Source organism: Pecten maximus, chromosome 5 (genome assembly GCF_902652985.1).
Source record: "Pecten maximus chromosome 5, xPecMax1.1, whole genome shotgun sequence".
Classification (NCBI taxonomy): domain Eukaryota; kingdom Metazoa; phylum Mollusca; class Bivalvia; order Pectinida; family Pectinidae; genus Pecten; species Pecten maximus.
This window is the reverse complement of record NC_047019.1, coordinates 49,783,921-49,845,129: the sequence shown is the minus strand read 5'-3', so window position 1 is coordinate 49,845,129 and position 61,209 is coordinate 49,783,921. Positions and strand designations below refer to the sequence as shown.

The 61,209-nt window shown below is 37.0% G+C and overlaps 2 protein-coding genes across 3 annotated transcripts; both read right to left on the bottom strand.

Moving 5' to 3' along the window:
- Positions 1–1,251: 1,251 nt before the first annotated feature.
- Positions 1,252–2,728, bottom strand: LOC117328283. Its single transcript, XM_033885801.1, has 2 exons — positions 2,682–2,728; positions 1,252–2,633 (listed from the first exon to the last, which is right to left on the bottom strand). Exon 2 carries the CDS (start codon positions 2,631–2,633, stop codon positions 2,148–2,150), a length of 486 nt encoding a protein of 161 aa, XP_033741692.1. The 5' UTR covers positions 2,682–2,728; the 3' UTR covers positions 1,252–2,147.
- LOC117328282 (membrane frizzled-related protein-like) lies at positions 1,255–50,847 on the bottom strand. Of its 2 annotated transcripts, XR_004532949.1 has the most exons (9): positions 50,186–50,847; positions 21,199–21,237; positions 19,652–19,836; positions 18,150–18,315; positions 17,772–17,807; positions 13,644–13,772; positions 8,146–8,342; positions 3,542–5,243; positions 1,255–3,504 (listed from the first exon to the last, which is right to left on the bottom strand). XR_004532949.1 is itself a non-coding variant. In XM_033885800.1 (8 exons), the coding sequence occupies exons 1-8, from the start codon at positions 50,238–50,240 to the stop codon at positions 5,211–5,213; spliced, it is 840 nt and encodes a 279-aa protein (XP_033741691.1). In that variant the 5' UTR covers positions 50,241–50,847; the 3' UTR covers positions 1,255–5,210. The 2 variants fall into 2 exon arrangements, 1 of the variants encoding a protein (XP_033741691.1); XM_033885800.1 differs by having other exon boundaries at positions 1,255–5,243.
- Positions 50,848–61,209: the final 10,362 nt, after the last annotated feature.

Sequence of the window (61,209 nt, the reverse complement as noted above, 5' to 3'; positions counted from 1 at the left end):
ATAATATCACGTTTGATCTTTCTGATAATACCACGTTTGATCTTTCTGATAATGTTATATTTGATCTTTCTGATTATGCCATGTTTGATCTTTCTGATAATGTCATGTTCGATCTTTCTGATAATGTTATATTTGATCTTTCTGATAATGCCATGGTTGATCTTTCTGATAATGTCATGTTTGATCTTTCTGATAATGTCATATTTGATCTTTCTGATAATGTCATGTTCGATCTTTCTGATAATGTTATATTTGATCTTTCTGATATCATGTTTGATCTTTCTGATAATGTCATATTTGATCTTTCTGATAATGTCATGTTGATCTTTCTGATAATGTCAGGTTTGATTTTTCTGATAATGCCATGCTTGATTTTTCTGATAATGTCATAGTTGATCTTTCTGATAATGCCATGTTCGACCTTTCTGATAATGTCATGTTTGATCTTTCTGATAATGTCACGTTTGATCTTTCTGATAACGAACGTTTGATCTTTCTGATAATATCACGTTTGATCTTTCTGATAATGCCATGTTGATCTTTCTGAAAATGACATATTTGATCTTTCTAATAATGTCATGTTTGATCTTTCTGATAATGTCATGTTTGATCTTTCTGATAATGTCACATTTGATCTTTCTTATAATGCCATATTTAATATTTCTGATAATTTCATATTTGATTCTTCTTTTAATGCCATGTTTTATCTTTCTTATAATGCCATACTTGATCTTTCTGACAATGTCACGTTTGATCTTTCTGATAATAACACGTTTGATCTTTCTGATGATATCATGTTTGATCTTTTAGATAATGCCATATTTGATCTCTCTGAAAATGTCATATTTGATCTCTCTGATAATGCCATGTTTGGTATTTCTGATATTATCACGTTTGCTCTTTCTCATATGGCCATGTTCGATCTTTCTGACTATATCATATTTGATCTTTCTGATAATCTCATGTTTAATATATACTATTTGCTGAAAACAAAATACTGCACGTGTTTCATGACGTTGATATTGTGTTTAAGTTCGAAGGAAGCAATTATTGTAAGCACAATGTACATAACTCAATCATATTAACATATATTATTTTTGTGACAATTGTGACGTTATGCTATCTATATATTCCAATCAAATGTCATGTTAGGATAGAGAAAATCAACACGAAAGTCTCCATATAGCTACGGTTAGGTGTATATCTAAACATGTTACCTAATATACATAGAGAACTGAGCGGAACACAACACCAGTCAATCAATCTTTTATTTAAGCAATGCCACATTCTCAGACACCAAAATCAAATATTTAGAAAACAATGCGTTCAGCACTCAGGCAGAAACAAGTTCGTGTCACTTAGTATTTAATTGTCTGTATCACGTGATGCATTGTTGTCTGTATCACGTGGTAAAATGCATCACGTTCTAAAAGATTGTCTTCTTTACACGATCCATGTCTGAATTATGTAGTTGTAACTTATACTGTAGATTTTGTGTTTTTACCTTTTGACGCATAACATCACATGATGTATCATCACAATAACAATCAAATACACAAAGGCACAAACGCAAAACACACGTAAATCACAAGCGCTTGCATGCAGACACATTGCACGTTTTCTCGCATACAACAGTTATCAATTGTGTTCATACTGAAAATACCACATTTATAAAACATTTAACTTATAAAACTTAATATATATCATAATTCCATCAAATGACACCGACACTCCCAACCGATAAGCACTTAAAACATGTATCCATATCTTAAATGCTGCTTGAATTATATTACACATAATCATATTTACATTAAATATATGCGTGTAAGATCAATGAAAACACACACTCAGAAATGTATTGCACGTGTACACACACGCAGGAAATAGTAATGTTGTTTGATCATTCACACACTGATTAATTACAGACACACACGCACATTCACACAATGATACGGTTTCTGGTTCCCAGTCCATTTAAACTCTTTTATATAACAGTCATATCTTAAAAAAGACGCGATTATGTAAGGATATTCATTAATAAATAGTCACCAAAGTCTACATCCAAACAAAGTAGAAACATTTTGTTTTTCGTCATTAAACCATTGTCATCATCAATTTTTGAAGCCGATGACGTTGTATATACCTCTTTATAATTTTATATCAAATCTAAAGATCATAATACTGTCACCAATCTCAGCCATGTCACTGTCACCAATCACAGCCACGTAACTGTTACCAATCACAGCCATGTCACTGTCACCAATCACAGCCATGTCACTGTCACCAATCACAGCCACGCCATTGTCACCAATCACAGCCATGTCACTGTCACCAATCACAGCCATGTCACTGTCACCAATCACAGCCACGTCACTGTCACCAATCACAGCCACGTCACTGTCACCAATCACAGCCATGTCACTGTCACCAATCACAGCCACGCCATTGTCACCAATCACAGCTATGTCACTGTCACCAATCACAGCCATGTCACTGTCACCAATCACAGCCACGTCACTGTCACCAATCACAGCCACGTCACTGTCACCAATCACAGCCATGTCACTGTCACCAATCACAGCCACACCATTGTCACCAATCGCAGCTATGTCACTGTCACCAATCACAGCCATGTCACTGTCACCAATCACAGCTATGTCACTGTCACCAATCACAGCCATGTCAATGTAAACTGTCAACCAATGCAAAGATATAAACACTGAGTAGTATACAGTACCCACTTTATGACTTCCATGAAATACACTGCAGCTATTCTCCTAACATGAATACATAATAGTAAAACACTTACATACAAAAACTTGAATAAGAATAGAAAAAAGTTAAATACCGTCACAGACTCACTATTTACAGGAAATCGCCTTCATGAACATATTATTTCATAAATAGTTTTAACAGATTGATATAATGAAACTTTTTTTTCTTTTGACGTTTTCAATATGAGTTCACATAGGGTAAGCTTAGGGATCATGCATGCTGCCATATAACTACAACGATTAAAATAATGCTGGATACGTACCATTACTAAAATCACTAACATTTGAACATATTGGACGATTCTCCTTGCTAGTTCCCGATAGAGATAAATATTTTCCAATCCTGGCAGTCCTATGACACGTCCTAATTAATCAACAAATGTCGACATTTTATCAAAGGAGAGGAAGAACAGGTATATCCGGAAGATGTGTCCACGTGCAGGCATTTCTTTCTCTTACACTTCACGACTTTATCGCTAGGGATGTCATTCAGTTATTGTTGTTTGTAAGATAAATTGATTCCATCCTGGTATGGTATTGATAAGCTATTGTTATTTCTTGTGTCAATCAGGTGTTTATTACCTATTGTTAATTCTATAGTCAGGTAGATGTTTGTCATCTACAGTTAATTCTATAGTCATTAAGATGTTAATTATCTATAGTTAATTCTGTTATCAAGAAGATGTTTGTCACCTATAGTTAATTCTATAGTCAGGAAGATGTTTGTCACCTATAGTTAATTCTATAGCCAGGGACATATTTGTCACCTATAGTTAATTCTATAGTCAGGAAGATGTTTGTTACCTATAGTTAATTCTATAGCCAGGAAGATGTTTGTTACCTATAGTTAATTCTATAGTCAGGAAGATGTTTGTCACCTACAGTTAATTCTATAGCCAGGAAGATGTTTGTTACCTATAGTTAATTCTATAGTCAGGAAGATGTTTGTCACCTACAGTTAATTCTATAGCCAGGGAGATATTTGTCACCTATAGTTAATTCTATAGTCAGAAAGATGTTTATCACCTATAGTTAATTCTATAGTCAGGGAGATGTTTGAAAGCCATTGTTATTTCTGTCATCAAGAAAATGTTTGTCACCTATTGTTATTTTATAGCCAGGAAGTTTGTTTGCATAATAAGTATTTATTTCATGCACATCATGCTTTCCGATATCATGCTGAAAAGAATATTGATGAGACAACAATCAAGCAGGAATAAGGCAGACGTTTCATTATACAATCACCATGACAACGCAGGTATTACTTCAGTAACCAAGGAAATGTTACCACGGTTACGTGTGTATCAATAGAGGAGTCCCGAATCAGCTGTTGTATTTGATAATTTGGTGGCTAAGCAGAACAATTCCAATAAAGGGAAAGTATTTATCTTATTTATGAAATGTATTTTCAGATTTATTTTAACATCAATTCTCAATGTAATACAGGCGAGACAGGTGATTGTATAATGTATCAGTGACGACTGTAACCTGTGTTACAATGCTAACCTATCGGTGTTTAAAAGACAATAGATATCTAATGTTTGTTTTGAAAAGACAAGGATTTCATAGAGTTAATTTGAGTCTCACAAACCTTATACATAGTCGCCATACACGTGTAGTGAAAAACCATGGTCGTGCATCAAGTTACATGATATAAAATGAACTATTTTTGACAGTTTGCCCTAAAACACCGTTTGGTTACATTGTAGAGGTTGGTTACAGTTCAAGCTAAGGAGATAATGCCGAAGCAACTGTTTGTCTCGGAGATGGCTCACGTAAGTTACTGGACCGCTACATCTGTGAAATAACTGGATTACAAAATTATGTTAAAGCAGGCGGTAAATACGACAGATCATAGACAATTTTAAAGGTAAGGATAAGATCAAAACAGCAATAGCCCTACCATGGCTCTTAAAAACAATTAAATGATTGACTTGAACTTCATAGAATATGCTTGAAAAAAAGAACTTGTGAAGAAATGATTTATGTGAAAATACAGAAATTATTGCCACTTGTCGGGCGTATCACACAGCCTGCTTTGACATGCATAATCATGCATTATGGACCATACTTGACATGCGCGATTCAGTATGATATTGGTTAAAATGGAACCTCGCACTTGGCCTGATTAAGCTTCATTATGTTATTAAGCAATTATTAACTGGCCACATTTTATATAGAAAAGTCCCCCATACGTTATTACAGCATGTAACCTGGGGATATTAACCTTCGGTCAACTGGGGAGTTACCCATTAGATGTTACACCCATCCCATAATGTTACCTAGTTATTTATCTACTGTGTAAGAGTTTAACCAGTACCATACTGATCCTGACAAGGTGTAAAGAATATCCGATTATTGTTCCACTAAATCCGAACTAGTTAACAGTAATGACACGGAATGTCCCTAGTGTACAATTAACCAGTGGCCAGACGCTCAGCTCACCCAGTAGATCTCCATCTTTTTTCTCTGAAAAATAAAGTAAAACATGGAAATAAGCGAAATGATATCTATAGAAATGTAGAAAATTTAAATCAGCGACAAAAGAAAATACCAAACAAATTGTAATTGAAATAAAGTAAACAATGAAGTCAGTGAGAATGTTGAAAGCTGTTAAAACAATCTATATAAAAGGAAATAAAACAATGATTTCAATAATGAATAAATATTACACATGACGGAACTATAATTGTCAGTAATTTATGGTTAAACGATATTACAAATAAATGTCCGCTATGGTTAAACGATATTACAAATAAATGTCCGCTATGGTTAAACGATATTACAAATAAATATCCGCTATGGTTAAACGATATTACAAATAAATGTCCGCTATGGTTAAACGATGTTACAAATAAATGTCCGCTATGGTTAAACGATATTACAAATAAATGTCCGCTATGGTTAAACGATATTACAAATAAATGTCCGCTATGGTTAAACGATATTACAAATAAATGTCCGCTATGGTTAAACGATATTACAAATAAATGTCCGCTATGGTTAAACGATATTACAAATAAATGTCCGCTATGGTTAAACGATATTACAAATAAATGACCGCTATGGTTAAACGATATTACAAATAAATGTCCGCTATGGTTAAACGATATTACAAATAAATGTCCGCTATGGTTAAACGATATTACAAATAAATGTCCGCTATGGTTAAACGATATTACAAATAAATGACCGCTATGGTTAAACGATATTACAAATAAATGTCCGCTATGGTTAAACGATATTACAAATAAATGTCCGCTATGGTTAAACGATGTTACAAATAAATGTCCGCTATGGTTAAACGATGTTACAGATGCATGTCCGCTATGGTTAAACGATATTACAAATATATGTCCGCTAGATCTTGCATGCCTTTTTAGATGGCGATATGAACTATGTATGATACTGATGACATTAAAATGTGTTAACCGTTCTCTGACCCGTTAAAATGTTTCTCTGAGCACATTAAAAATGTGTTGAAAGGTCTGTGATTAATTCAGCTGACGACGACGAAGATCTATGGGAAAACGTGTACCAGACCAATCACTAGATATACATATTAAACACATAACAAAACAGCTGTGTTAATCTCATGTCTGTATTTATTCATAAATCTGACCAGTCATTCCAATTTAACAAAAACAATCCTTATAAGGACAAAATTCGATAACACAATATTTCTATCGAACGATGACATCATTTAAAATAATGGCAACACATAGCCTGTCTTAAGATGGGATTCACCCATTACGCCTCATAAACAAACGTAGTTAGAGAATATTTCTTAGCTAACTTCAATGGAATAGTGTATATGTCAGCGGATACAACAGAACGCTCCATACCAAACCAGACCAATTGCTACCTGTATTAGTCTGTGGTACATAAACACGACTAGGTCAATTCCCAACGTAGGCGGCCGACTGCAGGGCATTCAGTATTTAATCAGGATAAATCTGTAATCATTTTTTGATAAAGCTCTTTACGAATATGTCAATTGACTGTATACCTAACGGTAGCGTTCTTAATCCGAGACGAAAAAAAAAGAGTTCGACACCAAATCATATATAATGACCTGTGGTCATTGTGTTGTCACCTGACAGTGAACTGTATACCTATCGTTATGTAAGACAGGAAAAACTTACCTGTCGTTATGTCAGACAGGTACAACTATTACATAATGGCTTGAGATGATTAACACATTCCCAAACCTGAGTCCGTTAGTTGCTGAGTTGCGGTATTCTCGGATCAATAAAAACAGGTGATGGACCCTTCCCCTACTTTAAAACACGTCTGTTTTCGTCAGAATTGTATTTCGTTGTATATCATAAACATGAAACCATTTCGTACATTAAACATTTACAGCAGTAATCTGTAGTCCTGTGTGTATGGCTGTGGTTTTGTCAGCCTAACATCTAGTGGAAGACACTTCTCACAGTAATCACAGTTAGTTTACATCTGTGTTACGAAGCCAGTGTTACAGGCAAATTAACAGAATGATAGCTTAACAAAGTGTTATTAATCATTAACAATATTTGCGATGAGATGGATGAAAAGGAAATAAATAAACCTATGCATAGTTGATGACTATTTTATATAAAAACAAAAACTCTTGCTGAACGTTAACGATTAAAGACGGATGGTCCTGAACATGGTTTAGGATCTATACTCAACAAATCGTTAACATACACTGAGTTTGGCACATGCAGGATTCACATAACATGGTTTCACAAGACAGGCATCACAATACTTAGAAATCGTGCTTACAATATACCTATCCCCCCTCCCCCTCCCCCTCCCCCTCCCCCGACCCCCACCCAACCACCCACCTATACACACACACACACACACACATTAGTAGTACGACTAACTTGTATTGTGCCAAATGACCACGTAACTTTTTTTGGTCCTGGGGTATCATCTGCACCACATCAAACCGGATGACAGTTAACAACAAATGTTTGTCATGTTTAACTAAAATGTCACTTTCAATGTCATCTTGCAGTAGCGCGCATGTTACATCCAATCGTTTATGAATGTATAACTACTGTTTCCAATATCATCTGATGCAGCAACACATAACACGGTTTTTGGTGAAATTCGCACTCAACGTCATCAAACAAACCAATATTTTACACAGATCTCCAGACAGACCCACGTGATCGGACCCCGAATATACTGATATGGCTACAGTGATTGACTTTTATTCCAACGTCAAGAACACAAATGAAATGGATACCGTTGGATATAAAGTCTCTGAAACTAATGACGATGTATAGAGATGGACGGTGTTAACAGTGCTATTACCAACCCTTGATACACCCTGACAATATGATCATATGAAATAGGAACATTATTTATGCCATGCCACCTTAGCCTTTTTATCCTTTTTGTCGTCTTTTTTGTTCTTGGAGGGTCGACCTCTTCCTTCTTCCTTCATGCGATCCTCGCGTTCCTTTTGTTTGGCTATCCGCCGCCGCCGTCTCTCCCACAGCCATACAAAGATGAAGATGAAGATGAATACCCCCACTCCGATCCCGGCCGAGAACCCCAGTAACGTGAGAGATTCTGAAATAACCAAGGCAATCCCTAACTAATTTTTATGATTTTTCAAATCCCCGTCGAGGAACTGAGCAATGTGAGAAAACAAACCAAAAGAAAACCCTAATACAATATCGATGATATGAAGAGCATGATGAATTAGGTATTTGAATATGAACACAATCATAAATGAGCTTCGGTATTTATGTAAACCTTTTAATTTCGTATTTATGTAGCGCCCCTTTAATTCCGTATTGATGTACTCCCTTTAATTCCGTATTTATATAGCCCCTTTAATTCCGTATTTATATAGCCCCCTTAATTCCGTATTTTTGTAGTCCCTTTAATTCCGTATTTATATAGCCCCTTTAATTCCGTATTTATATAGCCCCTTTAATTCCGTATTTATATAGCCCCTTTAATTCCGTATTTATATAGCCCCTTTAATTCCGTATTTATATAGCCCCTTTAATTCCGTATTTATATAGTCCCATTAATTCCGTATTTATATAGCCCCTTTAATTCCGTATTTATGTAGTCCCTTTAATTCCGTATTTATGTAGTCCCATTAATTCCGTATTTATATAGCCCCTTTAATTCCGTATTTATGTAGTCCCTTTAATTCCGTATTTATATAGCCCCTTTAATTCCGTATTTATATAGCCCCTTTAATTCCGTATTTATATAGACCCATTAATTCCATATTTATATAGCCCCTTTAATTCCGTATTTATGTAGTCCCTTTAATTCCGTATTTATATAGTCCCATTAATTCCGTATTTATATAGCCCCTTTAATTCCGTATTTATATAGACCCATTAATTCCGTATCTATGTAGCCCCTTTAATTCCGTATTTATGTAATCCCTTTAATTCCGTATTGATATAGCCCCTTTAATTCCATATTTATGTAATCCCTTTAATTCCGTATTGATATAGCCCCTTTAATTCCGTATTTATGTAGTCCCTTAGTTCCGTATTCATATAGCCCCTTTCATTCCGTATTTATGTAGTCCCTTTATTTCGTATTGATGTAGTCCCCCTTTAATTCTGTATTTTGTAAGTCCCTTTAATTCCATACTAATGTTGATATTATTTCCTCATTCATGCTCATATCCTAACATTATGTACTTCTCATGGTCCGTTCTTTTTTTACCTGGCGATCTTACACTTAGAATGTAGCCGAATTGGTCAAAGGTTTTGTTCGTTTAGACTACAATACTACATACATTGGGGCCCTATAACTATGATAATATTTTGAAGAATGACAATATATACATAAATATAATCACAACGACAATATATGTGTAAATATAGGCACAATGACAAAATATGTGTAAATATAGTCACAATGACAATATATGTGTAAATATAGTCACAATGATAATATTTGTGTAAATATAGTCACAATGACAATATAAATATAAATATAGTCACAATGGCAATATATACATACATTTATAGTCACAATGATAATATATACATACATATAGTCACAATGACAATATAAACATAAATATAGTCACAATGACAATATATACATACATATAGTCACAATGACAATATAAACATAAATATATTCACAATGATAATAAATACATAAATATAGTCACAATGACAATATAAACATAAATATAGTCACAATGATACTATATACATATAGTCACAATGCCAATATAAACATAAATATAGTCACAATGACATATATATACATAAATATAGTCACAATGACAATATATACATAAATATAGTCACAATGACAATATATACATAACAAGAGGCCCAGAGGGCCTGTATCGCTCACCTGGTTTCATGAGTATATTTGTTACTGGTATTAATTATATTGCTATGTCAATATATATCATAAGCATTTTATATGGGTACATTTACATTGGTTTTATTTTAATACTAAAAATGCCAAAAATTAATCCATGAAATGAAATTAACTTTTGGCACTACCCCATAGGGATCCTACCACACAAATGTGAGTGATATCCATTCAATTTCAATTTCAGCACATTTTATTGTCATTTAATTCGACAAATGGATCTGACATCAGGCATAGCCTATTTAAGTCATCTCCATATAAACATATACACAGGTAACAATTTTTTAATCTCGAATATAACAGAAGTAGTATACATAATTTTATATATATTAACAGGAACATATATATGAATATATATATTAATTTACGTAGTTGATACATACAATTGCCAAATCACAAATTAACAATAGATTAGAGTATAATTTAAATAATGAAGTATATATCACTCCAGGTAGAATTGTTTTGGTGTGTATAAATTGAGTCAAATTATATGAATTTAGGTATTGTCTGTACACCATATTTGTTGATAGAATTTTCATACATTACTTCCTTGGGCTGCAGGTCCTATATAGTGATATCCATTGCTTAGTTTCAGAGAAGAACTTGTTTAGACCAATTGACCCCTTTTGACCCTGCCCTCTGCCCCCTGGGGGGTCAGCTCCTTTCTTTAATGCAATTTTGAATCCCTACCCCAATAGGATGCTACCAGTCAAACCATTGCTAAGTTTCAGAGAATAAGTTGTTTAAATCAATTTAGCCAAATTGACCCCTTTTGGCCCCACCCCTCAACCCCACCCCTCAGCCCCCTGGCGGCCCGGTCAACCCCAACATTTTTACAATTTTGAATCCCGTCCCCATAACCATACTACCATACAAATGTGAGTAATATCCATTGCTTAGTTTCAGAGAAGAAGTTGTTTAAACAAATTGACCAATTTTGGCCCCGCCCCTCATGTCCCTGGGGGGTCAGACCCACCATTTGTACAATTTTGAATCCCCACCCCATAGGGATGCTACCAGGCAAATATGAGCGATATCCATTGCTCAGTTTCAGAGCAGAAGTCTTTTATATCGATTCTGCAAACTGAACCCTTTTGGCCCCGCCCCTCAGCCCCCAGGGGGGTCGGCCCCGTCATTTGTACAATTTCAAATTCCTACCCCAAGGTGATGATACCAGTAAAATATGAGAGATATCCATTGCTTGGTTCAGGAGAAGAAGTCAATTATATGAATATAGCCCGATTGACCACATTTGGCCCCGCTCCTCAGGCCCCTGGGGGGTCAGCCCCATCATTTAAAAAAACTTTTAATCCCCACCCCATAGTGATGCTACCAGGCAAATATGAGCGATAGCCATTGCATGGTTTCAGAGAAGTCGTTTATATCAATAGCACCAAATTGGCCCCTTTTGGCCCTGCCCCAGAGGCCCCCAGGGGGTCAGCCCCATCATTTGTACAATTTTGAATCCCCACCCCATAGTGATGCTACCAGGCAAATATGAGCGACAGCCATTGTTCGGTTTCAGAGAAGAAGTCGTTTATATCAATATAGCCTGATTGACCACATTCGGCCCCACCCCTCAGGCCCCTGGGGGATCAGCCCCATCATTTGTCGATTTTGAATCCCCACCCCATAATGATGCTACAAGGGAAATATGAGCGATAGCCATTGCTTGGTTTCAGAGAAGAAGTTGTTTATATGAATATAGCCGGATTGACCACATTCGGCCCCGCCCCTCAGGCTCCTGGGGGGTCAGCCCCATCATTTGTACAATTTTGAATCCCAACCCAATAGTGATGCTACCAGGCAAATATGAGCAATAGCCATTGCTTGGTTTCAGAGAAGAAGTCAATTATATGAATATAGCCGGATTGACCACATTCAGCCCCACCCCTCAGGCCCCTGGGGGGTCAGCCCCATCATTTGTACAATTTTGAATCCCCACCCCATAGTGATGCTGCCAGGCAAATATGAGAGATAGCCATTGCTTGGTTTCAGAGAAGAAGTCAATTATATGAATATAGCCGGATTGACCACATTCAGCCCCACCCCTCAGGCTCCCAGGGGGTCAGCCCCATCATTTGTACAATTTTGAGTCCCCTACCCATAGGGATGCTTCTGACCTAATTTGTTCAAATTCTGATAAGGGGTTATGAAGAAAAAGTCAAATAAGTGAATTGTTGACGGACGGACGACGGACGGACGGACGACGGACGCCACGGTATGGCATAAGCTCACCTTGGTCCTTCGGACCAGGTGAGCTAAATATAGTCACAATGACAATATATACATAAATATAGTCACAATGACAATATATACATATAGTCACAATGATAATATATACAAAAATATAGTCACAATAACAATATATACATACATATGGTCACAATGACAATATATGTGTAATTATAGTCACAATGACAATATAAACATAAATATAGTCACAATGATAATATATAACGATAGTCACAATGACAATATATACATAAATATAGTCACAATGACAATATAAACATACATAAAGTCACAATGACAATATATACATAAATATAGTCACAATGACAATATATAACGATAGTCACAATAACAATATGTACATACATATAGTCACAATGACAATATATACATAAATATAGTCACAATGACAATATATACATAAATATAGTCACAATGACAATATATACATAAATATAGTCACAATGACAATATATACATAAATATAGTCACATTGACAATATATACATAAATATAGTCACAACGACAATATATACATAAATATAGTCACATTGATAATATATACATACATATAGTCACAATGATAATATATACATACATATAGTCACAATGATAATATATACATACATATAGTCACAATGACAATATATACATACATATAGTCACAATGACAATATATACATACATATAGTCACAATGACAATATATACATAAATATAGTCACAATGACAATATAAACATACATATAGTCACAACGACAATATAACCATACATATAGTCACAATGACAATATATAACGATAGTCACAATGACAATATATACATACATATAGTCACAATGATAATATATAACGATAGTCACAATGACAATATTTACCTAGATATAGTCATAATGACAATATATGAATGGATGTATTGCTACAATTACACTACAACGCTGATCATGGTTTTATATAGTCCCATGACCCAATGAGTCTGTAGATAAAAGTTATTTTCAGTTCCAAAGTTGATGCGAGTTGGTAACGTCATCGGGCCTTCATTAGCCCGGAAAATGCGTGGAATACTCAGTTCCAATGATTATTTGTTTGTTTAGACTCAGACATCGATCTTATTTGGCTTAACCCAGATGTTCCTTGTTCTGTATAACACCAATGATCCTATCTATGTAGTTATTGTAAATTCTACTTACCGAACCCAAGACCGATACAGTCTTGTTCTGTATAACACCAATGATCCTATCTATGTAGTTATTGTAAATTCTACTTACCGAACCCAAGACCGATACAGTCTTGTTCGTCACAGTTTTCAGTACAACCACAGTCATTGAATCCATCACAGAGATAGGCCCGAGGTAAACACACAAGGTTGGAACATTGAAACTCGAACGATTTACACGCTGAAACGATATCAACATGGCTGCCAATTAAAAACAACAGTAACTGGTAATCAAAGATGAGAAGGAATAATCCACGCAGATTTATAACGAGGAGACGTAATATCATATTCTTTTTATCCTTTTTGAATTCCGTGTGATTAAATCCTGGAGTTAGGTTGTGTTTACTGTCCACATATCACACAGACAGCTCCCCATGACACAACAGATACTTGTCCCTTGTGTTTATCCCGTGTTACTCTCACTGTAAACCCTATACCACGATCTACTGTTGATTTCCACCATGACACTGTACATTATCCATACGTTAAGGTGTGTGTCCCCACTCGGGTGTACATATACTGACAGGCAATACACAACGAATCCGCTCAGTTTAACTACCCTTTATACAATAGTGAAGAGTTTTAACACACGGGCGACACAGGAAAGTATTGACGATTTTTTCTCTTAATAACGTGCGATCACAATGACTAGCCTTGAAGCTTTAGTCTGTAAACCGTCCGAATGAACTTTGTTTGCTAAAATACCCTAAACGAGAACACGCATTGCCATAAGCACAAGCAGGTGCTTATAAACACCGAGACCAAATGGTCTCGGGTAGAAAGTCTAACTGTTCTCGGGTAGATAGTCTAAATGGCCTCAGGTAGATAGTCTAAATGTTCTCAGGTCGAAAGTCTAAATGTTCTCAGGTCGAAAGTCTAAATGTTCTCAGGTAGATAGTCTAAATAGCCTCAGGTAGAAAGTCTAAATGGCCTCAGGTAGAAAGTCTAAATGGCCTCAGGTAGAAAGTCTAAATGGCCTCAGGTAGATAGTCTAAATGTTCTCAGGTAGAAAGTCTAAGTGTTCTCAGGTAGAAAGTCTAAATGTTCTCAGGTAGACAGTCTAAATGTTCTCAGGTAGATAGTCTAAATGTTCTCAGGTAGAAAGTCTAAATGACCTCAGGTAGAAAGTCTAAATGCGCTCTTGTAGAAAGTCTAAATTATCCCAGGTAGATAGTCTAAATGTTCTCAGGTAGAAAGTCTAAATGTTCTCAGGTAGAAAGTCTAACAGTTCTCAGGTAAATGATTTTGGACACTAACGGGATCTTTGGATGTTGTGTGTGACGTAATTCTGATTCTGTCTGTCTGTCTGTCAATCTGAAGATATGTTACTACTAGTTAGTTAGTGTCTACCTAACATTTCAATCGAACAACCATTAGTGCGGCCGAGATCAATAACACATTAATTGTATTGATCAAGTGGCATATGTATATATTAACAAACGGTTCAATAAAATCAGCTTAAAATCGTGGACGAATATGTCAAATAAAACAAGAATAGTTATATCAATGATTAAATATTGATAAATATCGCACATTCTAAAGTACTTTAACAATATACAAAGCCTCCATGAACATTTCACACATCATACCACATAGAATCCTGTTTAAAAGCCTACCTAGTTTGTTGACAAAACGTTTTACATTTTTATATATGTTTAAGTTGAAGGTATGAATATTTCTTATTTCCTGTCATATTGAGACCTTATTATAACCTTAGTATAACACGATTGACTCACTTAGGGTTAGGTCAAATTGACTCACTTGGGGTTAGGTTTAGGGCTAACTCTTATTTATTAACTATAACACGATTGACTAACTTAGGGTTAGGTTTAGGGCTAACTCTAATTTATTAACTATAACACGATTGACTCACTTAGGGTTAGGTTTAGGGCTAACTCTAATTTATTAACTATAACACGATTGACTCACTTGGGGTAAGGTTTAGGGCTAACTCTAATTTATTAACTATAACACGATTGACTCACTTGGGGTTAGGTTTAGGGCTAACTCTAATTTGTTAACTATAACACGATTGACTCACTTGGGGTTAGGTTTAGGGCTAACTCTAATTTATTAACTATAACACGATTGACTCACTTGGGGTTAGGTTTAGGGCTAACTCTTATTTATTAACTATAACACGATTGACTCACTTGGGGTAAGGTTTAGGGCTAACTCTAATTTATTAACTATAACACGATTGACTCACTTAGGGTTAGGTTTAGGGCTAACTCTAATTTATTAACTATAACACCATTGACTCACTTAGGGTTAGGTTTAGGGCTAACTCTTATTTATTAACTATAACACGATTGACTCACTTGGGGTAAGGTTTAGGGCTAACTCTAATTTATTAACTATAACACGATTGACTCACTTAGGGTTAGGTTTAGGGCTAACTCTTATTTATTAACTATAACACGATTGACTCACTTAGGGTTAGGTTTAGGGCTAACTCTAATGTATTAACTATAACACGATTGACTCACTTGGGGTTAGGTTTAGGGCTAACTCTAATTTATTAACTATAACACGATTGACTCACTTGGGGTTAGGTTTAGGGCTAACTCTTATTTATTAACTATAACACCATTGACTCACTTGGGGTAAGGTTTAGGGCTAACTCTAATTTATTAACTATAACACGATTGACTCACTTGGGGTAAGGTTTAGGGCTAACTCTTATTTATTAACTATAACACGATTGACTCACTTGGGGTAAGGTTTAGGACTAACTCTTATTTATTAACTATAACACGATCGAATAACTTAAGGTTAGGTATTATTCTTAGTCTTAAGTCAATACGGAGGAGAAGACTACTTTAGAATGATAAGAAGGGATGGATAGGTATTTTTGAAGCGGAACACTCTCCAATAAATCATTTATCAGACCTAGGTACTGATTTCATTATAATTGTTTAGAGCTTATAATACCATTTAGAAACATGTTTTCGAGGCATGGGTTAAAATTTCAGAAGCAACAAAGGTGCAGACTCCAAGTGAATTTCTATATCTTCCTTTTTGGTACACCCCGAATTTTGGCATTGGTAATAATGAATTCATCCCCGGGAGTATAAAGTGTCCGCTTTATATGTAGTATCAATGGTAACCTTTTGGACAGTGGTATGGCCTGAATTCTACAAAGATGATGTTAAACAAAATCGTGTCACTATGTTTAGTTTTTAGTAAAGTATCAAAAATGAAATATTTATTATGGTAAACCTAACCGTGATAAAACATAATACATACTTACTGTTTGTCTACGTGAGGTGTGTGTAACATCTAGTGACTTACCTAAAAGTGGATTGGTGAGGTGTGTGTAACATCTAGTGACTTACCTAAAAGTGGATTGGTGAGGTGTGTGTAACATCTAGTGACTTACCTAAAAGAGGATTGGTGAGGTGTGTGTGTGTGTAACATCTAGTGACTTACCTAAAAGAGGATTGGTGAGGTGTGTGTGTGTGTAACATCTAGTGACTTACCTAACAGAGGATTGGTGAGGTGTGTGTGTGTGTAACATCTAGTGACTTACCTAAAAGTGGATTGGTGAGGTGTGTGTAACATCTAGTGACTTACCTAACAGAGGATTGGTGAGGTGTGTGTGTGTGTAACATCTAGTGACTTACCTAAAAGTGGATTGGTGAGGTGTGTGTAACATCTAGTGACTTACCTAAAAGTTGATTGGTGAGGTGTGTGTAACATCTAGTGACTTACCTAAAAGAGGATTGGTGAGGTGTGTGTGTGTGTGTAACATCTAGTGACTTACCTAAAAGAGGATTGGTGAGGTTTTTGTAACATCTAGTGACTTACCTAAAAGAGGATTGGTGAGGTGTGTGTAACATCTAGTGACTTACCTAAAAGTGGATTGGTGAGGTGTGTGTAACATCTAGTGACTTACCTTACAGAGGATTGGTGAGGTGTGTGTGTGTGTAACATCTAGTGACTTACCTAAAAGAGGATTGGTGAGGTGTGTGTAACATCTAGTGACTTACCTAAAAGAGGATTGGTGAGGTGTGTGTAACATCTAGTGACTTACCTAAATGTGGATTGGTGAGGTGTGTGTGTATGTAACATCTAGTGACTTACCTAAAAGTGGATTGGTGAGGTGTGTGTAACATCTAGTGACTTACCTAAAAGTGGATTGGTGAGGTGTGTGTGTCTGTAACATCTAGTGACTTACCTAAAAGTGGATTGGTGAGGTTGTCCATCGAATGAGCTACAAAAACAAACAAAACAAATAATCACAATAAAATCAATCAATCAATAAAATATAAAACAGATATGTATATATAACATTTAAAACAGTTTCTGAAATTTTAATATTATTGCATGTTGACTTTACACATTCAATTTTGACTATGCTATTTCGATATACCATTCTTATGCTACCATAGACTGAGAAAAGACAAGTTATTTCGTCATTGAAACAAGAAAATGAAGAAACGGTATGGTATTCTGAAGACATGGAAACAGAGATCGTGTCCGTACCACATGGAATCCAAAAACATGAATACATGATTGTCTTATTAAAACAGAAAATTTAGGAAATCGACATTACTTGCGGGAACAGTTGCGAGAAACAAGGATATGGAGGTGGACGCGGTGGATCCATCGCTGACAAACTCTACCCACAACCACCGACCGGATGACCTCACGACTTGGTTGCTGACGGTACCACATGTAGTAGCGAGAAGTTCATTCTGGTCAGTATTACCGTCCTTCACCTTAACGAAGGGATTATCAGGATATCATTACAGATGTAAGGTATATAGAGGATATCTAACAGTGTCTTCAGTAATACCAAATATATTTCACGAGTGGGGCTAATATTTTGATATTTTTCACGAGTGCGCAGCACGAGTGAAAAATATCTAAATATTAGCCGCACGAGTGAAATATATTTGGTATTACTGAAGACACTGTTAGATATTCTGTTTATTACATTTTTTTATCAACGAAAAACTACCCCGTATGCTTACTAGGCCTACAGCGATAATTTGTAAACAAAAAATGTAGTTCCCCCTGTCCAGGTGCTGAGATATATGTCGGGCTTTCTGATTGGTCAATTAGTTTGGTATTTTCTAATCATTAATTTGATTGGTCAAATCAGCAAAAGTGATATTTTTCACTTTTATAGAATGAATAATTTTTGATATTTCACTGGTAAAATGTAATAATTCACATTATCGTTATAACATTGTACTTACCGTTATAACAGTGTACTTACCGTTATAACATTGTACTTACCGTTATAACATTGTACTTACCGTTATAACATTGTACTTACCGGTATAACATTGTACCTACCGTTATAACATTGTACTTACCGTTATAACATTGTACTTACCGTTATAACATTGTACTTACCGTTATAACATTGTACATACCGTTATAACATTGTACTTACCGTTATAACATTGTACCTACCGTTATAACATTGTACTTACCGTTATAACATTGTACCTACCGTTATAACATTGTACTTACCGTTATAACATTGTACCTACCGTTATAACATTGTACTTACCGTTATAACATTGTACTTACCGTTATAACATTGTACTTACCGTTATAACATTGTACTTACCGTTATAACATTGTACCTACCGTTATAACATTGTACCTACCGTTATAACATTGTACTTACCGTTATAACATTGTACTTACCGTTATAACATTGTACCTACCGTTATAACATTGTACCGACCGTTATAACATTGTACTTACCGTTATAACATTGTACTTACCGGTATAATATCGTTATAACATTGTACTTACCGGTATAATATCGTTATAACATTGTACCTACCGTTATAACATTGTACTTACCGTTATAACATTGTACTTACCGTTATAACATTGTACTTACCGTTATAATATCGTTATAACATCGTATCTACCGTTATAACATTGTACATACCGTTATAACATTGTACATACCGTTATAACATTGTACTTACCGTTATAACATTGTACTTACCGTTATAACATTGTACCTACCGTTATAACATTGTACCTACCGTTATAACATTGTACTTACCGTTATAACATCGTACTTACCGTTAAGGTGTCCACGCATTCTCCGTTTAATGACTGTCCGCTGAATGACTCGATCGTAAGACTAGCATGGAGTTCCTCATCAGCCACAATAACCCATATACAGCGTGTGTATGGCGGGTATCCGGGGGGCAGGCCGAATTTCCGGGTGTGACCCCCAGATATGGTCATATAACCCCCACATCCGGCTGTAATTGTAACACCAAAACAGTTTTTGACATCTTAAACGTTAGCGAAAGGATAACAATTTGCAATTCTACAACCTGTCTATAACGACTAAAAAGTAGAAAATTAATGTAATATACTATAGAATTATCCCACCTGTCCATAACGACCACAAGAACCAGGAAGTTAGAGGATGTAACAATATAATATTTCTTCCACCTGTTAATAACGACCAACAAAAATGTAGGAAATTAATGGAATGCAATGTACAATGTTCACACCTTTTTATAACGACTAAAAAAGTATGAAATTAAAGAAAACAATGTAAACTGTCTATATCGACCACCAGAACTAGTAAGATTACTTAACAATGTAAAAATTCTCCCACCTGTCCATAACGACCAAAAAATGTTGGAAACTAACTAAATGTAATGTAGAATTATCCCACCTGTCAATAAAGCCCAAAAATGTAGGAAACTAACTAAATGTAATGTAGAATTTTCCCATCTGTCTATAAAGCCCAAAAAATATGAAGTAAGGTTACAACAATGTACATTTATTCCACCTGTCCATCACGACTAGAAAAACATGAAATGAATTGGAAAAAAAATGTAAAAGTATTACACCTGTCCATAATGACCAACAAAAGTATCAGGTAAGGTTACAACAATGAACAAAGTAAGGAGGAAACGACCAAAAAAGTTGGAAACTAATGGAAAACAATGTAAATAACGACCAAAAAAGTTAGAAGATAGAAGAAAATATGTCATATGTTTTCTCTTTTTATTTTGTCAGTTTTGACTTCAACTACTCTCTTTCGATTTTTCAAACGCGTTATGCGATAACTGCGATTGAATATTCAATGTTTTTTTTTTTTATATATTACAATTGTTTGAAAAGCCATTTGGGATTGTGAATAAATATAATTAATAGTTGAAAAAAGACGAGGTTAGATATACGATCACCATAATTGACCATTGTTAATGTATACCTCCTTGACACACCAACGTAATTACCAATACGATGACTGGTACAATGACCACCATAATGGTGTGTTCTAGTCCAACATCTAGATCTATAAACACCTAGTCGGTGACGTCACCGATAATTGTACACTCGTGTTAATTGATAGCCATATTACTACAGATGATTATCTATCGTATTTAAAAGCAGTTGGATATTTAAAGTGATGTATAAACACCAATGAATGTTGAGAGTCCAGTGCCTTTACATGAATGTATTATATGGATACGATCAATGTGCTTTCAATAAGCAATTTATTACATTACAAATCCATTTATCTACATGTGAAGGCATTAAGTAGATATATAGACTGGTGCTAGTAGATACAGGACTGTCACTCTTGGTACTGCACGAACACTTACTCGACCCAAGCGCTGCTGGTACAAAGGAACACAAAAGGCCTGAAAAAGAGAAAAGACAAATTGTTATAAAGACTCACGCCATACTGTGTACAGACATCAGAGTTAAATGTGTACAGACATTAGAGGGAGACTTATATGTGTACAGACATCAGAGGGAGACTTATATATGTACAGACATCAGAGAGAGACTTATATGTGTACAGACATCAGAGGGAGACTTGTATGTGTACAGACATCAGAGGGAGACTTATATGTGTACAGACATCAGAGGGAAACTTATATGTGTACAGACATCAGAGGGAAACTGAAATGTGTACAGACATCAGAGAGAGACTTATATGTGTACAGACATCAGAGGGAGACTTATATGTGTACAGACATCAGAGGGAGACTTATATGTGTACAGACATTAGAGGGAAACTTATATGTGTACAGACATCAGAGGGAAACTTAAATGTGTACAGACATCAGAGGGAGACTTATATGTGTACAGACATCAGAGGGAGACTTACATGTGTACAGACATCAGAGGGAGACTTACATGTGTACAGACATCAGAGGGAGACTTATATGTGTACAGACATTAGAGGGAGACTTATATGTGTACAGATATTAGAGGGAGACTTATATGTGTACAGACATCAGAGGGAAACTTATATGTGTACGGACATCAGAGGGAGACTTATATGTGTACAGACATCAGAGGGAGACTTAAATGTGTACAGACATCAGAGGGAAACTTATGTGGACAGACATTAGAGGGAAACTTATATGTGTACAGACATCAGAGGGAGACTTATATGTGTACAGACATCAGAGGGAGACATATATGTGTACAGACATCAGAGGGAGACATATATGTGTACAGACATCAGAGGGAGACATATATGTGTACAGACATCAGAGGGAGACTTATATGTGTACAGACATCAGAGGGAGACTTATATGTGTACAGACATCAGAGGGAAACTTATATGTGTACAGACATCAGAGGGAGACTTATATGTGTACAGACATCAGAGGGAAACGTATATGTGTACAGACATCAGAGGGAGACATATATGTGTACAGACATCAGAGGGAGACATAAATGTGTACAGACATCAGAGTTAAATGTGTACAGACATCAGAGGGAGACTTATATGTGTACAGACATTAGAGGGAGACTGATATGTGTACAGACATTAGAGGGAGACTTATATGGACAGACATTAGAGAGAGACTTATATGTTTTCACATATTGGGGCTGATCATGCGTGACGCCAATAACGATACAATCAATACTGAATGGCTGTATGATATACACCGAGAGAGTAAGACTGTCATTTAAATCTACACTGAGAGAGTCCCCAAATAAATATCAATACAAGGCCTTTAATGTTTTACCTGGCCACTTACATGTGGCAGTATAAAGCCTGTTAACAATCACACGCTTGGACGGATTCATTATAAAATAACAAGGTTGACATGCGATATAAGAAAATATGACGATGTAGGTGTGAGCTTTCATATGTGTTTGTGTGTTTCCCTGGTTCCAGTAGATGTCTAATCATTTCAGTCCCGACACCCGAAACCCAAAAGGTTTTAAAATGATCAGCGGAAGAATGGTAGTATTCCAGATTCATAAAATAATTGTCCAAATATAATGTGTACAGGTAGAAATGTTAAATCATTTGAAGTAAGCTAGTGTGTAAACAAACAGTTATAAAGTTTTTAAGCTTACTATGACAATTATTTGAAATTAAAATAAAAGCAATGTATCAGTTTTCTTTAGTTGTATTTAGAAAATATCAAATTTCTCTCAAAGTCCAAAATGAGATCAAACTTAAACATATAACAATTGAGCTAAAGCTAAAGGTTAAACTCTCATTTGGACTATATACGATTCATCTGCCGCGACTGCCATAACGGCTGCTTGGGCCAAAGGATAGCGCTTCCAGCTACAATCTCTCAACGTCCAAAGGATATCGATACCAGCTTCAACCTCTCAACGTCCAAAGGATATCGATACCAGCTACAATCTCTCAACGTCCAAAGAACAGCGCTACCAGCTACAATCTCTCAACGTCCAAAGGATATCGATACCAGCTACAATCTTTCAACGTTCAAAGGATATCGATGCCAGCTACAACCTCTCAACGTCCAAAGGATATCGATACCAGCTACAATCTCTCAACGTCCAAAGAATATCGATGCCAGCTACAATCTCTCAACGTCCAAAGGATAGCGCTTCTAGCTACAATCTCTCAACGTCCAAAGGATATCAATACCAGCTACAATCTCTCAATGCCGAAACGCAAGCTACAATCTGTCAACCCCTTCAGGTTACATATAATCTCTCAACGCAAAACAACGCCTAAAGCCAGCTACAACCTCTCAACGCCTAAAGGCCACCTATAATCTCTCAACACCTCAAAGCCAGCTACAATCTCTCAACGCCTAAAGGCCATCTACAATCTCTCAACAGCTCAAAGCCAGCTACATTCTCTAAACGCCTAAAGGCCACCTATTATCTATCAACGCCTTAAAGCTAGCTACAATCTCTCAACGCCTAAAGGCCACATATTATCTCTCAACACCTCAAAGCCAGCTACATTCTCTCAACGCCTAAAGGCCATCTATAATCTCTCAACGCCTTAGGGCCACCTATAATCTCTCAACACCTTACAGCCAGCTACAACCTCTCAACGCCGACATCAACACCATAGTATCAATTCTGATCACACATACAATACGACGGTGTTACGAACACTCAACTTTCACATTACGTATTCTAGTACAGCATCACCGGACGGAACAAAGGACACACGATATTGTTTTGTGTTCAATACCATCGTAAAGAAATATACTACGGCGTATGGGGTATTGCAGTCTCGGCATACAACGACGTATACTGAAATACCTGAGCAATATACAAAGTATTTATACATGTATTACATAGAACATTTTTACAGGTCCTACCTGTTAGAATACCTGAGAGATATGTATTTACCTACAACACAACATAGAACATTTCTACAGGTAGATTACATGTTAGAATACCTGAGAGATATGTATTTACCTACAACATAACATAGAACACATTTACGTGTTAATCACATGTTAGAATACTCAAACAATATCAGGTACTGCATCTCGCATCACGTTTATTTACCAATGAAATATGAGGAAATGACAAATCGATATCTGTAATTGATTTCACAAGTTTTTGTATGCCGCGTTGATGTAAGTTCCATGTCAATTTCCCTTGAAACATTAAACCAGACATTGATTTGGCAGTGGTATTGTTATATAGGTAAGGTATGATGTCAGTCTAATACTGGTCGGATACTCGTGTCTACAGTTGTTATATAGGTAAGGTATGATGTCAGTCTAATACTGGTGTCTACAGTTGTTATATAGGTAGGTATGATGTCAGTCTGATACTGGTGTCTACAGTTGTTATATAGGTAGGTATGATGTCAGTCTAATACTGGTGTCTACAGTTGTTATATAGGTAAGGTATGATGTCAGTCTAATACTGGTGTCTACAGTTGTTATATAGGTAAGGTATGATGTCAGTCTAATACTGGTGTCTACAGTTGTTATATAGGTAGGTATGATGTCAGTCTGATACTGGTGTCTACAGTTGTTATATAGGTAGGTATGATGTCAGTCTAATACTGGTGTCTACAGTTGTTATATAGGTAGGTATGATGTCAGTCTAATACTGGTGTCTACAGTTGTTATATAGGTAGGTATGATGTTTAATACTGGTCAGATACTCGTGTCTACAGTTGTTATATAGGTAGGTATGATGTCTAATACTGGTCGGATACTCGTGTCTACAGTTGTTATATAGGTAGGTATGATGTCAGTCTGATACTCGTGTCTACAGTTGTTATATAGGTAGGTATGATGTCAGTCTGATACTGGTCGGATACTCGTGTCTACAGTTGTTATATAGGTAAGGTATGATGTCAGTCAAATACTGGTGTCTACAGTTGTTATATAGGTAGGTATGATGTCAGTCTGATACTCGTGTCTACAGTTGTTATATAGGTAGGTATGATGTCAGTCTGATACTCGTGTCTACAGTTGTTATATAGGTAGGTATGATGTCAGTCTAATACTGGTCGGATACTCGTGTCTACAGTTGTTATATAGGTAGGTATGATGTCTAATACTGGTCGGATACTCGTGTCTACAGTTGTTATATAGGTAGGTATGATGTCTAATACTGGTCGGATACTCGTGTCTACAGTTGTTATATAGGTAGGTATGATGTCAGTCTGATACTCGTGTCTACAGTTGTTATATAGGTAGGTATGATGTCAGTCTAATACTGGTCGGATACTCGTGTCTACAGTTGTTATATAGGTAGGTATGATGTCAGTCTAATACTGGTCGGATACTCGTGTCTACAGTTGTTATATACAATTGTAGGTAGGTATGATGTCTAATACTGGTCGGATACTCGTGTCTACAGTTGTTATATAGGTAGGTATGATGTCTAACACTGGTCGGATACTCGTGTCTACAGTTGTTATATAGGTAGGTATGATGTCAGTCTAATACTGGTCGGATACTCGTGTCTACAGTTGTTATATACAATTGTAGGTAGGTATGATGTCTAATATTGGTCGGATACTCGTGTCTACAGTTGTTATATAGGTAGGTATGATGTCTAATACTGGTCGGATACTCGTGTCTACAGTTGTTATATAGGTAGGTATGATGTCTAATACTGGTCGGATACTCGTGTCTTCAGTTGTTATATAGGTAGGTATGTCTAATACTGGTCGGATACTCGTGTCTACAGTTGTTATATAGGTAGGTATGATGTCTAATACTGGTCGGATACTCGTGTCTACAGTTGTTATATAGGTAGGTATGATGTCTAACACTGGTCGGATACTCGTGTCTACAGTTGTTATATAGGTAGGTATGATGTCAGTCTAATACTGGTCGGATACTCGTGTCTACAGTTGTTATATACAATTGTAGGTAGGTATGATGTCTAATATTGGTCGGATACTCGTGTCTACAGTTGTTATATAGGTAGGTATGATGTCTAATACTGGTCGGATACTCGTGTCTACAGTTGTTATATAGGTAGGTATGATGTCTAATACTGGTCGGATACTCGTGTCTACAGTTGTTATATAGGTAGGTATGATGTCTAATACTGGTCGGATACTCGTGTCTACAGTTGTTATATAGGTAAGGTATGATGTCTAATACTGGTCGGATACTCGTGTCAACAGTTGTTATATAGGTAGGTATGATGTCTAATACTGGTCGGATACTCGTGTCTACAGTTGTTATATAGGTAGGTATGATGTCTAATACTGGTCGGATACTCGTGTCTACAGTTGTTATATAGGTAAGGTATGATGTCTAATACTGGTCGGATACTCGTGTCAACAGTTGTTATATAGGTAGGTATGATGTCTAATACTGGTCGGATACACGTGTCTACAGTTGTTATATAGGTAGGTATGATGTCAGTCTAATACTGGTCGGATACTCGTGTCTACAGTTGTTATATAGGTAGGTATGATGTCGGTCTAATATTGGTCAGATACTCGTGTCTACAGTTGTTATATAGGTAGGTATGATGTCTAATACTGGTCGGATACTCGTGTCTACAGTTGTTATATAGGTAGGTATGATGTTTAATACTGGTCGGATACTCGTGTCTACAGTTGGTATATAGGTAGGTATGATGTCTAATATTGGTCGGATACTCGTGTCTACAGTTGTTATATAGGTAGGTATGATGTCTAATACTGGTCGGATACTCGTGTCTACAGTTGTTATATAGGTAGGTATGATGTCTAATACTGGTCGGATACTCGTGTCTACAGTTGTTATGTAGGTAAGGTATGATGTCAGTCTAATACTGGTCGGATACTCGTGTCTACAGTTGTTATGTAGGTAAGGTATGATGTCAGTCTAATATTGGTCAGATACTCGTGTCTACAGTTGTTATATAGGTAGGTATGATGTCTAATACTGGTCGGATACTCGTGTCTACAGTTGTTATATAGGTAGGTATGATGTCTTATACTGGTCGGATACTCGTGTCTACAGTTGTTATATAGGTAGGTATGATGTCTAATACTGGTCGGATACTCGTGTCTACAGTTGTTATGTAGGTAAGGTATGATGTCAGTCTAATATTGGTCAGATACTCGTGTCTACAGTTGTTATATAGGTAGGTATGATGTCTAATACTGGTCGGATACTCGTGTCTACAGTTGTTATATAGGTAGGTATGATGTCTAATACTGGTCGGATACTCGTGTCTACAGTTGTTATATAGGTTGGTATGATGTCTAATACTGGTCGGATACTCGTGTCTACAGTTGTTATATAGGTAGGTATGATGTCTAATACTGGTCGGATACTCGTGTCTACAGTTGTTATATAGGTAGGTATGATGTCTAATACTGGTCGGATACTCGTGTCTACAGTTGTTATGTAGGTAAGGTATGATGTCAGTCTAATATTGGTCAGATACTCGTGTCTACAGTTGTTATATAGGTAGGTATGATGTCTAATACTGGTCGGATACTCGTGTCTACAGTTGTTATATAGGTAGGTATGATGTCTAATACTGGTCGGATACTCGTGTCTACAGTTGTTATATAGGTAAGGTATGATGTCTAATACTGGTCGGATACTCGTGTCTACAGTTGTTATATAGGTAGGTATGATGTCTAATATTGGTCGGATACTCGTGTCTACAGTTGTTATATAGGTAAGGTATGATGTCTAATACTGGTCGGATACTCGTGTCTACAGTTGTTATATAGGTAGGTATGATGTCTAATACTGGTCGGATACTCGTGTCTACAGTTGTTATATAGGTAAGGTATGATGTCAGTCTGATACTCGTGTCTACAGTTGTTATATAGGTAGGTATGATGTCTAATACTGGTCGGATACTCGTGTCTACAGTTGTTATATAGGTAGGTATGATGTCTAATACTGGTCGGATACTCGTGTCTACAGTTGTTATATAGGTAAGGTATGATGTCAGTCTGATACTCGTGTCTACAGTTGTTATATAGGTAAGGTATGATGTCAGTCTGATACCCGTGTCTACAGTTGTTATATAGGTAGGTATGATGTCTAATACTGGTCGGATACTCGTGTCTACAGTTGTTATATAGGTAAGGTATGATGTCTAATACTGGTCGGATACTCGTGTCTACAGTTGTTATATAGGTAGGTATTCAGTCTAATACTGGTCGGATACTCGTGTCTACAGTTGTTATATAGGTAGGTATGATGTCAGTCTGATACCCGTGTCTACAGTTGTTATATAGGTAGGTATGATGTCAGTCTGATACTCGTGTCTACAGTTGTTATATAGGTAAGGTATGATGTCAGTCTGATACTCGTGTCTACAGTTGTTATGTAGGTAGGTATGATGTCTAATACTGGTCGGATACTCGTGTCTACAGTTGTTATATAGGTAAGGTATGATGTCTAATACTGGTCGGATACTCGTGTCTACAGTTGTTATATAGGTAGGTATTCAGTCTAATACTGGTCGGATACTCGTGTCTACAGTTGTTATATAGGTAGGTATGATGTCAGTCTAATACTGGTCGGATACTCGTGTCTACAGTTGTTATAAAGGTAGGTATGATGTCGGTCTAATATTGGTCGGATACTCGTGTCTACAGTTGTTATATAGGTAGGTATGATGTCGGTCTAATACTGGTCGGATACTCGTGTCTACAGTTGTTATATAGGTAAGGTATGATGTCGGTCTAATACTGGTCGGATACTCGTGTCTACAGTTGTTATATAGGTAGATATGATGTCTAATACTGGTCGGATACTCGTGTCTACAGTTGTTATATAGGTAAGGTATGATGACAGTACAAATGGACGTTACTACATCCCTACAAAGGGACGTTACTACATCCCTACAAGGGGACGTTACTACATCCCTACAAAGGGACGTTACTGCATCCCTACAAAGGGACGTTACTACATCCCTACAAAGGCACGTTACTGCATCCCTACAAGGGGACGTAACTACATCCCTACAAAGGGACGTAACTACATCCCTACAAAGGGACGTAACTACATCCCTACAAAGGCACGTTACTGCATCCCTACAAGGGGACGTAACTACATCCCTACAAAGGCACGTTACTACATCCCTACAAAGGGACGTAACTACATCCCTACAAAGGGACGTTACTACATCCCTACAAAGGCACGTTACTACATCCCTACAAGGGGACGTTACTACATCCCTACAAAGGGACGTAACTACATCCCTACAAAGGCACGTTACTACATCCCTACAAGGGGACGTAACTACATCCCTACAAAGGGACGTAACTACATCCCTACAAAGGGACGTTACTACATCCCTACAAAGGCACGTTACTACATCCCTACAAAGGGACGTAACTACATCCCTACAAAGGCACGTTACTACATCCCTACAAGGGCACGTAACTACATCCCTACAAGGGGACGTTACTACATCCCTACAAGGGGACGTTACTACATCCTTACAAAGGGAGCTAACTACATCCCTACAAAGGGACGTTACTACATCCCTACAAGGGGACGTTACTACATCCCTACAAAGGGACGTAACTACATCCCTACAAAGGGACGTTACTACATCCCTACAAGGGGACGTAACTACATCCCTACAAAGGGACGTTACTGCATGGACATAGATGAAATGAATCCCATGGATCGCCTGATATATTTATAATTTTGGTATTAAAATATTCTGTTTGATGTATTTTTAAGTATTCCTGACTTGTAGTAAGTTGTTCCAGGGAATGGTTGTGATTACTAGAACAACCCTTTACCTGTTGATTGTAGTATGTGTCATTATAATTTCAGTAGAACACAATACATACACAGACACCCTACACAAACAGCTAAAGTGTTCACGTAAAGTTACGACGGATCCTTCTCTACCACTATCCAGGTGTGTATTGTACTCATTGTTAGGTGTTTAAATTTTAAATGAAGAGGAAAAACGTTTCTATTTCACGTCATTACACCGTACTATGAAGGGGACACGTTAAGACACGAACTTTCTGTTTTATAGACAGATAAATCATTGATAGAAAACGCTACCACGTGAATGTTTAACATGACATTATACCACGTGAATGTTTAACAGGACACGATACCACGTGAATGTTTAACATGACACGGTACCACGTGAATGTTTAACAGGACATTGTACCACGTGAATGTTTAACAGGACTTGGTACCTCGTGAATGTTTAACAGGACACGGTACCTCGTGAATGTTTAACAGGACATGGTACCACGTGAATGTTTAACAGGACATGGTACCACGTGAAAGTTTAACAGGACATGGTACCACGTGAATGTTTAACATGACATGGTACCTCGTGAATGTTTAACAGGACACGGTACCTCGTGAATGTTTAACAGGACATGGTACCACGTGAATGTTTAACAGGACATGGTACCACGTGAATGTTTAACAGGACATGGTACCACGTGAATGTTTAACAGGACATTGTACCACGTGAATGTTTAACAGGATATGGTACCACGTGAATGTTTAACAGGACATGGTACCTCGTGAATGTTTAACAGGACACGGTACCTCGTGAATGTTTAACATGACACGGTACCACGTGGACATTTAACAGGACACGGTACCACGTGAATGTTTAACAGGATATGGTACCACGTGAATGTTTAACAGGATATGGTACCACGTGAATGTTTAACAGGATATGGTACCACGTGAATGTTTAACAGGACATTGTACCACGTGAATGTTTAACAGGACGCAGTACCACGTGAATGTTTAACATGACATGGTACCACGTGAATGTTTAACAGGACATTGTACCACGTGAATGTTTAACAGGACATCGTACCACGTGAATGTTTAACAATACATGGTACCACGTGAATGTTTAACAGGACACGGTACCACGTGAATGTTTAACAGGACATTGTACCACGTGAATGTTTAACAGGACATGGTACCACGTGAATGTTTAACAATACATGGTACCACATGAATGTTTAACATGACATGGTACCACGTGAATGTTTAACAGGACACGGTACCACGTGAATGTTTAACAGGACATTGTATCACTTGAATGTTTAACAGGACACGGTACCACGTGAATGTTTAACAGGACACGGTACCACGTGAATGTTTAACAGGACGCAGTACCACGTGAATGTTTAACAGGACATTGTACCACGTGAATGTTTAACAGGACATTGTACCACGTGAATGTTTAACAGGACATTGTACCACGTGAATGTTTAACAGGACATTGTACCACGTGACTGTTTAACAGGTCACGGTACCACGTGAATGTTTAACAGGACATTGTACCACGTGAATGTTTAACAGGACACGGTACCACGTGAATGTTTAACAGGACATTGTATCACTTGAATGTTTAACAGGACATTGTACCACGTGAATGTTTAACAGGACACGGTACCACGTGAATGTTTAACAGGACATTGTACCACGTGAATGTTTAACAGGACATTGTACCACGTGAATGTTTAACAGGACACGGTACCACGTGAATGTTTAACAGGACATTGTATCACTTGAATGTTTAACAGGACACGGTACCACGTGAATGTTTAACAGGACACGGTACCACGTGAATGTTTAACAGGACGCAGTACCACGTGAATGTTTAACAGGACATTGTACCACGTGAATGTTTAACAGGACATTGTACCACGTGAATGTTTAACAGGACATTGTACCACGTGAATGTTTAACAGGACACGGTACCACGTGAATGTTTAACAGGACACGGTACCACGTGAATGTGTAACAGGACACGGTACCACGTGAATGTTTAACATGACACGGTACAACGTGAATGTTTAACAGGACACGGTACCACGTGAATGTTCAACATGACACGGTACAACGTGAATGTTTAACATGACACGGTACAACGTGAATGTTTAACATGACACGGTACAACGTGAATGTTTAACAGGACACGGTACCACGTGAATGTTTAACATGACACGGTACAACGTGAATGTAACATGGCTAAGAAACCAGATGGACACATGAACAGAATCAACTGGCTGTATAGTAATAATAACATTTTGATAGCAATAAATATCTTATCTATATTTTTCATTTGGAATTGTTTGTCATTTTATAAGAAAAAATGTTAATCCTTTTTAAATTGATATGAGTGGCCGTTCTTAACCAGAAAAACAGAATCCTTCCGACATACTCGGAATGGTTATTTTTGTACTTGTTCCAAGATATAGGTGTAAAAACATGTATCTGCTGCAGTGATTCTGTGATTTTATTACGGTTTATATATAAGCAAAGGCCAGGTTCAAATTGCGTATGAAATACGTTCACCATGTATAAAAATTACTTTTTGTTTAGATGATAACATATTTATTCATTGTTCGTTCAGACGAACCAGTCATGGTAAAACCATCGACAGGATTAAAAACAGAAATTTGTTATCTTCCATTTATCGGCTGGACTACCGTTGTTTGGTTCTTTCTATATATCTATATACAGGGACCATTTCTTCCTTTGTTATAACTTGTACACGTATGTACACCAGGACAAATACTTGCTAAACTAGCAGAGCAAGCACACAATAAAGATAATGTAAAGATTAAGCGATCATTTGTATCCGATAATAAGATTTAAAATCACAGCTAGCTATCGATAATGGCGTTATTGTTATATAACTACCATATACCGTTAGGGTATTTGACCCCGTGTGTCCCGCATACAGACGAGTACCTGCCCTTAACACGCACATCATTGTGGTGAGCTTTGTTCTCCCGGACTTAAAATGTCGATATCAGCCCGACATTACACCGCCCTAACTAGTCCTCAGTGAACCTGGGCGTTACTACTGGTACCGGTGTCTGTCTTCTCGTTTGTCTGTCAACAGCGTGTAGAAGGTGTATATGACACTTATATCATTCAATACAGTCCAAGGGGACGCACTCTTGTTGTATATCGGACATAGTTTATGTGACTCTTTCTTGGTCGACTTATTTCTGTTGGAGCTGAAGTTTACAAAGTACATAAACAGCAGGGACTACCCTCAGATGTTAAACACGTCGATTGTTTGTCCCTTACGAATTATGAATGTTACTACAGACTCCACTCAGCCAGCTGCTTACTTCGATCTTTGTCTATCTTACTATTAAGTCTGATGATTTGTTATACCAACACGCCAGTTACACAGGGACTTGAGAATTAGTACAGTCTACATGTATTTGGACCTCCCCTAGTGTGTATAGCACTTTTTCAGACGTTTTGGGGGGCTAGATTCAAATTCGGTAAAAATGACATCCCCGTATAATGAACACTGGGGGTGTCATTTTTATCGAATTTTAATCTAGTCCCCCAAAACGTCTGAAAATGTGCTATACACACCAGGGGAGGTCCAAATACATGTAGACTGTACATGTAACTAATTCTCAAGTCCCTGTGGTCAGTTATGGTGCTTCGCAGTTCGATATACAGGGGTTTGTTGTGACTGTCGTGACGATGGCGACTGTCTACGAAGTCTCTCTAGAGAGATGACCACCATCATATCATTGGACAGTTTGTTACACAGGGGTTTGTTGTGACTGTCTACGAAGATTGGGCAGTTTGATATTTCAGTGTCCTATATAAAGACGGATGGTCTCTTTGGTCACGAGACGTTGCTTTGGTTTGCGCTTGGTTATAAAATTAGATTATCGTCGATGAGACAGAATACGTTTATCTACTCCGTAACATGCGGTATTTACCTGGTTTGTTTACAAAGGTTAACATGTCAACATGTCTTTCCTTCCTATTTTGTCTTGGTTCATTGTTATGAGTAAGATTTGCGGATTTCCTTACAGTTTTTACCAATTGATTTAGTGGACCAACAATTATAACATTTTAGTATTTCAATAGTGAACTCTCAGTAAATCACGCGCCTGGGAGTAACACAACGGTCAGGTAGCCATCAAGGTGAACGAAGGAGGGCACTGCATGAACAAATATAAGATGGAGTCACGGTTTCGAGGTTCGGATAAAAAAACGAACTGAAATTATTCATTTTGCTTATTTCCAATACTTTCAAATAAAGATATTAAGAACAACTATTTAGGGTACCTATCAATAAAAATCAAATATCTAGGGGATACCACGTCCGAGACATCAATTCTCCTTATTCGCTCACAATACACCTTTTAATTCAAGCATAGTTAAACAATGTTATTTTGATACGCGTATATGGGTTTTATACATTATTTGTATACTGTAAACATTGTGACCATGTCATATTCTGGACAAAAGGCTCTTCAAACGATAGGCGTCTATACAAGGGGTAAACGGAATCGGCGAAATACTACAGCTCTATTTAAAGGACAAGTACTAGTATTTCTAACTACACACATTAGGACTAAAACAACCACTAACATCTCTAACTACACACATTAGGACTAAAACAACCACTAACATCTCTAACTACAAACATTCGGACTAAGACAACCACTAACATCTCTAACTACACACATTAGGACTAAAACAACCACTAACATCTCTAACTACACACATTAGGACCAAGACAACCACTAACATCTCTAACTACACACATTAGGACTAAAACAACCACTAACATCTCTAACTACACACATTAGGACTAAAACAACCACTAACATCTCTAACTACACACATTAGGACTAAAACAACCACTAACATCTATAACTACACACATTAGGACTAAAACAACCACTTACATCTCTAACTACACACATTAGGACTAAAACAACCACTTACATCTCTAACTACACACATTAGGACTAAGACAACCACTTACATCTCTAACTACACACATTAGGACTAAAACAACCACTAACATCTATAACTACACACATTAGGACTAAAACAACCACTTACATCTCTAACTACACACATTAGGACTAAGACAACCACTAACATCTATAACTACACACATTAGGACTAAGACAACCACTAACATATCTAACTACACACATTAGGACTAAGACAACCACTAACATCTCTAACTACACACATTAGGACTAAGACAACCACTAACATCTCTAACTACAAACATTAGGACTAAGACAACCACTAACATCTCTAACTACACACATTAGGACTAAAACAACCACTAACATCTCTAACTACACACATTAGGACTAAAACAACCACTAACATCTCTAACTACACACATTAGGACTAAGACAACCACTAACATCTCTAACTACACACATTAGGACTAAAACAACCACTAACATCTCTAACTACACACATTAGGACTAAAACAACCACTAACATCTCTAACTACCCACATTAGGACTAACACAACCACTTACATCTCTAACTACACACATTAGGACTAAAACAACCACTAACATCTCTAACTACACACATTAGGACCAAGACAACCACTAACATCTATAACTACACACATTAGGACTAAGACAACCACTTACATCTCTAACTACACACATTAGGACTAAGACAACCACTAACATCTCTAACTACACACATTAGGACTAACACAACCACTAACATCTCTAACTACACATATTAGGACTAACACAACCACTAACATCTCTAACTACACACATTAGGACTAAGACAACCACTAACATCTCTAACTACACACATTAGGACTAAGACAACCACTAACATCTCTAACTACACACATTAGGACTAAAACAACCACTAACATCTCTAACTACCCACATTAGGACCAAGACGAGTCGGCAGTGGTCAATTACGGCCCCCACTTGCATTGGATGCGACACCGATACGAATTGCATAGTATCACTGTATATATCAATATCGAAAACGATACCGAGACTATCGACTTAGATACAAATACTTACGTGGACTATTAGTCTGACAGAGGTATGTCTGTATACACGAGGTATATAATCAATACACGTTCACTACACTCTAACTAGTGGAACAGAATGGGTAACCCTATAGACAGTGTTACTAGTGGAACAGAATGGGTAACCCTATAGACAGTGTTACTAGTGGAACAGAATGGGTAACCCTATAGACAGTGTTAGTAGTGGAACAGAATCGGTAACCCTATAGACAGTGTTACTAGTGGAACAGAATCAGTAACCCTATAGACAGTGTTACTAGTGGAACAGAATAGGTAACCCTACAGACAATGTTACTAGTGGAACAGAATGGGTAACCCTACAGACAATGTTACTAGTGGAACAGAATCGGTAACCTTATAGACAGTGTTACTAGTGGAACAGAATGGGTAACCCTATAGACAGTGTTACTAGTGGAACAAAATGGGTAACCCTACAGACAGTGTTACTAGTGGAACAGAATAGGTAACCCTACAGACAGTGTTACTAGTGGAACAGAATCGGTAACCCTACAGACAGTGTTACTAGTGGAACAGAATGGGTAACCCTACAGACAGTGTTACTAGTGGAACAGAATGGGTAACCCTATAGACAATGTTACTAGTGGAACAGAATCAGCAACCCTATAGACAGTGTTACTAGTGGAACAGAATAGGTAACCCTATAGACAGTGTTACTAGTGGAACAGAATGGGTAACTCTATAGACAGTGTTACTAGTGGAACAGAATAGGTAACCCTACAGACAGTGTTACTAGTGGAACAGAATCGGTAACCCTACAGACAGTGTTACTAGTGGAACAGAATGGGTAACCCTACAGACAGTGTTACTAGTGGAACAGAATGGGTAACCCTATAGACAATGTTACTAGTGGAACAGAATCAGTAACCCTATAGACAGTGTTACTAGTGGAACAGAATAGGTAACCCTACAGACAATGTTACTAGTGGAACAGAATGGGTAACCCTACAGACAGTGTTACTAGTGGAACAGAATGGGTAACCCTATAGACAGTGTTACTAGTGGAACAGAATAGGTAACCCTACAGACAATGTTACTAGTGGAACAGAATGGGTAACCCTACAGACAGTGTTACTAGTGGAACAGAATCGGTAACCTTATAGACAGTGTTACTAGTGGAACAGAATGGGTAACCCTATAGACAGTGTTACTAGTGGAACAAAATGGGTAACCCTACAGACAGTGTTACTAGTGGAACAGAATAGGTAACCCTACAGACAGTGTTACTAGTGGAACAGAATCGGTAACCCTACAGACAGTGTTACTAGTGGAACAGAATGGGTAACCCTACAGACAGTGTTACTAGTGGAACAGAATGGGTAACCCTATAGACAATGTTACTAGTGGAACAGAATGGGTAACCCTATAGACAGTGTTACTAGTGGAACAGAATGGGTAACCCTACAGACAGTGTTACTAGTGGAACAGAATGGGTAACTCTATAGACAGTGTTACTAGTGGAACAGAATCGGTAACCCTACAGACAGTGTTACTAGTGGAACAGAATGGGTAACCCTATAGACAGTGTTACTATTGTAACAGAATCGGTAACCCTACAGACAGTGTTACTAGTGGAACAGAATGGGTAACCCTATAGACAGTGTTACTAGTGTAACAGAATCGGTAACCCTACAGACAGTGTTACTAGTGGAACAGAATGGGTAACCCTATAGACAGTGTTACTAGTGTAACAGAATGGGTAACCCTACAGACAGTGTTACTAGTGGAACAGAATCGGTAACCCTACAGACAGTGTTACTAGTGGAACAGAATGGGTAACTCTATAGACAGTGTTACTAGTGGAACAGAATCGGTAACCTTACAGACAGTGTTACTAGTGGAACAGAATGGGTAACCCTACAGACAGTGTTACTAGTGGAACAGAATGGGTAACCCTATAGACAATGTTACTAGTGTAACAGAATCAGAAACCCTATATACATATTTTCGTTACACAAGTCACAGCCTTTCTTTACCTATGATGCACTACCGATTTCTTCCTTATGTAACTATCAAGCCGCTTTTTTATGATATGGTTTTAATCGATTTCACAGTACATGTGTTCTATTATAAATTCAACATCTTAGACAATACATGTGTTCTATTATAAATTCAACATCTTAGACAATACATGTGTTCTATTATAAATTTAACACTTCAGACAATACATGTGTTCTATTATAAATTTAACACTTAAGACAATACATGTGTTTTGTTATAAACCCAACACTTTATACACTACATGTGAAAAATTAATACATTTCACACTACATGTATTATGTGAAAAGATCTAACTATTTCACCAGTATAGACGTTTCAGACACAGTTTTAATATTTAACACGTATTCTAATTGGGATGAGCAGTGTAACCAATACATGCTGCCAAAACATGACAATGCAAGGATTGACAAATGGAGGATAGTATTGTTAAGTAGGAGACTAGGTTCGACCCGTGTTCAGTGTTATACAGTAAAGATAACCACATCATCGACTAATTAACTGTCGTCGTTAAATATTCATCAGTCTCACACAAAGCACCTGTTTCCGCGTCACTGAACACTTATTAGCTACATTAACTAATGTTTGGTGATTGGTATTCTGAGGATGATTTACACTATCCAGGAAAGTAACACTAATAGTTCATTAGAACAGAGAATATGTGACTGTACAACAGACAATAGATCACTGCAACCCCACACTAAACCCTACACTCAATCCCACACTAAACCCACACTAAACCCCACACTAAACCCTACACTCAATCTCACACTAAACCCACACTAAACTCCACACTAAACCCTACACTCAAACCCCACACTAAACCCTACACTCAACCCCACACTAAACCCACACTAACTCCACACTAAACCCTACACTCAACCCCACACTAAAACCCTACACTCAACCCCACACTAACACCACAATAAAACCCACACTAACCCCACACTCAACCTCACACTAAACCCCACACTAACCCCACACTAACCCCACACTAACTCCACCCTAAACCCCACACTAACCCCACACTAACCCCACACTAAACCCCACACTAACCCCACACTCAACCTCACACTAAACCCCACACTAAACCCCACACTAAACCCCACACTAACTCCACACTAAACCCCACACTAACCCACACTAAACCCCACACTAACCCCACACTAAACCCCACACTAACCCCACACTAAAACCTCCACCACTGACCCCCCACTAAAACCCCACCACGAAACCCCACCACGAAACCGCACGCGACACGCCACCACTAACCCCGCACTAACCCACACTAAACCCCACACTAAACCCCACACCAACCCCACACTAAACCCCACACCAACCCCACACGAAACCCCACACGAAACCCCACACGAACCGCACACGAAACGCCACACGAACCGCACACGAAACGGCCCACGAAACCCACACGCAACCGCACGCGAACGCCACACTAACCCACACTAAACCCCACACTAACCCCACACTAAACCCACCCTAACCTCACATTAAACCTCACACTAACCCCACACTAACCCCACACTAAACCCCACACTAACCCCACACTAACCCCACACTAAACCCCACACTAACCCCACACTAACCCCACACTAAACCCCACACTAACCCCACACTCAACCTCACACTAAACCCCACACTAACCCCACACTAACTCCACACTAAACCCCACACAAAACCCCACACTAACCCCACACTAAACCCCACACTCAACCCCACACTAAAACCCCCACAAAACCCCACACTAACCCCACACTAAACCCCACACTAACCCCACACTAAACCCCACACTAACCCCACACTCAACCTCACACTAAACCCACACTAAACCCCACACTAAACCCACACTAACCCTACACTAAACCCCACACTAACCTCACACTAACCCCACACTAAACCCCACACTAACCTCACACTAACCCTACACTAAAACCACACTAACCCCACACTCAACCTTTCACTCAAACTACAGACCCTCATAGGTGTAGACTGGTCCGTTTAGTGAATATAATTTTAAATATACAATGACTACTTGGCCGTTATTTATTGAGTACGACCTCGCTACACTAACTCTCATGTATTCCTCTCCTTATGTACAATGAAAATCTACATAATAGAGGAACAATTTAGTTCAGAGGTAGAATTACGGTATTCACAAATTAAATCCCTCACGATTTATGCCTTGTTATCAATTTTGATACCTAGTTTCGATATCGGAAGGTAATTTGATAAACAATCCGACGATGGTGACAATGATGACGAGAGATTTAAATCCAGTCACTAGTGTTAGGGAATAGAAAAGACAATAGGCTTTCCCACGGTCGGGGGTTTCATTATGACAGCTTATCGAGGAACGAGGAGGACGTCAGTCCGACGGCAAATGAGAAAACAACACAATAAACATCGGATCACAAAGCTTCCATCCAAAACAGGAGAATATCGAGCGTTCCTTAGATAATCGTTCTAACGCATATTCCACGAAACGAGAGGCTAGGAACCAAATGTACACAGGGACTGTACAGGGACCACTGTTAAAGTATCAGGAGAACACGACGAGATATTCCAGGACGGCCAGCTGTAGATCGTCACCAGCCAAGTAAACCTATGTCGATCCTGGTAAGGATGCGTTCTCCAACAAAAACTGAACATCAACTACCCAGACAAAAACCTAACATCAACTACCCAGACAAAAACCTAACATCAACTACCCAGACAAAAACCAAACATCAACTACCCAGACAAAAACCTAACATCAACTACCCAGACAAAAACCTAACATCAACTACCCAGACAAAAACCGAACATCAACTACCCAGACAAAAACCTAACATCAACTACTCAGACAAAAACCTAACATCAACTACCCAGACAAAAACCTAACATCAACTACCCAGACAAAAACCAAACATCAACTACCCAGACAAAAACCTAACATCAACTACCCAGACAAAAACCTAACATCAACTACCCAGACAAAAACCTAACATCAACTACCTAGACAAAAACCAAACATCAACTGCCTCAACAAAAACCTGACAACAAATACCCCAACAAAACCCAAACATCGAATACCTCAACAAAACCCAAACATCGAATACCTCAACAAAACCAGACATCATACAACCCGACAACTGATATTAAGTTCTATATCTGAAAAAGATAGTTCCTCTTTGCATATATAGCTTTATGTCCCCAAAGACTGACATCGCCTGTTCTAGCTCCTTTCCAATACTTTTTATTTTTACCATTTAAAGAAATTTTCTCCCATGCTTCTGTCGTGTTTGTCTGTGTGTGTGTTCTCTGTGTGATGGTGTGTCCGAGTATGCGTCTGTCTGTGCGTGTGTCTGTCTGTCTTGTCTTTGTGTCTGTGTGATGGTGCGTATGTCTGTGTCTATGTGTGTGTCTGTCTGTGTCTATGTGTGTGTGTGTGTCTGTCTGTGTCTATGTGTGTGTGTGTGTGTGTCTGTCTGTGTCTATGTGTGTGTGTGTGTCTGTCTGTCTGTCTTGTCTGTGTGATAGTGCGTCTGTCTGCTTCTCTCTCACTCTGTATAAATTTAGGTTAGGTTATGTATGTGTGTTAATATGTAAATGATGTAAGTAGATGTGAGGCTTGTGGTTCAAATTCTTTATGATTAACTCCACATCATATGATGATGAAAATGAACTTGATAATAAAATGTAAAGATGATGATGATGATGATGATGATGATGATACTCAATTGTTGTGATTGAATGATGAATGTAAGATGATGTTAATGATGATAATTACGATGAAAAGGATAATTTCTCTTAAAAGGATGATGACAAGAATGATGTCTGTATAGATGTTAACTTAAAATGATTGTGATGAGGATGATGTTTTTTGTGTGATGATAAGGACGATGATGTTTTATCGTGATGAAAAAAAAAAAAAAATTATATTGATTTAAGTATGGATGGTGATATCATGATAGATGATGATGATGATGATTAAGTGTGATTCTTTTGATGATGATGATGAATCGATGGTGATGAGGGTGATGATGATGAACCGATGATGATGATGAGGAGGAGTAGGATGATGATGATGATGATGATGATGATGATGATATGATGATGATGATGTAATTGAATCATGAGTAAGGATTATAGTTACTGTGGGTGTAAGTGTGAGAATGTGTGTGCATATATGTTTCAAATGTATTGTATTTATGAACAAAATCTGGAAAAAAATAAAAAATAATAAAAAAAAAAAAAGTTCTATATTTTGAACGTTCCTTTTCAATAGTCATCAAGATGTCCGCCGTTCAAGCAATGCATCTATGTTGGTCTTTTTAAAATATTAGGCTTGTACATTTTTTACACCGCCTACCACGTTGATGACATAACTCCCATCATCGCCAAGTATAAGTAATGTGATGGTTTCCCAGTAGTAATGAGTGTCCTCATGTTTCTGACATTGACCTCTGACCTCGTTGATGTTTGTAGTTCCCTCTATTGCTGATTAGTTTATCCACTATAACAACACAAACCACGGATTACTGAAGTCTGTGGTCGCTGTAGGCCATATTTGTACCGTATATGATAAGGAAAGTGTACCTGTGGTGACTGTAGGCCATGTTTGTACCGTATATGATAAGGAAAGTGTACCTGTGGTGACTGTAGGCCATATTTGTACCGTATATGATAAGGAAAGTGTACCTGTGGTAGCTGTAGGCCATGTTTGTACCGTATATGATAAGGTAAGTGTACCTGTGATGGCTGTAGGCCAAATTTGTACCTTATATGATAAGGAAAGTGTACCTGTGGTGACTGTAGGCCATATTTGTACCGTATATGATAAGGAAAGTGTACCTGTGGTCGCTGTAGGCCATGTTTGTACCGTATATAAGGAAAGTGTACCTGTGGTGACTGTAGGTCAGATTTGTACCGTATATGATAAGGTAAGTGTACCTGTGATGGCTGTAGGCCATGTTTGTACCGTAATTGATAAGGAAAGTGTACCTGTGGTGACTGTAGGTCAGATTTGTACCGTATATGATAAGGTAAGTGTACCTGTGATGGCTGTAGGCCATGTTTGTACCGTAATTGATAAGGAAAGTGTACCTGTGATGGCTGTAGGCCAAATTTGTACCTTATATGATAAGGAAAGTGTACCTGTGGTGACTGTAGGCCATATTTGTACCGTATATGATAAGGAAAGTGTACCTGTGGTGACAAGGCCATATTTGTACCGTATATAAGGAAAGTGTACCTGTGGTGACTGTAGGTCATATTTGTACCGTATATTATGAGGAAAGTGTACCTGTGGTAGCTGTAGGTCATATTTGTACCGTATATGATAAGGAAAGTGTACCTGTGGTGACAAGGCCATATTTGTACCGTAATTGATAAGGAAAGTGTACCTGTGGTGACTGTAGGTCATATTTGTACCGTATATGATAAGGAAAGTGTACCTGTGGTGACTGTAGGTCATATTTGTACCGTATATGATAAGGAAAGTGTACCTGTGGTGACTGTAGGCCATATTTGTACCGTATATGATAAGGAAAGTGTACCTGTGGTGACTGTAGGCCATATTTGTACCGTATATGATAAGGAAAGTGTACCTGTGGTGACAAGGCCATATTTGTACCGTATATAAGAAAAGTGTACCTGTGGTGACAAGGCCATATTTGTACCGTATATGATAAGGAAAGTGTACCTGTGGTGACAAGGCCATATTTGTACCGTATATGATAAGGAAAGTGTACCTGTGATGGCTGTAGGCCATATTTGTACCGTATATGATAAGGTAAGTGTACCTGTGGTGACAAGGCCATATTTGTACCGTATATAATAATGAAAGTGTACCTGTGGTAGCTCTAGGCCATATTTGTACCGTATATAAGGAAAGTGTACCTGTGATGGCTGTAGGCCATATTTGTACCGTATATAAGGAAAGTGTACCTGTGATGGCTGTAGGCCATATTTGTACCGTAATTGATAAGGAAAGTGTACCTGTGATGGCTGTAGGCCATATTTGTACCGTAATTGATAAGGAAAGTGTACCTGTGGTGACTGTAGGCCATATTTGTACCGTATATGATAAGGAAAGTGTACCTGTGATGGCTGTAGGCCATATTTGTACCGTATATGGTAAGTAAAGTGTACCTGTGAAGACTGTAGGCCATATTTGTACCGTATATGATAAGGAAAGTGTACCTGTGATGGCTGTAGGCCATATTTGTACCGTATATGATAAGTAAAGTGTACCTGTGATGGCTGTAGGCCATATTTGTACCGTATATGATAAGGAAAGTGTACCTGTGATGGCTGTAGGCCATATTTGTACCGTATATGATAAGGAAAGTGTACCTGTGGTGACTGTAGGCCATGTTTGTACCGTAATTGATAAGGAAAGTGTACCTGTGATGGCTGTAGGCCATGTTTGTACCGTATATGATAAGGAAAGTGTACCTGTGATGGCTGTAGGCCATATTTGTACCGTATATGATAAGGAAAGTGTACCTGTGGTGACTGTAGGCCATGTTTGTACCGTAACTGATAAGGAAAGTGTACCTGTGATGGCTGTAGGCCATGTTTGTACCGTATATGATAAGGAAAGTGTACCTGTGATGGCTGTAGGCCATGTTTGTACCGTATATGATAAGGAAAGTGTACCTGTGATGGCTGTAGGCCATGTTTGTACCGTATATGATAAGGAAAGTGTACCTGTGATGGCTGTAGGCCATGTTTGTACCGTATATGATAAGGAAAGTGTACCTGTGATGGCTGTAGGCCATATTTGTACCGTATATGATAAGGAAAGTGTACCTGTGGTGACTGTAGGCCATATTTGTACCGTAATTGATAAGGAAAGTGTACCTGTGGTGACTGTAGGCCATATTTGTACCGTAATTGATAAGGAAAGTGTACCTGTGATGGCTGTAGGCCATATTTGTACCGTATATGATAAGGAAAGTGTACCTGTGATGGCTGTAGGCCATATTTGTACCGTATATAAGGAAAGTGTACCTGTGGTGACTGTAGGCCATATTTGTACCGTATATGATAAGGAAAGTGTACCTGTGATGGCTGTAGGTCATATTTGTACCGTATATGATAAGGAAAGTGTACCTGTGGTGGCTGTAGGCCATATTTGTACCGTAATTGATAAGGAAAGTGTACCTGTGGTAGCTGTAGGCCGTATTTGTACCGTAATTGATAAGGAAAGTGTACCTGTGATGGCTGTAGGCCATATTTGTACCGTATATGATAAGGAAAGTGTACCTGTGATGGCTGTAGGCCATATTTGTACCGTATATGATAAGGAAAGTGTACCTGTGATGGCTGTAGGCCATGTTTGTACCGTATATGATAAGGAAAGTGTACCTGTGATGGCTGTAGGCCATATTTGTACCGTATATGATAAGGAAAGTGTACCTGTGATGGTTGTAGGCCATATTTGTACCGTATATGATAAGGAAAGTGTACCTGTGGTGACTGTAGGCCATATTTGTACCGTATATGATAAGGAAAGTGTACCTGTGATGGCTGTAGGCCATATTTGTACCGTATATAAGGAAAGTGTACCTGTGGTCGCTGTAGGCCATATTTGTACCGTAATTGATAAGGAAAGTGTACCTGTGATGGCTGTAGGCCATATTTGTACCGTAATTGATAAGGAAAGTGTACCTGTGGTAGCTGTAGGCCATATTTGTACCGTATATAAGGAAAGTGTACCTGTGGTCGCTGTAGGCCATATTTGTACCGTATATGATAAGGAAAGTGTACCTGTGGTGACAAGGCCATATTTGTACCGTATATGATAAGGAAAGTGTACCTGTGATGGCTGTAGGCCATATTTGTACCGTATATGATAAGGAAAGTGTACCTGTGGTGACTGTAGGCCATATTTGTACCGTATATGATAAGGAAAGTGTACCTGTGGTGACTGTAGGCCATATTTGTACCGTATATGATAAGGAAAGTGTACCTGTGGTGACTGTAGGCCATATTTGTACCGTATATGATAAGGAAAGTGTACCTGTGATGGCTGTAGGCCATGTTTGTACCGTATATGATAAGGAAAGTGTACCTGTGGTGACTGTAGGCCATGTTTGTACCGTAATTGATAAGGAAAGTGTACCTGTGGTGACTGTAGGCCATATTTGTACCGTATATGATAAGGAAAGTGTACCTGTGATGGCTGTAGGCCATGTTTGTACCGTATATGATAAGGAAAGTGTACCTGTGATGGCTGTAGGCCATATTTGTACCGTAATTGATAAGGAAAGTGTACCTGTGATGGCTGTAGGCCATATTTGTACCGTATATGATAAGGAAAGTGTACCTGTGATGGCTGTAGGCCATATTTGTACCGTATATGATAAGGAAAGTGTACCTGTGATGGCTGTAGGCCATATTTGTACCGTAATTGATAAGGAAAGTGTACCTGTGATGGCTGTAGGCCATATTTGTACCGTATATGATAAGGAAAGTGTACCTGTGGTGACTGTAGGCCATGTTTGTACCGTATATGATAAGGAAAGTATACCCGTGGTGACAAGGCCATATTTGTACCGTATATGATAAGGAAAGTGTACCTGTGGTGACAAGGCCATATTTGTACCGTAATTGATAAGGAAAGTGTACCTGTGGTCGCTGTAGGCCATATTTGTACCGTAATTGATAAGGAAAGTGTACCTGTGATTACTGTAGGCCATATTTGTACCGTATATGATAAGGAAAGTGTACCTGTGGTAGCTGTAGGCCATATTTGTACCGTATATGATAAGGAAAGTGTACCTGTGGTGACTGTAGGCCATATTTGTACCGTATATGATAAGGAAAGTGTACCTGTGGTGACTGTAGGCCATATTTGTACCGTATATGATAAGGAAAGTCGAGGACGAGGTATCGGTCGTTTGTTGTAATTATTGACTGGTCAAATGGTTTTGAACGTTTGATAAACGATTCTGTTGATACACTTCGTATTTGCCTGGAGTGATTATTCTATCATGTATCATGGAAGTACAATGACATAGTTTGTATTATATATGAGATATGATACATTTGAAAACTGATACCAAGTTATATAAGATGGTATTATTGTCGTAGAATTGTTGCTATTTTGAATCCCCAGTATGTTAGATATAAAGCTAAAAATCTGAAACGTTTAATATATCCTATTATATCTTAATATATATTATTCATCTTAACTATTGTACCTTCCAGCCTCTGTAATGATCTAATGTCATTGTTGTCTGTTTTGACATTATTATACCATATCATGATACTAGGAACACATTATAACTAAGTGTATGAAGCCATTTTCCATTAAATTACGGCCATTGTCATTCCCTGTACACTGTATATCTATAACGTTATCACAATAGATCAATGTAAACCAATAACCAATATAGCTGTCCAGGGTTGCTGGCTACGAACCAATAAAGCCATAGAGTGACCGATCGGTGTTTGTCTATAAGCTGTTCCAATGTCAGAAATTTCACTAATATCGATTCACTAATTCATTTTACAAACATAACGAACCGGTTTATAGATCGGCAGCCGGATATTCAATCAACTGAAGTACAAACATCCATTTGAACATGGCTTATTTGTGTATCGAACTAAGCTTAAACTTCTGAACTGTTACAACTCGGCCGTAATATTGAAATATCTAGTTTACCAGTGATTATATTATTCGTCCGTAATATTAATATCTAGTTAACCAGTCACTATATATAACTCGGCCGTAATATTGAAATATCTAGTTAACCATTAACTATATAACTCGGCCGTATTATTGAAATATCTAGTTTACCATTAACTATATAACTCGGCTGTAATATTGAAATATCTAGTTAACCATTAACTATATAACTCCGCCGTAATATTGAAATATCTAGTTAACCATTAACTATATAACTCGACCGTAATATTGAAATATCTAGTTAACCATTAACTATATAACTCAGCTGTAATATTAATATCTAGTTAACCATTAACTATATAACTCGGCTGTAATATTGAAATATCTAGTTAATCAGTCACTATATATAACTCGGCTGTAATATTGAAATATCTAGTTAACCATTAACTATATAACTCGACCGTAATATTGAAATATCTAGTTAACCATTAACTATATAACTCAGCTGTAATATTAATATCTAGTTAACCATTAACTATATAACTCGGCCGTAATATTGAAATATCTAGTTAACCATTAACTATATAACTCGGCTGTAATATTGAAATATCTAGTTAACCATTAACTATATAACTCGGTTGTAATATTGAAATATCTAGTTAACCATTAACTATATAACTCGGCTGTAATATTGAAATATCTAGTTAACCATTAACTATATACCTCGGCTGTAATATTGAAATATCTAGTTAACCATTAACTATATAACTCGACCGTAATATTGAAATATCTAGTTAACCATTAACTATATAACTCAGCTGTAATATTAATATCTAGTTAACCATTAACTATATAACTCGACCGTAATATTGAAATATCTAATTAACCATTAACTATATAACTCAGCTGTAATATTAATATCTAGTTTACCATTAACTATATAACTCGGCTGTAATATTAATATCTAGTTAAGCAGTCACTATATAACTCGGCTGTAATATTAATATCTAGTTAAGCATTAACTATATAACTCGGCCGTAATATTGAAATATCTATTTAACCATTAACTATATAACTCGGCCGTAATATTGAAATATCTATTTAACCATTAACTATATAACTCGGCTGTAATATCAATATCTAGTTAACCATTAACTATATAACTCGGCTGTAATATTAATATCTAGTTAACCATATAACTATATAACTCGGCTGTAATATTAATATCTAGTTAACCATTAACTATATAACTCGGCTGTAACATTGAAAGATCTAGTTAACCATTAACTATATAACTCGGCTGTAATATTAATATCTAGTTAACCATATAACTATATAACTCGGCTGTAATATTAATATCTAGTTAACCATTAACTATATAACTCGGCTGTAATATTGAAATATCTAGTTAACCATTAACTATATAACTCGGCTGTAATATTAATATCTAGTTAACCATATAACTATATAACTCGGCTGTAATATTAATATCTAGTTAACCATATAACTATATAACTCGGCTGTAATATTAATATCTATTTAACCATTAACTATATAACTCGGCTGTAATATTAATATCTAGTTAACCATTAACTATATAACTCGGCTGTAATATTAATATCTAGTTAACCATATAACTATATAACTCGGCTGTAATATTAATATCTAGTTAACCAGTAACTTTATATATAACTCGGCTGTTATAGCAAAACAGCTGGTGAACGTTTACATATAAAACTGCGTTGCAACATTAAAATATTGTGAACAATTTAACGTCTTCTGTATGAAATAATTTCTCGAAATCTACATTTAAGAGTTTAAAATGTTGTTTACAATTTTACTAATAAGCAATTTTACAATTATTCTAGTATATACTATTTATCTAACGTTTATGGGGGTATCCTTCGTTACTGTTTGTAGATGTGGTTATATAGGTTTAGGGGTATCCTTCCTTACTGTTTGTAGATGTGGTTATATTGTTTTGAGGGTATCCTTCGTTACTGTTTGTAGGTATGGTTATATTGTTTTGAGGTATCCTTCATTACTGTTTGTAGATGTGGTTATATTATTTTTGGGGGGTATCCTTCCTTACTGTTTGTAGATGTGGTTATATAGGTTTAGGGGGGTATCCTTCGTTACTGTTTGTAGATGTGGTTATATAGGTTTAGGGGTATCCTTCGTTACTGTTTGTAGATGTGGTTATATAGGTTTAGGGGGTATCCTTCCTTACTGTTTGTAGATGTGGTTATATAGGTTTAGGGGTATCCTTCGTTACTGTTTTGTATACAGAATTTCACAATGGTCACCTGTACTGTTTAAACTTACGTCTAAAACTTCGGACGCTTGTTTTACTGACCAGTAAAAAAACATACATTGTAACAGAATAAAAACTTACCTGTATTTAACAGAAACACTAATCCCAGATAAACAGAAACACTTACCTGTAATTAATAAAATCCGACTAATGTGGTTGAGATCTGTTTCGTACATCCACATTCTATGTGCACTTTTTCAGTATTTTCCGCATGTCTAAATCCCAGCGTCACCTTAAATTAGGGTAACATAGACACGGCATCAATGATCAACACAAATGTTTAATTTCCTCACTCAGTCGTTTTATCTATATCCGACAAGAAAAGCCACCATTACATGTTCCCGACTGCCGTTAAACCAGGAATACCTCGCGCATGTTTCGTGTTTGTCCATGTCACAGGTGAATAGTCACTTGAGCGTGTTCCGCGACCCTGCTCCTCCGCGTTTGATAACTCTGACTATTGTTAATAACTTATTATTTAGTGTATCTCCTGTATGTGTACGGTTCCGTGTCGGTAGACATTGGCTTGTTCACCCCACTCGGAAGGTACCGTAGTGACAATACAATGACGCACTAGTATGAGATCATTGTTAGCCTGCCGTGTCCACGGAGTACTTACAATAATACCTAATTGTAGCAGCAATCACACATACTGGTATACCGGTCCATATCCTTATATAACTACTATCTAATGGACACTATGACGACATCTATATGACGTTTGGCTGCCGTTATTGGTATGGTGACCTGAGTATAAAGCTACCTGGATCTGGTCCAGGTAGACATGTCCTTATCGACTGTACAGGAAACAGATAGACAGCTGGTATAGCGGCTGCTGTATGGATACTGCTACTGCTGCTGCTGGGGCATGCCGTCGTTAAGGCAGACATACTCCACCTGATATGGCATCATCTCGTCGTTAAGGATTATGACATACTTAACTGCACACAGGTAGCCTGTCGTCATGGAGGAAAGGTGATTGACGCCCAAGTACCATTCCTACTTTCCTGGAGGATAGCTAGAGATTCCACCGGTACGATGTATACAACAGTCGTAGTACCATTCCTACCTTCCTGGAGGATAGCTAGAGATTCCACCGGTACGATGTATACAACAGTCGTGCTGTAACGACTTAATAGGCTCATCATCACTATAGTAAAAAGAGACAACTTCCACGGAATTAATAATCATCCTTGCTCTGATAATATGGTTCCAAAGATAGGAATCTCAAATCATCACAGAACACACCAACAACAACATGACAGACACCCAACAACAAAACGCCAAACACCCAACAACAAAACGCCAAACACCAAACAACAAATGGCCAAATACCCAACAACAAAACGTCAAATACCCAACAACAAAACGTCAAACACCCAACAACAAAACGTCAAACACCCAACAACAAAACGTCAAATACCCAACAACAAAACGTCAAATACCCAACAACTAAACGTCAAATATCCAACAACAAAACTTCAAATACCCAACAACAAAACGTCAAACACCCAACAACAAAACGTCAAATACCCAACAACAAAACATTAAATACTCAACAACAAAACATTAAATACTCAACAACAAAACTTCAAATAACAAACAACAAAACGCCAAATTACAAACAACAAACTTCCAAATTTCCTTAACAAACTGTTTAATAACCAACAACATTACGCTAAATATCCAACCGCAAAACGTTAAATAGCAAACAACAAAATATCAAATACCAAACAAGAAAACTTCAAATAACCAGCAACAAAACGCCAAATAACCTACAAAAGACGGCAATTAACCAACAACTTAATACAAAAATACCCAACGACAAATTTCCAGGTATTCCTCAGCAAAAAGTTAAACAACCAACAACAAAATGACAATTACTCAACAACAAAACGACAAACACCCAACAACGAAACGTCAAACACCAAACAAAAAATGGCCAAATACCCAACAACAAAACGTCAAATACCCAACAACAAAACGTCAAACACGCAACAACAAAACATCAAATACCCAACAACAAAACGTCAAATACCCAACAACAAAACGTCAAACACCCAACAACAAAACGCCAAACACTCAACAACAAAACGTCAAACACTCAACAACAAAACGTCAAACACCCAACAACAAAACGTCAAATACCCAACAACAAAACGTCAAATACCGACCAACAAAACGTCAAATACCCAACAACAAAACTTCAAATACCCAACAACAAAACGTCAAATACCCAACAACAAAACGTCAAATACCCAACAACAAAACGTCAAACACTCAACAACAAAACGTCAAACACTCAACAACAAAACGTCAAACATCCAACAACAAAACCCCAAATGCCCCAAAACAAAACGCCAAATACCTAACAACAAAACGTTAAACACTCGACAAGAAAACGCCAAATACTCAACAACAAAACGTCAAACACTCAACAACAAAACGTCAAATACCCAACAACAAAACGTCAAATACCGACCAACAAAACGTCAAATACCCAACAACAAAACGTCAAATACCGACCAACAAAACGTCAAACACCCAACAACAAAACGTCAAACACTCAACAACAAAACGTCAAACACTCAACAACAAAACGCCAAACACTCAACAACAAAACGTCAAACACTCAACAACAAAACGTCAAACATCCAACAACAAAACATTAAATACTCAACAACAAAACGTCAAATACCTAACAACAAAACGTCAAATACCCAACAACAAAACGTCAAATACCCAACAACAAAACGTCAAATACCGACCAACAAAACGTCAAACACCCAACAACGAAACGTCAAACACTCAACAACAAAACGTCAAACATTCAACAACAAAACGTCAAACACTCAACAACAAAACGTCAAACACTCAACAACAAAACGTCAAACATCCAACAACAAAACATTAAATACTCAACAACAAAACGTCAAATACCGAACAACAAAACGTCAAATACCGAACAACTAAACGTCAAATATCAAACAACAAAACGCCAAATAACAAACAACAAAACGCCAAATTACAAACAACAAACTTCCAAATTTCCTTAACAAACTGTTTAATAACCAACAACATTACGCTAAATATCCAACCGCAAAACGTTAAATAGCAAACAACAAAATATCAAATACCAAACAAGAAAACTTCAAATAACCAGCAACAAAACGCCAAATAACCTACAAAAGACGGCAATTAACCAACAACTTAATACAAAAATGTCCAACGACAAACTTCCAGGTATTCCTCAGCAAAAAGTTAAACAACCAACAACAAAATGACAATTACTCAACAACAAAACGCCAAATACCCAATAACATACCTCAAGATATCCCTCATCAAACCCCCAAATACTCAACAATAAAACGTCAAATACCAAACAGCAAAACATAAATTACCCAACAACATACTTCAAGATACCGTCAGCATAACCCCAAATACCCAAAAACTAAAAAGTCAAATTCCCCAAAACAAAACGCCAGTTACCCCATTTATATACCTCAAAATAACCTATCATATGAAATTGATCACGACAAATTATATAGCACTAGACATATCGAACAATGTAAATTAAATACATTGCAATTTCAATTTCCAACATTTTATAGCACGATAAAATAAATCTCTGAATCAGTTGTAAAATTAATTTTACTCCAAGGTTATTTAAATCAGTTAAAACCCTCTGTGCTACACACATCAAAGCAACTTTTATTTACAGGTACGCACCTCAGCATCAATACACAATGGTGAGTTACAACTTTAAACATGGATACAATCACTATACTGCATCAAACATGTGATCTGTCCTAGTTATTGACTGATGCTGGTCGTCATCAATACAGAAATGCAGATTGAAAAAACAAGACTTAATACATGATTATAGTTACTCCAACTACTATGTAATTATATCGCCTTTCTTGGAAAAGAACGCTTTTATTTTAAGATTAGAAAATACTTTCCTTAAGTTTGTAATGTGTAATGGTAGTATAAAGAGTAGAGAATGGCTTCCTTAAGTTTGTAATGTGTAATGGTAATGTAAAGAGTAGATAATACCTTCCTTAAGTTTGTAATGTGTAATGGTAATGTAAAGAGTAGATAATACCTTCCTTAAGTTTGTAATGTGTAATGGTAATGTAAAGAGTAGAGAATGCCTTCCTTAAGTTTGTAATGTGTAATGGTAGTATAAAGAGTAGAGAATGCCTTCCTTAAGTTTGTAATGTGTAATGGTAATGTAAAGAGTAGAGAATGCCTTCCTTAAGTTTGTAATGTGTAATGGTAATGTAAAGAGTAGACAATACCTTCCTTAAGTTTGTAATGTGTAATGGTAATATAAAGAGTAGAGAATGCCTTCCTTAAGTTTGTAATGTGTAATGGTAATATAAAGAGTAGAGAATGCCTTCCTTAAGTTTGTAATGTGTAATGGTAGTATAAAGAGTAGAGAATGCCTTCCTTAAGTTTGTAATGTGTAATGGTAATGTAAAGAGTAGATAATACCTTCCTTAAGTTTGTAATGTGTAATGGTAATGTAAAGAGTAGATAATACCTTCCTTAAGTTTGTAATGTGTAATGGTAGTATAAAGAGTAGAGAATGCCCTTAAGTTTGTAATGTGTAATGGTAATATAAAGAGTAGAGAATGCCTTCCTTAAGTTTGTAATGTGTAATGGTAGTATAAAGGGTAGAGAATGCCTTCCTTAAGTTTGTAATGTGTAATGGTATTATAAAGAGTAGAGAATAACTTCCTTAAGTTTGTAATGTGTAATGGTAATATAAAGAGTAGAGAATGCCTTCCTTAAGTTTGTAATGTGTAATGGTAGTATAAAGGGTAGAGAATGCCTTCCTTATGTTTAGAATATTGAATGGTAATATAAAGAGTAGAGAATGGCTTCCTTAAGTTTGTAATGTGTAATGGTAGTATAAAGAGTAGAGAATGCCTTCCTTAAGTTTGTAATGTGTAATGGTAGTATTAAGGGTAGAGAATGCCTTCCTTAAGTTTAGAATATTGAATGGTAATATAAAGAGTAGAGAATGGCTTCCTTAAGTTTGTAATGTGTAATGGTAGTATAAAGAGTAGGGAATGCCTTCCTTAAGTTTAGAATATTGAATGGTAATATAAAGAGTAGAGAATGTCTTCCTTGAATTTGGTAAGGTGAAGAGCCTTATTACAGAATTACGGTTATTCCTTGTATGTATAACTTTACACAGACAGTCTTAATACAAAATTACAGTTACTCCTAGTATACATAACTACACACATACAGCCTTAATACAGAATTACACTTATTCCTAGTATACATAATTACACAGATATAGCCTTAATACAAAATTACAGTTACGCCTAGTATACATAACTACACACATACAGCCTTAATACAGAATTACAGTTACTCTCCGTATACATAACTGCATACATACAGCCTTAATACATAATTACAGTTACTCCTAGTATACATAATTACACAGATACAGCCATTTATATTACAATTAATTCTGTGCGGCTGCGGTCGTAGAGGATGCTATTTGGCTTTGATTTTGAAGAACACCAAAATTTCTTACCAATTTTGAACATCCGCTCCTTAATTATGTCTTCTATGAAAACATTTGGTATTTTCTTCACTTTTTATAAATTCCATATTCCCAAATTAATTGCATATCCCCATTGTTTTGGTCAAAATAGATTTCCGTATCTAGGAGAGAAAGAAGTGGAAAGCAAGGACAGTACAAAGTCTTATCATCAGCCACTCATCTCGATCATTATTAACAACGTGACAAGGACGGTACAAAGTCTGAACATCAGCCACTCATCTCGATCATTATTGACAACGTAACAAGGACACTACACAGTATTAAACATCAGTCGCTCATCTCGATCATTATTGACAACGTAACAAGGACACTACACAGCATCAAACATCAGTCGCTCATCTCGATCCTTACTTATAACATAAACAGCAGTGACAACTAACCATTCAGCTGTTTGAAAAGCTAACTGACTTCAATTTTCATATTAAATATTAATGTTCCATTTCTAGACAGCAACTTTCCAGCTTCTCCTGTCTACGATGTTTACATGTCCCAATTAATTCGATATCTAAGGCCTTGTCTCTATTTCATAATCTCGACGACAGGTGTCAATTACTAACGGAAGATGCAGATTGATGAAGACTACAAGACAGTTTTAGAGTCACCATCAATGTCTCATTGAAAAATAGTCTTAGTCAAATGTGTTCGATTCTTGTTGATATGTCTAACGGTTCCGTTTACACTGCCCTATATTTCCTTTGAGGATACTAATTAACCCGTCCTATGGAGTTTGTCGTCGAGTAAGCAGAAGACGCCTACCCTCACAAAACACCTGGTCTGATCCTAGTTGTACTTTTTTAAAGGTTTCCATGCAAGACAAAGATCAAAACCTGTCCCAATAACAACAATTCTACCTCCAGCAGGAGAGTTCCAATACATAACAGCCATGAGGATTTCCTTACGCAAAGTGAACAACATGTTATTTTACAAATGAAGTATTTATCTTTCACACGTGGTTTATGATCAACACCAGACTACCAGGAAATGAAATATTCAACATTGGAAGTATGTAGGTAAATTTGAATTTGAAACCAATCACCATGCATTTGAGCTAAATTTACATAGTGCACATAATATTCAAACAGTTTTTGCATTTCCTAAATTTGCATTGCCCATTTAACTAAATTGTACAAACATACCTCATATCTACAATGTGAATCAATACATTAATAAACATAAATCACTCCTATCTGAAGAAGCATTAAGGGGTCCATATGATTGTGTACAATACCCATTTATCCATGCAGTTCTACTTCCAGCAGTTATGCATTTGAAACAATGAAAATCTTGGTTTCAGGATTCATGAATTTTCATGAAACATTTCATTCATGAGTATTCATTCATAGTTTTAATTTCATGAATATTCATGAACTAATCATGAATTGTCATGATTGAAAAAGTTCATGAGCATTCATGAACTATTATGATGTATGGATGAAAAACTTTCTTACATAATTCATGAATCTTCATGAACATGATTTGAAAAAAAAAATTAAGTTCATGAATAATTCATAAAGAATTCATGAACATTCATGAATTATTCATAATCATTTCACAGCGGTAACCTTTGAGCAGCCCCTACCTCCATCCCCTTTCCATCTGTCATTACATGGAAAAAAAAAAAAAAAAACAGCTGAGAATACCACCCATTATAAATGACTATCTTTGTCAAGGCATCAAGTAGGGCCTTCAGAGTATACTTTTGACTCCCCGAAATAACATGTAACTCTCAAGATAGAAGGAGCAATACTACGTTATGTTTTGCCCCTTAATATTTCTCAAGAAATAGTAATTTACCTACTGATTTTTTTTATATCAAGGATCGACCAGATGCCCTGCAATTGTCATGAAATTGAAGCCTGAAGAGACATCACAATTCGGATCATGACATCAGGGTTGTTTCTTTATCCTTGTCAACAAAAAATATATTGACTTCAAACAATATGTATTGCATGAAGAGGAATCAATTAGATGTATGCCATTATCATTTGCCTTGAGTTTTTTTTGCTTTTTGTTTATCTCATCCCTAAATGGCGAACATCAACAAAATTCGCTTTTAGAAATACATATTGTAGAGTGCAATCCTTCTGAACTTGATAAGTCAGTGTGGTAATATCCAAAAGGGAAACACCTCGGGTCTTTCTATGTATATTTGTACAAAGGTTCCATCAATGTTCCATTGAAACCAAAGAAGAAAACCCTCATGGTCCCAAATTGGATACCTTATTTGATTCTTTCAATAAACCTTTATACACTGAAGTTATCTGTAAGATATTCCACTGCACTGGTGCAAGCTCAATATGAATTACCTTTGCATATATATAATCAACTGAAATGTCCTATTAGTATGATGCATCATGCATGCACAAGGCCAACCACAGGTACACACAATTGTAAGCGATTAAGTAAATATCGGCCTATTGAAGTGGAAGTCTAAAGTTTCTCAGCTTCGCCAGGGTATGTAGAATGGTCATGCCTAATATATTAATACATGTATTCAAAGGAAATTGTATCATCAGCCTCAAATATAAAAACAATCGGCACCAAGAGAGGTAGGACACTAGTCTAATTAGAGAACTTACCATTACACTCAGTTTTCAACCAGTAATACATTCATTACATCTTAGCCTTAAGTGGTACGTTTTGAAAAAAATGTTTAAAAATTGTTTTCACCAGATATATCTTCATTGTATTGTTGAAGTGGATTCCTTTTCATATCATCAATGCCTAATGCTTGATAAACAGAAATATCATCATTCATCGTTTCCTCGTGTCACTTAAGGCCATCCTGTAATCCTAACTTTCGGCGTTAAGTCTTGTTGTGATAGACTCGCCAGGAGGCCCTTATCCGATTTCATTCCTATGATGTTTGGTTGTCCCGATGACAATAGCCCCGTACTTACATCACGTGAGTTGTCGGTGAATCAGAAGCTGATGGTCGTAATCCTGACATCATTTGGAAATGTGCTATTCCTTCCACGATATGCCGTTTGTATGGAATGCTACTTTATATGCTTGGAGGTATGGTCAATATCAAGACTTTTATTGTTTGAATATTTTATTTTGATTTCATGAGTTTGACCAACGTTTCTTTGGCTGCTGTCATACGATACAAAACACAAACTTTTTCCAGTTAATATATTTGCTCATTTCCCCCTGGTTTTATTAACTGTTTATGGCATTGTTAGCAGGGCATCATTGTTATGTCGTGTTTGACTGGTTTTATTGACTGTTTTATGGCATTGTTAGCAGGGCATCATTGTTATGTCGTGTTTGACTGGTTTTATTGACTGTTTTATGGCATTGTTAGCAGGGCATCATTGTTATGTCGTGTTTGACTGGTTTTATTAACTGTTTATGGCATTGTTAGCAGGGCATCATTGTTATGTCGTGTTTTACTGGTTTTATTGACTGTTGTATGGCATTGTTAGCAGGGCATCATTGTTATGTCGTGTTTGACTGGTTTTATTGACTGTTTTATGGCATTGTTAGCAGGGCATCATTGTTATGTCGTGTTTTACTGGTTTTATTGACTGTTTTATGGCATTGTTAGCAGGGCATCATTGTTATGTCGTGTTTGACTGGTTTTATTGACTGTTTTATGGCATTGTTAGCAGGGCATCATTGTTATGTCGTGTTTGACTGGTTTTATTGACTGTTTTATGGCATTGTTAGCAGGGCATCATTGTTATGTCGTGTTTGACTGGTTTTATTGACTGTTTTATGGCATTGTTAGCAGGGCATCATTGTTATGTCGTGTTTGACTGGTTTTATTGACTGTTTTATGGCATTGTTAGCAGGGCATCATTGTTATGTCGTGTTTGACTGGTTTTATTAACTGTTTATGGCATTGTTAGCAGGGCATCATTGTTATGTCGTGTTTGACTGGCTTTATGGACTGTTATATGTTAACATCGGTCGATTACCAGTACATCTTGTCAACTAATCTGGACTATTGCACAGAAACCAATTATATATTTGTATTATAGTATTTTTGATAGCGTTTGATTTTTCTTTACTATACGCATAAGCTATAGTTTGAACTATTGCAAGGCTAAAATGACTATTGCATGGTCACGTGCGAACTTTTGAAAACTTGTGACGTTTCGGAATTTGTTCACGTGCGAACTATTTAACATCTGTGACTTTTTAGAATTAGTCCTACCCTTTCAAGCGTCGAAGTCACTCAAATGTCAACACTACCAAACGACAGTCATCGCGACTTCTAGGCCAACAGGAAAGTCGATTTCCATGATTCTAAGTGTGTTTTAGTTATTATGTAATAAATAATTATTTCATGGGTGTTTGTGCCTTCGTCCTCGTGAAATAGAACATCGGTCGATTACCAGAACCTCGTGTCAAATATTCTGGACTATAGCACCGATGATATATATATATAAATGTTATCTTCCTGTCCGAGCGGTGGGGTTCAATTTCCAACTCAGGTGTTGCTGTTTTTTCACCTACCTTCAATTGTCTTTAATTAATTAATTAGCCAAAGATTGATAATCATCACAACATAGCAATTAAAATAACAACATTGAATCATTCTAATTTCGGCAATAGAAGTCAACCGTGATAGATGTAATCTGTTCGTTCTGATAATTAATCAAAGATAGGGATGGTCCCCTAATTACCCGAGGTCGAAGGTCAGTGATCGGTGCCAATAGGAGGATCAGATGTGTGCCCCCTCCGAGGTCTCCCGTCTTAGTGGGAGCGCCTAGTTGGACAGCTTGAGATTGTAGGTCATGTCAATCGTGTAAGAACACAATCATGAGGTTTAGCCAAGTTTATAGATTTCATGCCAAGTCGTCTGTCCTCGTGTCATTCTTATCTACTCAACAAACACACTGGATCAGTGCTGTGTTTTTATCTCGGGTATCGGTGGAACATACAGGAGATTTAACGACGATGAAATACAGATATATATATAGAGATATATAGAAGAGATTACAATTGATTTTAATAATTATTTAATTCATATTAACAAGTTTTCAAATATTTATGTTTCGATAAGATGTATCTCGACCTTGTGGTGGCACATAATCCTCTTTATTTTTTTCTCTCTGATACCTGGTTTACAAAGTGGTATTACTTTAAATACATGTTATACACTGTTACTTATATAAAGAGTAAAATAAAAAAGAAATAGGGTGGGGTAACTTCCTGTTTTTCTCAGTGACATCCTGTGTACAGGTGTCCCCCATAAACACTCAGTTAGGCTGGGACTAAACCAGATCACATGACCGCTTTCTGGATCACATGACCACCCCATATGTACCATAACGAAGTCCTTTATTTCAAAATGTGCTTGTTGAGATCTGCTGAGGCAGTAAGACCATTCCATACACGTATATGTACAGCGGCCCAGAGGGATCAACCAAACTTTCAATCGACAATCTTCTATAATGTTTGTAACGACCATCGTAAAATCAGGTCCACATCGACATGCCCCAACGGAAACTGGTCATCAATATATAATATTGCTCTACTCATTGTTAGATTTGGACCGAGGTAATTTTAAGATACTGATAATTGAATCGACTCGTCCTACATTGCTTTATAAG

What these genes read in the sequence shown, in the direction of transcription:
- LOC117328283 (XM_033885801.1), bottom strand. Translation starts at nt 2,633, where the DNA reads ATGGCTGTGATTGGTGACAGTGACATAGCTGCGATTGGTGACAATGGT.
- LOC117328282 (XM_033885800.1), bottom strand. Translation starts at nt 50,240, where the DNA reads ATGTGGATGTACGAAACAGATCTCAACCACATTAGTCGGATTTTATTA. An exon ending in TCTCGCAACTGTTCCCGCAA is followed by an intron (nt 17,808 to 18,149) that starts GTAATGTCGATT and finishes TTGTTTTTGTAG; the next exon opens with CTCATTCGATGGACAACCTC. An exon ending in CCTCACCAATCCACTTTTAG is followed by an intron (nt 13,773 to 17,771) that starts GTAAGTCACTAG and finishes ATATCGTTTCAG; the next exon opens with CGTGTAAATCGTTCGAGTTT.